The sequence below is a fragment of the Rhipicephalus microplus genome, unplaced genomic scaffold (genome assembly GCF_043290135.1).
Source record: "Rhipicephalus microplus isolate Deutch F79 unplaced genomic scaffold, USDA_Rmic scaffold_15, whole genome shotgun sequence".
In the NCBI taxonomy this organism is placed as follows: domain Eukaryota; kingdom Metazoa; phylum Arthropoda; class Arachnida; order Ixodida; family Ixodidae; genus Rhipicephalus; species Rhipicephalus microplus.
In genome coordinates, this window is record NW_027464588.1 from 17,750,788 (window position 1) to 17,822,876 (window position 72,089).

At 44.5% G+C, this 72,089-nt stretch overlaps 2 protein-coding genes across 2 annotated transcripts in view; one reads left to right on the plus strand and one right to left on the minus strand.

Moving 5' to 3' along the window:
• Window positions 1-26,852: 26,852 nt before the first annotated feature.
• LOC142784643 (solute carrier family 41 member 2-like) lies at window positions 26,853-39,124 on the plus strand. Its single transcript, XM_075883073.1, has 3 exons — window positions 26,853-27,699; window positions 31,821-32,101; window positions 38,493-39,124. Exons 1-3 carry the CDS (start codon window positions 27,612-27,614, stop codon window positions 38,760-38,762), a joined length of 639 nt encoding a protein of 212 aa, XP_075739188.1. The 5' UTR covers window positions 26,853-27,611; the 3' UTR covers window positions 38,763-39,124.
• A 31,916-nt stretch (window positions 39,125-71,040) lies between these two features.
• LOC142784691 (uncharacterized) overlaps window positions 71,041-72,089 on the minus strand; it is a 7,791-nt gene continuing 6,742 nt past the window's right edge. The window contains exon 4 of the mRNA XM_075883176.1: window positions 71,041-72,058. Coding sequence (XP_075739291.1) covers window positions 71,708-72,058 — 351 coding nt within the window. The 3' untranslated portion in view covers window positions 71,041-71,707. The remainder of the gene's footprint in view (window positions 72,059-72,089) is intronic.

The following is a 72,089-nucleotide window of genomic DNA, read 5'->3' on the forward strand; positions in this document are numbered from 1 at the left end:
AAACATGCGTTCGACTATAGAATCGAAAAAAGTATATCTATTTAAGTATTTCAAGTAGGAATACACAGGGGACATGGATGGGGTAGTTTCGTTGGAAGTACTACAGGTTGATGAATGTGGAAGCTGCTCCTGTAGATGCAGAGCTCTCACCATTTTGTGGAAACAGAAAACAAGTGTGGCAGTGGCACAGGTTGTAGGGGTAAACTTCTCCATTGTAATCGTCAAAAATGCAACTCTGTTTAGAAAAAATTTATGTACAGCATGAACAGAGCACAAAGGCTTCATATCATTCCAGTAACAGGGCATATACACTTGGGCACATCTATATTTCAAGACTAACATCACTACGTTACAGTGAAGACATTTGCTCCAATATATATGATTATGTTGGCATACATGTACACAAGAATTCAATGTGATATCACGATACAAGGGTATAACAATACAATAGATCTAAATGAAACACAATTTGTAACTAATGAAGTCATATATACCAACTCAACGGGCGCTGCTTAGCACCAAGTCGGTCGAAAAAGGAGTTGTATCCTTTCGTGTTCCACCTTGACGAAAGGACACGACCAATGCCGCAGAAACTCTTGCTCCCAGAGGAAGAAAGCTTCACAAAAAGGAACGCGAGGGTCTGTCGTCTCATTCTCCCCAGTATCGGCCACAAGGCACGCCGGCGGCAATTGGCAGTTACGGCCTCACATCGGTTTCTTCAAAGGCTGAACAGCCCCGCAACTAGCAAGAGAGCGGCGAAGCGGCTACGCGGAAATCGGCCGTTGGACACGAAAGTTCGCACACCCTGTCCCCGAAAACCAGCATTAACCGCACGCAAGAAAAGGCGGGAAACCATATATTCAAACGTCGCATGTCGATTGGTCTCTACCATGACGCAGTTGGGGCAAGTGGAAGTGCTAACCACCTGCCATCGCTGCAACCGATCTCGCGTGGGGAGCAAGCCCCAGCCCAACCTCCAGACAAAGTCTCTGAGATGCCCTGGCAACACTGTGGCAGTTATTGGTTTCCAAGCGCGGTTCAATACAGATTGACGATGCTGGGGCACCAAGGGCCGTAGAAGGGCGGCCATTGTGTCCACCACTTTATAATCGGTCACATCTATCTCTGGGCACGTAGCTTCCAAACGTCAGTGAAATGCCAGAAGGGCTCGATACAAAGATGGTAATTCAGTTGATTGGGGACCTTTGTTCATTTGGGTATCCGGCAAGAAGACACGTAGTGATGGCCCCAGATGGTAGCGAGCCAGTGTCTGGGTGGGCATGTCATCATTGCTTAGTATTCGCAATAGAGTGCGGAGGCACAATGTAGAAGCCATGACGGAAACGTCGGGGAATGCAAAACCGCCTTGATCTCGCGGATGAGCTAGCGCTGGACGCGATAATAATTCTGTGCCAGCAGACCGAAAAAAATGAACTGATGCAGCTTTGCACTTTCCTGCAGACGTGGAGTGGTGGTTTAACAGAATTGCCAAGGCACCAAAATTTTCATAGGTACACCGTTTGAGTTAAGTATTGGCGTTCCAAGAGGGGGAATTCGAAGTACCTGGCTGCTTTGATATCATTTAGAAGAGTTTGTAGAACAGATAACCAGATGCTATCCTGTATACCAAATACAGTGAAAGTAACTCCGGGTATAGATATCTCAGGAGACCACTGTAAAGGCGACGTGATGTTGATACGACTGCTGGGGTTGCCAATGAAAAAATACTGGGTTTTAAAAAAGTTTAATCTTGCACCGGAGATAATACCGAAATCATGGAATGTATCAAGAGCATGCTGCAGCGACTGTTCATTATGTACATATAGAGTAATATCATCTGCATATGCAGCCACCTTTACTTGAGTGTTACCGGGTAGAGGTAAGCCACGAATCTGCGGGTGATGTTCAACGGCCCTTAAGAAGGGCTCTAATGCAAGGATAAATAACACTGGGGAGAGGGGACACCCTTGACGGACCCCACGCGTGACTCTAAATGCGTGACTCTCACGGGAAACTAAGTAAAGGGTACTTTCTAAATTAGTATACATCGCGTGGATGAGGTCAATGAACTTATCCGGGGATCCGAATGCATGTAAAACATTTAGTATGTAGCCATGTTCTATGAAATCAAAAACTTTCTCTTGATCTAATGAAACCAACAGTTCTTGCGCACATTGGCTAATGGTGTATTAAATGATGTCACGCGTTAACCACGTATGGGTGTGTATTTCTCGGACCGGAACAGAACAGACCTGGTGGGGAGCGTATAATGTTGCAAGAAATGAACTTATTCGGCGCACCAAAATGTTAGCCAAGAGCTTGTAATCTACATTGAGCAGGGTAATAGGACGCCAATCGTCTGGTCACGTGGACATTGGGTCTTTCCTGGGAACTAGTGTTATAAGGCCTTTGCGGAAAGAGGTTGGAAGTGTAATATCTTGGAAACACTTGCGAATGACGCGTGACATAGTTGGACCAATGATGGGCCAGAACTGTACATAAAACTCTGCAGGGAGTTCGTCAGGCCCTGCAGAGTTTTATCACCGTCATCAAATGGCGGTGATAGCCGGATGTCATTTGACATGTTGGGATTATGAGGTAAATCTTTTAGCAGACGATGCGAAGCAACAAATCCTGGGTAACAGACATTAGCACCAGACTGAGCAAGTGACTGAAAGTGTTGAGTGAATTCCTGAAAGTCGCGCGTACCCGCAGCAGCTGGGGTGGGAGAGTTCAGCGAGTGGGCAGGTGAGCCTGGTGGACAAAGCAGAGCTCTTCGTGCATACCTTAGCACCCCAGGGTGCGCACATGGTGCACGTGTGAAGCGCCAGGCTGCAGCCGAGAGTGAAGAAGCGCGCATAATACGTTTGTTTCGTTCAACGAGCTCCTCTTGCCATGCCCTCATTACAGTGGAAGGACTGGGATCTCGATTGGCAATGCGTATCTTCTGGATTAACAATGACGCATCTTTCGACATACGGGTGCAAAGTCCTCTGCCCGACGCACTACAATGATGGCGCCACTGTTATTTGAGGCGATCCTAATCAGCTACATCCGCCCCAATGAACGATGCGCGTAACACTCGGGACAATTTCTTCGTAGCCTGAGAGTGCTGGAGGACGCGGCAATCGAGACGCCATGGTCTATGAATTGTTGGCATCCCCGCTGGCAGGCGGAGTGAGAACATAACCGGCCGATGGTCGCAAATGTACACTGGTGTCGGTGGCAATGACATTACCCCGGTGTCGTGAACGTAGGTACTGAGACTGGGGGATGCATACACGCAATCGATTCGGCTGCTCGATGCTGCTCGACACCAAGTGTAGGCATAATTACTGCGATGCACACTTTGATGAATGTCACTCAATGCCAATTGCTGCACTAGACGTTCGAGTTCTCTGGCATTCCAGTTTGACCAGCCGCGACCCGGACCTCGAACGTCTGCGTGTGAGTCTAAGACACAATGGAAATCCCCTAAAAGTACCCTAAATGGAAATCCCCTAAATGTTGGGAATTTAAAAGGGACGCGTCAAGAGATTGGAAGAACGCGTTTGAGTTCACGCGTGCCGCTGGGGCATACACGGCAACAAATCTTATTCTTAACAAAAAAAAGGTGCAGTCGAACGCCAGCACGCGTCCGAAGGCATCGAAGGAAACATGATGGTCACGTAAAAGACCTCGGTTAAAAAATAATGACTCCGACGCCAGTCGAACGCGTGCTGGCGTACGAAAAGTAACAATCAATATTGAACGCGCGCTTGAAAGCGAGTACATCAGAAAGCTTGAAAAAATTTGTTTCTTGCACGAACAGCAAATCACAGTGCACTGAATGCGCAAATGCCAATACCTCAGCCTGTTTTTGTGGATTACGGAAACCTTGAACGTTAAAAGTAATAACCTTTAGAGTAAGAGCCATGGGGAAAATGAAAACATGGTATAGGATCACGCAAATGCAGGGGTACCTTTATCACGTGCGGGAGCCGGTGCCCCGCAAGTGGCTGAGTCATTTTTTTCTGGCCAGGCGATCCACTGGAGGCTCGGGGCTTCCGGGATCGCGTCGAAGTCCACAGGGGACTTCTGTCTCTGCTGGGGGCTTCCAAGTCACGAGTAGTTATTCGGTGGCGTTTGGAGTCCAGGTTCTTGAGCGAGGATGGTACAAAGGCGTCTCCACTGTCCGGGCTTATGTCACTGGGGCTGGTGTCTTCGTCAATTTGTAGGGGCGCCTCACTCGCGGTGCTGTTGGAGTCCTCGTAGATGCAGGCGTCGTCTTGAGATGTAGACTCCTCGATGACACCTGAGCTTGTTGTCGACAGAGCAGCAATGCGAGGAGCGTCAGATGCAATATTTCCATCCGAGACGCCGTCCTCACGAGGCGCTTCGTCTGACGAGGGCTTGGCCTGTGATTTCTCAGAAATGGCCACGGGACGCTGGGAACTTAATTCTTTAGTACCTGGAGGGATTACCAGGTCCGGAATTGTTGGGGACGCAGTAAGCGTCTGGTGCAGCGTCGCGAATGGCGCACCTTGGTCGTGGTCGGTTACCGCGGCTCGCGCTGACGAATCGTCGCACTTGTTCTTAGATGGCGTTCCTGGTTGAGGAGGAGGAGGAGGAGGAATAAATGAGGAAGGACAGGAGGTTAGCCAGTTCTCAGACCGGCTGGCTACCCTGTACTGGGGAAGGGGGTAAGGGGGATAAAAGATGAGAGAAAAGAGACGTTGTAAAAAAAAGAGAGAGAAGGTCATCAGACGATCCACGACGCTGTTTACAGTCTGTCTCTAAGACCACTTGCCCGCAGAAAGCGCAACAACGCTCTCAGTGCCTTGCGTGCGGAGGACGGTCTCGGCCAGTGTCCTAATACCCTTTCTTCTGACAATTGGCGATTGTCTATTCTATCTAAAGCTTTTGACAGTTCTTTTCTTGGCACGCTGAAGCGGGGACACTCGCAGAGAAGATGGGAGAAAGTCTCTGCGCAGCCACAGTTGTCACATGTCGGGCTTCTGGCCATTCCGATTCGAAACGAATAAGCATTCGTAAAGGCCACCCCAATCCACAGACGGCAAAAAGTGTCTCCTCTGCTCTGGTTATTCCTGATGGAAGACGGAGCTGTAGGTGTGGGTCCAAATTATGAAGGCGGACGTTGGTGAATGCCGGTGAATTCCACTGAGCGAGTGTCAGTTCTCGTGCAAGTGATCGAAGCCTTGCAGCGGCGTCCGTTCTTGATAATGGTATAGCTACACAAGGGGCATCGTCATGAGCAGTTCGGGCTGCTTCATCTGCACGGTCGTTTCCATCAATGCTGCAGTGGCCTGGTATCCATTGATATGCTATGTCATGTTGTTTCTCTATAGCCCGGTGATGGAGCAGTCGTATTTCAGCAATTAGCTGTTCGTTTGGTCCATGACGATATGGCGAGGCAATTCCCTGGAGAGCTGCTTTGGAGTCGGAGAATATTGACCATGTCTGTTGCGGTTCTTCAACTAGGAACTCCAGAGCGGCACGAATGGCGGCGAGTTCTGCCGCCGTGGATGATGTCAAATGCGAGGTCCTGAACTTTATCGTGATGGATTTCTCCGGAATTACCACTGCGCCTGTTGAACTTGTTGAAGTGACCGACCCATCTGTGTAAATGTGAATCCGTCCACTGTGTTTCTCATGCAGAAACAGTAATGTTGTTTGTTTTAGGGTCAAATTTGACAAATTTTTCTCCTTTTGCATTCCGGGGATGGTTATCAGGGCTTCCAGTGGATGTAGACACCACAATGGTAACGACGGTCTTGCTGCGTGCGTGAAATTCGTGGGAATCACCGTGCGATGTGGGGCAATAATGTGGTTCCTGGTTGAAGTGGAGGGAAATCCTAGGATGTCGCCTCCGAATACGATGGCCTGATGGTGCAGGCTACGGTGGCATGCGGGTCCCCACAACGGCGACACGGCAGCGAGCAGCCTTTCCCGTCATGGCCATAAACGCCGCACCTTCCACAAAACGGAGCTGTGCAGTTCATGCGGAAGTGCCCACTGTCTCCACATCGACGGCAAACTCGCTGGATGCCTTTATAGTCACAGGTTACTCGATGGCCCGCGACCTTGAGGTAGTTGGGCACCAGTGACGAAGCCTTCATTTCCATGCGGACGTATCACGTCCCAGTGGTCACGGTTGGGCGCGATCCCATGAGTCCTCTGGTCATGTGCAGCACCTTCCCGAAGGGAGAGAGTGCTTGTGCGAGGACTTCGCTGGGTAGGCGGCACGCGAAGTACTCTAAGCACGCTAACACTGATTTGCTCACTTAATTGGTCACAATCTGCGGACGCACTTTTTTTAACTATATGCAAAAACACCATTTATAGTACAGTTTGTCTCGTCGTGTTGTTCTATCAGAATAAATTATAAGCAATAAAAATAAGTATAACAGTGTTATAAATATTCAGTATATAGGTTGAAATCGCATTCTTTTATATTTACTACGCGGGTCTCAGTAAAACTTTGCAGCGATATTTTTCTACAAAAAGATCAACAAAGAGTTTGATTCGGGAGCACGATAGAATTGACAAGTATTCACACAGGCCACACTCGAGTATAATCATCACTTTGGGAGATATATGCAAAAAGTTATTTTTCAAAGCCGCAATAACTTGTAAAACGTAGGTTGACTGGTATAAGTTCTAAGGTTGATTGTGGTTTGGCAATTCATAAAGGCTTCAGTGTGCCGTTGAGACAAAAAAGGCTAAATTATCATCTATGGTAAATAATCGCTGTATCTGTCTTGAATAAATTCGATAACAAAGTTCACGTTACTTAAATTTAAACATGAAACGGAACATCAGCAGAAAAGTTTACATTCTTATTATAGAATCACAAACGGTCACAACTCTACAAATAGCAGTTTTCCAAGTGTAATGATGAAGCTTTTCCTGTTTTGTGGTACTTTCTAGTACCATTAGCGCAAAGTTTGCATTGCTGGAAACAGTAGAATTACATATTTTAGGTGCGAAGCTTTTGGGGTTGACGGTCTATCCCTCCTCTCTAATAGTCTGTTGTTGTAGCCTCTTTTAGCCAGTTTTAAAAATTGCTCACTAGATGGCATTGTATATGTGTCTTCAGAAATCTCACCAGGTGGCATTAGCAGTTTTTTATAGTTTATGAATAAAGAGGATAGATTGTGCATTCATAATAAGAAATTCACAACATATGTACCGAATACGTAATGATGAGTGGGGTGAAGTGCCGGTCCATCTGTTTGTTTATCTAACGCGTGCTCTAGTGTGATAGCAGTGAACGGATGGACAGAAAGACACACAGACAGACGGACGGATGGATGGATGCACCAATCGACCGACCGCCCGACAGACCGACCGACCGACATACAGACAGACAGACAGAATTATTGGCTGTGTCATACTTCTCTCGTGTGCAGGTTACGTGCCTGTCAGCCACTGCGCTTGCCCAAAATCCTGCAGGCCATGTGACCTCTGTGTTAGCCGCTGACTGCTGGCTTGTGGCATTGTCGTTTTCTTTACTTCCAAACACTTTCATGAGCTTCATCTGCGTGCCCATTGCACTGGGTTTGCTGGGTGCACGCATAGGAAGTGTCCCAGCGTTCGCTTGTCTTCTCTGGCTCCTTGTCATCGCAGGAGCCTCGTTTTCTCTGGAACCGCTGCTTCACAAGTACTACATGAGTAGTTTGGATACCGTTTTAGAGACGAAGCTCCTAAGGCCGTGGATCTATTAATCACTTGTATATCTCTCGTGGTACGTAAGCGCCTAGTTGTATGATGCACGTTCTAGTGTAATAGAAGCGGGTGCACAGACAGACAGACAGACAGACAGACAGACAGACAGACAGACAGACAGACGCTTCGCCCCACTCATTATCAGTTACTGCGTGGATTTCCTGTAAATGTTCAGGAAGTGTCTCCGCTTTTGTCTCTATAATAGGCCAACTGATCTCTTTATAATAAGACTACACGTTGTTGGTATGAAAGTAACTTTATTGCCGTGAAAATGAGATAGGAAAACTACTTGTAGGTGTACCACCATACTACAATGCGTTACAATTGTCTTGCCGTGGTTCTTGAAAAATCACAGCACATCCACAGAATGAATGATGATGAGTGGGGTGAAACGTTCTTCAGTTCATTCGCGCTCCCATCCATCCGTTTGTTATTGCTTCCGTCCGTTCGTGCGACCGTGCACGCGTCCACCGTTGCAACCATCCGTGCGTACGTTCGTCCATCCATGCCTCCGTTCATGTGTCCGTTCATGCGTAAATCTGTCTCTGCGTCTGTCCGTCTGCCTGTCCGTGCGTCTGTCCATGCGTTATTTCGTGCGTCCGTCCGTTCATATGAGCGTCCCTGCGTGTGCCCGTCTGTGCATACGTGTGTCCGTTCATGGATCTGTATCTCTCCGTCCATTCGTTCGTTCGTCCATCAAATAAACGCTCTAAGTACTGCAATCTCGCGTATTTTCATCACATATTCATCAATAAAAGTACCACCATCCAGCGGACATTCCAAAGACTAAACGAGAGGTGGCTACCTACTACTATTACATACATCACGGACGCGCGACCCACAGAATAAGAAGCTTCGCCCCTAAAACATCGCTGATCCCTCCGCGATAGGAGTCTGTAAAACACGAAAGTAATATGCATCCTTAGGGAACTAGTTTAAAGTTAATAGTACATTGAGGTAAGAGGGCTTGCACAATGCACATTGGTTAACATGGATGTATCCACGTTGTCGCTTAGTCATACATCTCTTTCCCCACGACTGGCACCCATAATTAAGGAATAAACAAACGCTTGTAGCCACAGATGCTTGTGGTAGTTGAAGTAGTTATGGGGGAGAGCACTACTAGAGAATAGAATGTGACAGCCGGTAAAGTGTGACTGACAAGGAACTCGCGCTAAGGTCACCTATAGGCACCACTTACAGACCAATGCCTGGCCCGGCAACAGAGAAACGCAACGCGCGTCGCCAGTTACTTTCGGTATGCGGCGATTGTTCGCGGGGTGAGCGTTCGTGGGGAACGCGTTGTTAAAGCCAGAGGCGCAATTATGTACAAGTTCCAAATCCAGACAAAGGCGGTCTCTTCCATTGAGTCGCACGCGATTGGCCCATACAAGCTGTGACGAACGCTGTGACGTTATGAGTGACGTGGGTGGGGTGTCACGTGACTTTTTTTTCGCGGTTTTCGGAGAAAGGCGAAGGAACGGCCGGAGAGACCGTCCGAAAGCAACCGGATGGATTGAAACGGCTGCAAGGTGGCCTGGGATTGGATTGAAATGGAAAGGATGCGCGACTTTTCGGCACCGGGGCACTTAGACAACATGGCGCTTCCCACTGACATGGTACTTCGTCTTGCCTGTGCGGTAGCTTCAACCGATCAGAGGCGACGACGCGAGGTAAAAGATGCATTTGAAGAGTTCAGCGAAGAAGAGTTCCGGCAATGTTTTCGTCTGTCCAAACGAACAGTGCGTAGCTTGTGCGACGAACTTGACCCTATCATCGGATGCCAGCGAGCCAGTGGCCTTTCCACAGAGAGAAAGGTGTTGTGCGCGCTGCGATTTTTCGCCACCGGTAGCTTCCAGCTGAGCATTGGTCGCGAGGAACACATCGGCATGTCTCAGCCGGCGGTGAGCAACACCATCCACGAGGTGACGGAGGCGATCATTACCGTGGCTGCTAGAAAAAGGGTGGTGGACTTCCCACTGACCACAGCTGCCAAGGATGAGGCGAAGGCGGAGTTTGCACGACGTGGTTGCAGCCCAGGCGTGCTGGCGTGTGTCGACGGCACGTTGGTCGCCATTCGCAAGCCAGAGGGATACAGCCTGGCCGACACGGCGAGTTTCATGTCCAGAAAGGGCTATTATGCCCTGAACGTCATGATCGTAAGTACCGTTCGGATCCTTTCTTACTCGCCCATCGGAGTAGCTGTTCAGTTTTGACGTTGGAGCTGGGAAAAGTACCAATTCAAAGAATAAGGGAGAACATGCGGATAAACGGGTGCGTGCTAGTTGGTGGCTCTCATGGCCTCGGTTATCATAAGTGGCAAGTGTTTGTGTAAGTGAGCCAGTTGTCGTATTTTTTGTCTTCGTTCTGGCATGCATGCGCAATGAAGTTGAGCATTTTGAAGGTAATAAGAATATGGGCTGTAGTCGTAGCAGAATTATACACACGATAGGGAAGTATTTCAAACACGAAAGTACTTATAACCACAATTGCATAGGCTAGCTGTGGTATGTACGAGTGTTCTTTCCCAATAGCATGGCGTAGGTTTTCATTTATCGATCATTCAGTGGAAGTCCTAGCCATGTGTACAGGGGAATGGTCATTGCCCCCTTCCCTCCTCAGTTGCTACACCCTGTCCCTGTGTTCCCCTCTAGGTGAAGCTGCATGTACCAATGACTGTACTAGTATGCATTGTTTCCGGCTTATGTGTAGAAAGAAGGGGTTTGTTTGGAGCATAGATGCAGTACTATTTTGTATCACTCATTACAGGTGTGCAACGCACGGCTGCGCATCCTTGTCGTGGACCCACGATTCCCAGGTTCGTGCCACGACTCCTGGGTTTGGGAACACAACCCTTTGCGTTCACGCCTAGCTGCACAGCTGCAGCCTGGCGAATATCTGCTTGGTAAGTATTAATGTGAACTAACTGGGGTAGAGCACTCAGCCGCCATTTTTCTATTGCAGGAGACGCAGGGTATCCCCTCGAGCCATGGCTCCTCGTTCCAGTTCCTGGCAGTCACCCCGGCAACACCTCCGAAGGCCGATTCAACAAGGAGCACGCATCCATGCGCAATGTTGTGGAAAGATGTATCGGAGTGTTGAAGAGCAATTTCCGCTGCTTGCAGCACTTTCGAACGATGCTCTACAACCCCGATCGAGCAGGGCGAATTGTTTATGCCTGCGCTGCTCTCCACAACATTGCATTGGACGCGGGGGACTGGACCTTGGATGAGTATGTTGGGGACATGCCACCAGTTGAGGATGACGATAAGGAGCCAGGAGAGAGCCATGTGCTCACACCCCGCAACGTGCTGCTCAGAGGACAGCAGCAGCGCAGCGCTGTCGTGGGCCTTTTTTGAAGTGCACAGGAACGCGGTAAGCTGTCATATCACACACATAATTTATTCATACTGATTCCAGTGCACCCAGGCAAGACAGGGCCGTGTTTGCCACAATACAAAGTACTTACTCGTGCTTCAACATGATTCGTGGAGGCAATGGGAAAATATTGCATTTTCTTTAAATGTCACATAAAATAGGCAACGGAAACACCCTTTTCTATATCAGTGATCACAGTCACAACAGACTAGATTGGAGCAAGCGCATATGAGGGGCACCCTGTGCTGACTGTTGCCATCAAAAGATTGTGGGAACAATGCAGCAACGTCACACAACTTCTTTCACGAAAACGCATGATACGTATGTCTGTCTCTTCTCATAGTCATTGACTGCAAACATTCAATTGTACACGCAAGGCTTGCCGAGCACATTGCCGTGCCGGCTTTTTGTTCATTGTCCTCAGCATTGTATAAATATTTAAATAATATTTCATTTGATTTGAATTCCCGGCTAGAGTTATACTGCAATGCTACAAAATACGTAAGTCAAAGCAGCAAATAACATGTGGATTGTTTTGATGACATACGGCATGAATATTTGGCTCAGCAATCTCGCTGCTCCCAAAGCATACCACGTTCAAAATTAATTCCTGCAATGAGTAATTTACAATGAAAACAGTCGCTGGCATGTTGCTGTGATGATGATCCTTTTCATTAGTGAAACTGTGCGACATACCCACTCGCTAGTTTAGTGATCTCAAAAAAGACTTGGTTGTAGTTGTACCTTAGCCTCATTGCGCTGAAATGACAATATCACAGTGTAAGCAATTTTCGGCAGGTAAACATGCTTCATAAAGAATGCAGCGAGCTACGAAACAGTGTGAGGCTAAAAAATATCACAGTCCAACACTATGTGGTAATGCTGCATAAAAAGCGCAGTGAGCTAGAAAACAGTGAGGCAACACAAATATCACAGTGCTAAAAACATTCACAAAAAATGTCAACTATACGCTCTTGGTCTTTGTTTGGATGACTAGACACCTTTAAGATGGTGGGGGGAGGGGGGAGACGCTACCTCACGGAGTAGGTCGAACATAAATTGAGAAACGCATATATCGAACATCAAAATAGATGAAAGACACGTGAAGAAAAAAACGCTGTACTCCTTGTACAAAGTAAATGCTAACTTAAAGGTAGTAATATGTATTAAATGTAAAAAAACAACGTATGAAATGGTACGCTGACTGCAACACGTAAACATATAAAAACTAATAAACCAATAATGCATGATAACCATTTAAAACATTAAAAACATGATGCAAAACTTAAAATAAACGCATATATCGAACATCAAAATAGATAACTATGTATCTCTTTCCCGCAGAGGGCCCTCAGCCACGGCCCGCTCCTGTGCTGCGGCCGCCCGCTCCTTTGCTGCGGCCGTCCGCTCCTGTGCTGCGGCCGCCCGTTCCAGTGCTGCTACCATACGCCGCGCCAGAGAAGTTAAGTGCAAGGCTGACCTTCTGATTCCCCGCACCTCCTGCAGTGAATCATCATGGTGGAAATGTTTGCATGAGCTGCTGAAGAACTCTCGACCATCTCGTGGCTCGAAGCTGCTGCTGCGGAGAATTGCAACGTGAACAACAATTTCCCCTCAGATGAAAATTCATTGGCCTGGTGGCATCATTTGAAAGTGTGAAGCTTCGTGTACAAGCTATGCCCTCTTCGTTTGGATCAACAAACAATTGCTGGAACTACTCTTCATTCATCTCCTCAAATGCATCTCTTACAATCAAACAGCCCTTTTCAGGGCTAACCAACCTTTTGCCCGGCAGTTTATCATTGCAGATGTCAGATACCGTGCCCTCAATACAATGCATGTTTCTTATTTACAGCCCAAGTTGGTTTCAGTCATCATAACAGAGCATCAAAAATGTTCACACCCTTTACGTAAAATTTAAACAAACGGTCTACTCACATCAAGCAACTTCTCAGTCAGCTCGAGGCTCTGGTCGCACTGGGAAGACACCCGCAACAAGGTGTCGGTGCGCCGTGGCATCTGTCCACGGCGAGGCCGCACAGGAAGCTGAGGCACTGCAAACATGCAGCATTTTCGTCACCGCATGCTGTGGTAGGCTTTAAGTCTATGGCCATGTCGTGGATAATTGGGCAATTCGAATAACATACGAGAGGTTATTTTCTCAAAACACTTTGATGATCAATAACTTACCCGGTGCAGCGGGGCCGCTTTCCAGGTAACTTGGGGGGGCTTCTGTGGAGTAAAGAATAAAAGTTCACAAACTGGGCGCACATACGTCCTATAATCAATAAAACACTAAGTTCTCAGATGCTTACGTGTGGCTGTGTCACTGCCACCTGCTGCAGCCGCTTCAGTGGCTTCCACCTCGACCTCCATTGCAGGAGCGGGAACATCCGCCTGCTGGAAAGTGTCGTGGGCATAATCTTTCAGAAAAAGTGTATTCGTTACTCTGGCTATTATACAACCTTACCTACTAAACATCTGCGGAAACGTTCTGCAGCTATTCAGTGGTCATTGATATCACGTATTACCATTTTAGTGCATGCACTTGCCCGCAGGCATTTCGTGTCTGTTTGATAAATAAATACGCCTTTTACTGCAAGGGCTGCAAAGCGAGATTTCAGTTGACAAACCTACCTGCTTTTGAATTCTTTTTCCTGCACTATCTTACTGTTCAACAAGGTTCCCCTAAAGGCACCCCTTACAAAATGGGCAAACTCTGTCATGGCACCGCTCAGGAACCCGTGATACTGCGGCGGCAGAGTGCTTACCTGTTGATATTCGAGGGAGCCGAAGACGCCACCGAAGCGTGCCAACCCGGTGAGTTGCAACACGCGACCCCGGAAGCCTGGCAGACGACCCCCTCCAGTGCTCCTGGAAATATACACCAATGTCAAAGAACAAATCGCCCGCACATTCAACGGTCACTCACGTTTGTGCCTCTTTGATGGCGGTGGCGTCACGGCGGGCCTCGTGCACCTGCCTGCGCCACCAAGCCTGCCAGTCATCCACGCTTTTCTGCGCGGGGCCTTCAAGGTTCAGCGCGTCGCTGAGCTCTTGCCACAGCCGCCGCCGGTCGGCGACCGTGACGCCATGCTGCAGCTCAATGGCTTTCGCCGCGAGCTGCGGATGTTCGCTCATAAAGGCGAGCACCAGCGCGCGCTGACCCTCGGAAACGCGGATGAGCCGCTGCTGCTGGTGGCTAGCGGTGCCGTTGCCCTCCGCCATGACTGCGCTCGACTGAGCCAACGGCTTCGAAAGTTGCGCCGTTTAGTAGTGGAGTTTTGAAAACAGTAACTGCTTGAAACAAAGTTGTACCTAGCGCCACCACAAATCGTCCCGCTAAATTTAGCGTTGCTTAGAACAATAACAGAAAAAATACGTTTGGATTGTATCGTATTCCTTATTAAACAATTGAAAACTAGTGCCAACACATTTTAATAGTGCGCAATAATAGTCAAACACTTCTGAACATGTTACAAACACTTTTTACTTTGCTATACGGCCCCCAAGTCAACGTCAACATGATGACGCAAGCCTCCATTTCCCTCATTGGCTGTTCACTTCCTCTCGTCCTCGCGACCGCTGCGGACCGCCTATTTTTTGACGTCACCGACAGACCGCCTCCGTCCGGATTTGGAATTTTTACATAATTGCGCCACAGATGAAGTCGGTGGGCCTGTCAGATCTCTTTGAAATAGCTGGATGCTATGAACGACGCCGACGAGTGGCTGGATGAATGGTTGTATCCAGCTATACCCATTAGATCAGGCGGTGGCTCAAGCCACCTAGCCATAAAGCTAAGTACTACTACTGTGTGTTTAAGGATTGAGTTCCACTCGCGCCTAGATTGTAGCTACCAATCACGTAGCCTCCTCCTGGTTATTTCTACCCGTTTAAAGACTATTTTGCCTTCACTGTCGCTAAATCCCAATGCTTTTAAAAAATCGGCGCCAGTATCTTCGACTATACGGCGAAGTCCTTTATAAAACATTATCAAATGTTCAGCCGTTTCCTCCTGCTCTCCACACGCAATACATACCGTGTCTGTGCCTTCATATATAATGGGTACATGTTGGTCCGCAATTGTCCCGTTCTAGCCTCGCAGAGCAGAGAAATACCTCTAGAATTATCGTACTTTTCCCTTGCAATTTCTCTCTTAAAAGTTCGGTAGGTCTCAAGCGATGATTTCGTAAGCAATCCCATCTTTCACATGTCCCTTCTCTGTTTCTTTCCCCTTCTTTTTAATCGTTGTGTTCTGCTGTTGTCTAAATACTTGCTTGACAATTTTGAGTTCGTTTCTTTCATTTAGTATCGACTTTCTTCATGTACAAGTAACTGAAATTTTTCCTAATCCAACGCCCCTCTCCCATTTTTCTCAATGCTCCTCAAAATCTACCATTGCTGCTAGCTTCCCTGCATTCAAACGATGTCCATCCCATGTCTCCGTGTACCCTCTAATTTGTAGTATTCCCGTATGCTTCCAAAGCAAGTCTACCAATGCCACTTTGTTTATTTTCCAATCTTGCTTGAACTTCTGGTTTCATGCACACGACCGCATTGCCGAACGTCAAACCCGAGACCACGACACCTTTCTAAATTCCTCTCGCAACGCCATACCTATTGTAGTTCCACAGTGCCCTATTTTTCATTAGAGCTCTATTCCTGGTGTTCTTAGCTACTGTGTATCTTTCGTGCTCTGTTAGGTACTTAGCGCCTTTATTTTTTGATATGCCCAAGTATTCGGAATTATCCACTATTTCTTGCGTGACTTCTTGTATCTTATGATCACTGTCTTTCTTATGAATAAAAATGATTGCAAAATTTTCCCTGCGGAACTTCTAATTTAACCTATCTCCCTAATTATCAGAGATGTCTTCAATCTCTGCAGATATCCCTTGTTGTCGGTTATTACTATATCTTCTGCATACATCAAAGCTGGTAATGACTGTTCAATGTGTTTCCCTTGCTTGGCAAAAGAGGCTGTATCCGAGTCGACTCTCCTCTAACTTGGCTTCTAGTCTCTGGAGATACAGCATAAATAACAAAGTTGACAAGGGATATCCCGGTTTAAGCCCGCGTCGTATCTGAATAGGTTCAGATACCTGTTCTTCCCATTTGATAACTACTATAATACTTTTAAAAATGCCCTTTAGAAGATTAGGTATTCCATCTTCCACATCTAGTGTGTCCAGTATTCTCAACAAGTCTTCTTGAATCACACTATCGTAAGCTCCCTTGATATCTAGAAAAGTCAGTCACAGGGGCATATGTTCTTTTTCCGCTATTTTATTACAACGCATCAATGAAAACAGGTTGTCCTCCAACCTTCTTCGTTTACAAAACCCAATTTGTAGTTCTTCAACTCACCGTCGTTGTCCACCCATGGCTGTAAACTTTTCTTTACTGTCTTCATCACCAGCCTGTAAACTACTGATGCCACTGTTATGAGACGGTAGTAGTATATATCGGCTTTAGCGTCCTTTAGCCCACTTTATAGATCATGCTCATCTTGCTTAGCTTCCGCCCATCGGGGGCCTAACCATTCATTATTGCTTTGCTCGCTGCCTCTCTCAATGTTTGCTTAGAGTTTGGTCCTAGTTTCTTCATCATCCATGATTCGGATGCCGTGAGGGTTTGTTGATGTGCTATTAGGAACTCTTTTTTTCTGCCATTTACCACTTTCGTTGTCCCAGGGGAGCCACTCAGCTAATTGGTCCATCCTCATCTGGTACGGTGCATGCAGCGCTGTCTTAGTGTTTAAATTTTTCTGTCATCATTGTTATTATAAATTCCATTGCCTCATCCCCTTCTAGTCTGACCCCTTTAACTGTAGTTAAAAACCTCTATTTATGCTTGTCTTATTACTCAGAGAATTGAGATGGTTCTAAAAGTTTTCAGCTGCCTTTCTAACCTTCCTGTTTACTTCCGCCAATCATTCGGCCCCCTTCTTATCTTTTCACTGATCAAATTTGGTGCTTCCTTCTGGAGCTGAAAAAATTATCCCACTTTATTTCCACAACATCTTCCGGTTCACCCCTCTGGTTAGCATACCTGTGTTCCCTGGAAGCTTCCTGACGTCTTACTATGGATCCCTTACCTTCATCATCACGCCAGCTCTTGGGCTTGTGTCTGCTTTTCCCGGCTGATTTGACTCGTACCTTAGCAAGCTCTAACTCAAACTTTCGAGTTATATTTGTGTACGTCCACTTTGCTTTAATATCCTTGGTGATTATTTTCTCAATCTCTTTAGCTGCTATTTCTATTTGCATTTCTGAATAAATAGTACCGTGTGGTTGCTCGTAATGCCACCTTTCCAATTTCTTTTTTCCCCAAAACTCAGCTTGATAGGTTTGTGATCACTGCCTAAGCTTCGTGACCCAAATTCGTCTATGTTCATTACCCTTAGCCGATCATACATCCTATGTGAAATTATTGCGTAATCTATTGTCGACTGCAGCCTTCCCACCTCCCATTTTATCTGCCCTTCGCATTTCTCGGTGCTGTTGCAAATAATTAAATCATGCCTTTCACACACAACTATTAGCATTCTGCCTGTTGGATCAGTATATCCAACCATATCTTCTATGTGTGCATTATTATTTCATCAAATAAATACTTCAAACTCTTCTCCTAGTTCGTCAAAGTCATTTCCTCTGCAGTGCATCATTTATTGACTTTCCTCTCTGCCTTTTGCCCCTCTCCACAAGTATACAAAACCGAGGAGCGTCACTTACCCTGTCACTTTTCCTTTTAGCCATAAATGTTTCTTGCATGCCTGCTTGACCCTTTGCCAGTCTGTACTTTTATGAATGAACGTTCCAATACCACCCCCCTTTCAGCGCCCATCTGTTCTATTAAGATACTCCCGCTTGTAGTCCGGATGGTTAGGAGGTTGTTCCATGCCCCTAAGATGTATTTCTGCAAAACCATATACCATCGGCCTCTCATTCCTTAGCTGTTCTTCTACGTTGTCTCACTCCAGCCTATTCCTGCCACCCTGCATGTTAATACACCCTACGTGCGAATTGGCTCGGCCCTCATGTCTACGTCGACTTCTGCCCCGGACTCTACGTGTCTTAAATATTGATGCGTCTTTGGAATCATTTGTGTCTATACCACCTGTAAAAGAACTCTCTTGGTTGTTTTCCTCGATACTAGCTATCCTGCACCCCTAAGGGCCTGTGTGCCCCCAAAAAAGCTACTGCGCGTTTGCAAGTCACTAAGCCACCTCATGGCCTAGCCTTCTATCGAAGTGAATTCTGTCTCGTTGAAAACCACCCCATCTATGCATCTCTCTGTTTATTTCCACAACCTCAAAGCCTTTCTTTCGACTCATCCGTCATATCTCTTGGTTTGCGTTGACAACCACTCTTTGCAGGTTGCCGTCACGCACCGGTACCTCCGGTATCGTGCATATCACTACCTGTACCTGGGGGAAATGGTGCACATATCATCGAATCCTTTTGCCAGTGTGGTCGCTAGTCCTGCCGTATCTTCATTTAAGACATCATTTAAAACACCCGATTTTATCACGAGGTTTCGTCTATCAGCTGTAGTCTTCAGTCTTGCGCTCGCTTGCTTCATGACTGCTTCCAGCTAGCGTCCTGGAAACATTGCTACTGCGACCTTTTTGTCACCTCTTGCCCTTTCTTTGATTGCTTCTGCGCATCGATTTCAATTGTAGTGCCCAGCGATTATCACGTGCTGTGATTTTTCAGCTGGAGCATCCTGCACCGGGCGGGGGGTGTCTCTTGCACCAGTGACGCCAGCTGCTGTGTCCCCTCCCAGCCCCACTACTACTTCGCTGAAGCTAGCTTTTGTGACCATTGCACCGACAGAAGCTGTTTTTTCCCAAAACTTGCTTGCTCTTTCTTCTCCGCCGTTCTGGTTGCCGGTCCCCTACCGTTCTCTCCGTCGGCCCCTACTTTGCTCATCTTCGCTAGTGCCTTCTCGGTGGATTTGAGCCTTTTTCTCAGCCTTCGTTTTCTCTTACTCTGTCGCCAACGCGATCTCCAGCTCAGTGATTCTCATCAGCAGTTCACTCTGGACAACCATCATTTTCTCCAATTTTTTTTCTCGATCTCACATTGTCTACACTTGGCGGCAGCCTCAACTTCATTCGCGTCTGCACTTGGGTCTATTTTCAAACCCACTCCCCATCGTGAACATTTTATAGTCTTTTTAACCATGTCTTTTTGACACCAATTGTCATTATGAATTGTCCCAATCGATAATTACTAAACACGGCATACGACATACCATGCCCTACGAAAAAAGGAAGTCTAAGCTCTACTACACAAGTTTGCGTGTTCGGTGTACCTGCACCTCTCCCACGAGGTGGCAAGAGGAAAAACACAAACGCACACACAAACAAGTAAATACCTGGAGACTAACTCCGAAAACGCCGTTAAATGTTATAAGTGTTACAAAGGTTTTAACTGTTGCCTAATAGTTATAAAGCAAGCTCGAAACATGCAAAACCACTTATCGGCGCAGTCAATCAGGAGCGCCCCAAAAAACACGTCCATTCACCGTGCCAGTCCAAACTGAGTGGGGTAAGGGTAAGGGCGTCACCTAGAGTTGTGTTAAGGCGTTGACAAAATCGCATTTCAACGAAACACACTGAATGGTATGAATGCTTAGAAACGACGCGTTGAAAAAACTAATGGCAGATGCGATGGCCATATTGCTTTGCTGCTCTATACCAAGAACATGAAAGGACAGTGGTAGATATAAGTGACGTATTTTTAAAAGCGTACAAAACATATGACTATGGCACAGGGGATAGTGTGCCCAGAATATGTTGTCCTAAACCTAGGGGTGATGGTTTCAATTGTCATTAAAAGAATATTTTTTTTCGTTTTCTGATTGTGAATATTTTTTTCGAAGTCGTTTCCGTGACGTAAATACGTCACTGAAATCTTAGTCGACCCCGGCATAAAACTTTTTTGTGTTAAAAAACAACCCTAATAGTAAACGCTAACTTGAAAGGAAAAGCATGGCGACAACCTCTTATTGTCAAAGATTGCTGCTGCTGCAGTTCTATTCCAGTACAGCTTGAAATCGATGAGTGGGCAGAGTAGAAATCGGGAAATAAGTGTACTAGTGGAGTATGCGTATCAATTTAAAAGTTGAGTATGTCGAGATTAGTCCGGCAAGATCACACAAGAAACATTTTCTTTGGCGAATCTAGACACATGAGAAGCACCAACTGGGAACTGAAGTAAAAGATTAAGGTCACATGAACCCAGCGCTTTCGTCTTTATTTCCGCAAGCACGCTTTCTGTCAGCTTAGTGTCGCTTGCGCGCTTATCACGGGGCCTCAACCACATAAAGAAATCGCATAAACAGTGGTCTCAGACAATGTTGTCAAGTTTTCACTCGCGATAACTATTCTACTATGTAACCTATTCTTCGAGTTTCATCCGTTCATAACTGTATCACCCTGAGATTCACGCCATATCATACATAGTGCGTGAAAATATTTAAATCATAACTACAGTAACTAGTATTTTGTTCGTTCAGTGCTGTTTGGGCTAGAAAGTGAGGTCATTACTAATCACCTGTTTACGTGCAGGGGTTGAATCACTCATTCATTATTCAACTCATTCAGACTCACAATAGTCTGTTCTGGCCATGAGCTTGAGTCCAAGGTAATCCTGTTGAGAAAAAAATTTGTGAGTCCAGGTTCTAGTGAGCCCTGAATGAGAAAGATTTTTTTAATGTGAAGCATTTCTTATCAAAGTACAGTGACATTGAGCATATCTATCTATCTATCTATCTATCTATCTATCATACAATCTCCGACTTTTAGCTCTCCAAGCAGTTTAAATGATGGTATCAATACCAAAACTGGTATGCGATATCATGACTATATGACGAGTATATATAACTAATCATAACATGAAAACCTATAGCTATGTCATGAATGTCATAATTTAGATTACATGCTTTTGCTGCTCTTGCGGTGGTTTCGTTCACATGACACATTGCAAAACTGGTAGGGTATGACATAACTGCATGACGAAGATCCTAACCTGGAAATCGTAACATGCATATCATGAAAGTCATGGCTAAACTCTCCGCTCGTGTTGCACTCGCACTTGTTTCGCTTACTTCACATATACCAAATTTAGTATCACGCCACGTGAGCAGACTACGAAAGTAAATGCCACGCCCAGACATGATAATCATGACATGCGTGTCATGTAAAACATGAATACTTGCCATGCTCATAGCGCACTCAGGGCCGTTAAGCTAGATCAACATATACCAAATTTGGTATCAAGTGGTGTGAATTGACAGCGAAGGTAAATGAGACGTCTAAATATAGCAATGATGGATGGAAGTCGGGTAGTGCATAATTTACGTCTGTTTGATAACGTTGGTTTGGTTTTAAAGTGAGATATTGACCTTCCTTGTTAGTGCTTCGCATGTTATCGGTTCCCACTGTACGGGGGATCTGCTATTTTTTAAGGAGTCTGAATGAGCTACACATTCTTTTGTCGATCTATGTTTACGTGCAGTGCCAGTCGACAGTGGCGACATTCCTGACATGTTCACTCGCCGTCCTGAAAGGCCTGGCAATTGACGGTCTCTGGGACCCTTCCCACATCGCCCTCCTCTACGCTGGAGCACTGGCCGCTGTCAACACCGCCAGTCTCTTTCTCAGTTGCGTATTTGTTTTACGTAGCATCAATCACTGAAGAACTGCATATGGGAGCAGGGGACAAAAACAAGTAATGCGATTGTGAAGCATTTAAAAATATTCTTGAGAAGTTTAGAAATTCACACATAAATATTGAGTTCACAAAACTAGAAATAGGCACGGTGTGTTACAAAACATGAACAAATTTCAAAAGCGAGCGAATTCGTAGGCATCAAGAAATGAGGAATATTGTTGTGATGACACACATGTGAAAATGCACATACATATTGCGGTGCTCTATTTCGGTGCCCACAGAATTGTATACCACAGGCGTTTAAAACTAATAAAACTAGAAGGCACGATAGGAGCTGAATTATAAGGACGGAAAACTGTATTATGACTCATTTCGACAATGGGCTTTTAACACACTAGGTTGATATTTTGAACATTATTCACAGAGGCATATGAATCGACTGGCTTACTTTATCGGGAGCTTTCTCGCTGTACAAACGGTCACGCTTCCTCAAGATGATAGAGTAAAGTGTTAATCATCCATGTTCTGTCATATGTGCGTGTATATTTTGTAATAATAATGTGCACATAATTAGTGGATTCCATTAATATTGCAATACTTCACGTATGTATGCAGGACGTTTGAAAAGTGCGTCCAATGTTATTCAAAGATCCGCAAAGTATGCTATTAGCTCATTGTCTTTTCTGTAGCCAAAAGTATTTTAGAAGGGTTGAAAACATCATTTGGAACAGTACTTAGGAAACTTACATTAATCACCATTTCAATTAGCGGACTCAAGCAGTTAGGTGAACTGGATGAATTGTCCTTGATGTGAAGAGCTCATTGCTGCTTTTGCTATTTCGAAAAAAAGGGCCTCTTGTAATAACTATGCAGGTCACATACCCACACAAAGTAGTCAGTAGATGGCTGATATACCGCTCCCTCATTTCGGTTTCACTGTTTCGCGATTCGTATTTGGTTTCCCCGCCGAATCGGGAATATTTTCATTTATTTGCAGTTAATATTACAGGTTGTTCTTGTAAAATCTCAATGCGGCCATCAGCTTTTTGGATAAAGGGCTTAAATTCTGCGTTTTGGCCTAACTGTCCAACTACAGTAGGTAAAAAGCAAATAATTTTATTGCCAATTTACTGTTTCAAATAATATCTTCAACCCTCTTGAGTTGCCTGCCGCTACAGAAATACCAATTGTGAAGACAGCGAGCAAATAGCGCCTTTTCATGAAATTTTAGGGGGACCCATATATAAATATATAAATATATACATATATATATATATATATATATATATATATATATAACCGAACTTTTACTAGAATGTTTTTTTTTTCTGAAAATAAACTTAGCACGTGGATTTGACAGTGTGAGCTCAACTACATATCACTGAACAAATGAAAAAAAACGTTGAATACCTGTAGGGAAAGCTTTTTGTTTTAGAAATATTGCTTCGCAAGGGTGCAGGGTTAAGTCAATCACACGACATAGAGATTCCCTTCACTGATTTTTAATAAACTCATCCGAGCACAGTAGTTACTTGAACAAGGAAATGTCAACAACGGCTCGCTTCAGTCACATTGTTTGCAAATGAAATATTTACGAAAATTCATCTACATGCTGCCCTATGAAATATATCAAGCTGATGTACCGTACTCTGAAAGAGCACTTTTTCAATTCCTGTTTTTTTTTTGTTCACGCAGGCTTCGCCATGTCCACGGTCGTGGTGCTGTCCACCAAGTGCGAGAAAAACCCGGACAACATCGCGCCGGCCATCGCGGCTTCGTTCGGCGACCTGACCACGCTGTTCCTGCTCACCGGCTACTCGTCTTTAATGCTGTACCATCCGTGTGCGTCTTTGCCACGGTCACTTTAAATGCGAAGCATTTCTTAGCGAAACTCGGTGACTTTGAGCATATCTATCTATCTATCTATCTATCTATCTATCTATCTATCTATCTATCTATCTATCTATCTATCTATCTATCTATCTATCTATCTAGCCATCTACGACATTTAGCTCTCCTGGCCGTTTCGAGTATCGATACCAAACTTGGTATTGCATAACATGACTATAAGAAGAACTTATCTGAATAGCCATAACATGAAAATCATATAATGTGTGTCATGAATATCAGGATTTACATTTCATGGTCCTGCAGCTCTTGCGGTGGTTTCGTTCACATGGCTTCTTGCAAAACTGGTATGGCATGACATGATTGCATGGCAAACACAAAGGACAGGCCCTAACATGAAAACATATGTGTGTCATGTAACAACATGACTATATAACATGCTCATGATGCCAGAGTGAAGGCGCCAATACATTTCGACGCGAAACGGTGCGCGTGCTCTCTGGCGTTCATTTCGTCGCGTCACGCCGGCGTTGCCACGCCAGGCACTGGTGCTGCCATATGCTCGCAGGCACGCATCGCGTTGTATCGCTTTGATGAATGTGCGTTTCAGCGTGTTCGGCATCCCTCCGTCACAAAAAGAGGGAGACGCAGTGTTTTCTAGATAACGCATCAGCACGAAATGCAGCATGCCGCATTTTACACCGGTTGCCGTCGGGCTGCACTGACGGACGCTGATCGCGCCGGTCGCGCCTGGCGTCAGACTATAGATGGTGGTAAAAAACATTTATTTCAGAAAAAGTCTATCTAGAGAGTGCCGACGTGGCCCATCGGCGTGCTAGAGTGGCCAGACCCTATTTCTGGACGCCAGTGGAGCTGGAAGCTGCCCGTGCGCGCTCCACCAAGGAGCGTTGCGCAGCCAAGGTAGAGCAGCCGAGCAGGTCTCTTTAGTTGGGATAGGAAAAGGGGATGAAAAAGGGACGTGATCAATTGGGCACGATGCTACGACGTGATAGGTGTCGGCGAGGACATGACAGGTCGAGCAGGTGTCATTGATTTCCGGCAAAAAGTGCCTGGCGACCGCCGGACTGATAAAGGTGTTCGTCTGCAGGCGGCGTAGCAGTCGTTCGTCCGTTTTCTCCAAACCGCGTGCGGGGTCCGGGTTGAGGCGGCGCGAAGCCCGGAAACGAGCCAAAATTTCGCGAAAGCGGGTCAGGTTGGTATTGCCAGATTCCGTCTCGGGACATGGAGGGGCAACGGGCCGGACAGGAGAAGCGCGGGCAGCGGCATTTGCCGCCTCGTTGCCGGGCAGGCCCGAGTGGCCTGGGGTGCAGACTATACGAATGGGATGAGGGTTAAAGCGCCAAGAGGCTGCCTGTAGTAGGCTAGCCGCCAGCGGGGCAATGGAACCCTGAAGGTACTGAAAACAGGCCGAGCGCGAGTCCGTCAGGATGGTGCGTGAGGCAGGGTGAGAGGCGGCCAAAGCTATGGCAACCTCTTCAGCGTGCGTTACTGTGTCTGCTCGAAAGGAGAGGCCATAAACGTGTTTGCCCTCTGTAATCACGGCAGCCGTAAAGTACCCGAGGGGGAGGGACCCGAGACGTCCTCGTAGAAAACACCAGGACGATCGGAGTGTCGCGTACGAAGGGCCGCGGCGCGTGCTAGTCTACGGCCGGGATGAAGGTCGGGGTTCATATTACGGGGTAGAGGTTCCACTCATAGCTTTTGACGCCAGAGCTCTGGTATTGGCTGCAGAGGGTCTTAGTCAGATATCGGGTTAAGGCCAAGTCTGTGTAGAAGACGGCGCCCTGAAGGCGTCTGCGACAGTCGATTGATTTGGTTAACGCGATGAGCATCGCGCATCTCTGCAAAGGTGTTGTGTACCTACAGAGCCGCGAATCGGCTGTTGGAAGTTAGGCTATAGATCGCTCGCGTTTTTCTAACGTAGCGTCGCTGTACCCATCGGGTTCGCGTCAATGCTACAATGGAGTATAATGGGCCCTTCATGATGCGCTCGCGCTCGTTGTGCTAGCTCTACCTATACCAAATTTGGTGTTACGTGACGTCAATGAATGACAAAATATATGACTGGTCTAAACATAATAATCCTGACCGGCGTGTCATGTAAGAGCATCACAACCTACCACGCTCATAGCGTGCTCACCACCGTTTCGCTAGCTCCACATATACTAAATTTGGTATCCTGTGACGTCAATAGATGACGAATGTAAACGACACATCCAAACATGATAGTCATGACACGGAAGTCATAGAAGGCATCATTTGCCTTCAACTCGTCACGTTGTGCTGATTTCAAAGTGACATATTAACCTTTCTCATTCATGCTTGGCATTTCATCAATTCCCCTTGTACGTAGGATCGGCCAACTTTTATCAGCAATGTAACGACCAGGTCTTGCAAAAGTATTGTAAAGCCTGTTGATATGCGTTCTTGTGCAAGTTACACTACGCTTGTTCACTGCGCACACGCTTACGTGCTTGCCGCCGTGCTTCAGGTGTTCGAATAAGTTTCGGGCCCACTTGCTATAAGAATAGTTGATATCAATTGATCACAATGTTTACTATACTGACACCATTGGTGCTGATGGTGCAAGTTGTGATATTATACGCGTAGGCTTCAGACACAAGTGCGACCGCTCTGTGCTAAGTTTTGCGTTCGTTCAGAACACGAGCTGTGGGTGGAGTGGGCCACTTGACGTTGATAGTATATAATTAAAAGTGCCAGAGCTAGTAGACAAGAAAGTGTTGCAAACAAAGGCCAGCAGTTATTCACTAAAAGCTGTGTGCATCAGTTGCGCATAACTTCAAAAGTCTTGCCGTATCAATATTACTGGTTTTATCTACGTACAATACAGCTTTCTTTTATCTCTTTTTATTGTGTGCTCCCTTTTGTTCATGCGCGGTTGCACCACGAGGCAGCACCGACTGACCCAACTTCCCACACCTCTGCATACAATATGCGCTTGACGACCATACGCAGATCTGGCGCCGCTGGTGATCGCGTTGTGCCTGCTCCTGCTGCCAATGTGGATAGTTCTAACACGACGCAACACCGTCTCCCGGGAAGTGCTGCGCATCGGGTGACTGCCATTTATTATCGCACTCACGGTCTCGAGGTAAGTGAGCAGGGAACGCACCCATTGCTTATCAGGAAAGCGAGTGTTACACTCGAAGCTTTTGCGTTAATTCAGGTGAAATTTCTTCCCGTAATCTAGGTCTAAATCGGCCTTCCTTGCTGTTACTTTTGCTATGCTGTCTACCAACGCCATTGCATAGCATTGGCAGCAGGCCCTACTGCGGAGTTCTAGTTGCTGAGTAAATCAGCTGCTGACTGGCAGGTCGTGGGATCGATTGCCGGCTGCGGTGGCTGCATTGTCGGTGAAGCCGAAAATGCAGAAGGCCCACGTGCTGATATTTCTATGCACGTAAAAGAACCCCAGGTGGTGGATATTTTTTGAGTCCTCCCCTGCAGAGTCTCTAATAATCATATGGTGGTTTTGGGGCTCTGGATACCACATATCATTCAAGCATTTGCAGCAGTCTCTAGGTTATTCTGTACGAAACCATTTTATGGGTTCATTCTATGTTGTTTTGTTCTCTATTTCTTTTTAGGTATTGTATGTAGCAATTTAATGTGTCTTCTACCTGCAATGATGTGGCATTCGATAAAAAAATTGTTAATAAATGAATAAACCCTGAAATAACTAAACAAAACGGGTAAAAAATAAAAGCACAATAAACGAAAGTAAATAAAAGTAAAAGCAGTCCACATTTCAGATATTCAACATTTGCCTTGTCACCTCTAATACTGTGTTGTAAACAAGGATGATTGAATAGAATTTCGTAATAGCAATGTGAATTATTCTAAGAGGCTCCAAGTTTAATTACCCGACAATTTTTAAAGCTCTTCGTACGAAACCTCCTTAATAGAAGTTGCTAGCAACATTTATTGCCAATGGGTTTTTGCAGCTTCGGTGGGTACATCCTGGATTACGCAGTCTTCGCTTATCCGCCAATCGCCCTGCACCTGTCTGCAGTAAATGGTGAGTCAAGCTATTCAAACACTGGAATCCGCCACATTCTACGCGATGTCTTTAAACAACTACTTTCGCAGCCGTGTACGAGGCTGCACCATAGGTTCGGGGCTTGAATTGAAACTGTCTCCCGGTGATAACTTGAGAGGGAAATAATTGAATAAATAAATGGCGAATATGTAGTGCCTCTTGTATTTTTACAATATGCCAGCCAGATGTGCCAGGTCTAGCCCTTCGCTGCCATCTCCAGCTCTTGCCCATCGCCAAGCTTCGGCATGTTCTATGCGGTTATGGGGGAGATAGCCCATCATGTAGCGCCTCACTACGCAAATCATACGAAATAGGGAGTTTTAGTGCTGAATACGCAAGCTCTTGGGGCGTTGCGGGCTTGGGGACGCGCGGCATTGCGTACCCAACCCATACCCAACTGTATTGCCTTATAGAGGCGCACACGCAAACGCAAGCAGCACGAAGGTCACACGCGGTCGCAGCGCCATAGCGTTGTGTCGCGTAAGTAATTGAATTATTTTTATGATTTAAAATGTTAAATGAAACATACTTAGTGAACAGGACACTTTTTGTATCATGCACAGTATCCTGGTAGACGCAAAAAGTATAAAAAGCAAGGTTACTGTAACGACAGTGTCGACATCTTGTGACACTTGTGCAACCACAGCCATGAACATGTTAGCTTACGCGTAATATTTTTGAGGTGAAAAGAATAAAAAGGTTACTCATGTGTAATATTGTCGCTGCGCAGTTTTTGTGCCAGATGTACAATGCACAATGTTTATGCAATAACAATGTTGGGATTGTCTGTTTCACTATGGGCCTGATAGATGGCGTCACCTATTCAGCTGGTCAGGGGTATGGCATAATTTTAGTTTTTATGTTCCAGGCCATTCTAACTTTGGTAAGCTGGCTGAAACCGTGTAATCGCTATAAGTGCTCGCACTTTGGCTTACTTTAACTCGATGGCTAGAGTATCCGCAGCACGAATACGGTGAGTTCTTGCGAAGGCGGCCGATCCATGCCGTCCGACATTTCGCGCCTTTGTGCCATGCTATTTCTTTAGCGGCTAGCCACTATAATATTTGTGCTTAAAACTTAGAAGTCAAAGTGGTGGCTCTGGCCAGCCTCGGCTTTGCTCGCCTTGAAGGTAACATGATGCACCAGCATGTGCGCCGGGGCAGCTTATCTCTGCTAGGAGGCCAGTGGTGGCAGCGTTGTTTATGGCCGCGCGGACGCTTGGCCCCATCGCCCCAGCGGTCTTGCGACGCATCTGTTTGTTTAGTGCTGGGTACCCAAGTGGCTTGCGTACCCAGGACGTTGGGGCGGCGGTATTGCGCATGCGTGAACCCCCAAACAGATGTGTCGCAAGATCGCTGGGGCGATGCGTCCGTGCTGCCATAAACAACGTTGTCGCCAATGGCCTCCCAGCGGAGATAACTTGCCCTGGCGCATCATGTTACCCGTGATGTAACTCACCTTTAGGGCGAGCCAAGCCGAGACTGACCAGAGCCACTAGCTTGACAAAATTATTATAGCACAAAGGCGCTAAATCTTGGTCAGCATGGATCGGCCGCCTTCTAAGATGCCGCCTACGGTGAAGCAGCGCAAGTTTTCACTTCACGCCCCAGGTGGACATTTTTCTGTTGCGTGAGGTACTGGCGGTAGATCAATAGTGATTAAATTGTTTCAGCCAGATTACCAAAGCTAGAATGCGCTAGTACATACAAGCCAAAAACGTGCGAGCCCCCAACCAGCTTAATAGGTGGCGCCATCTAGCGGGGGGCATAGTAAAGTAGGCAATCACAAAACTGTTACTGCAGAAACATTGTGCGTTGCACGTCTTGTGCAAAAAAACGCCAGCAGCGTGATTAAATTAGAGTTACCTTTTTAATCATTTTCAGTTCGAAAAAATTTACGCGTAAGCCAACGTGTTTGAGACTGTGGTTGGATAAAGTGTCACAAGATGTCGACACCATCGTTACAGTAACCTTGTATTTTTAATCTTTTTGCATATACCAGGATACTGTACACGATAAAAAAAAGTATCGTGATTTTGTCGCATCGGCGATCCAAAAATATGTAAGTTAAATGCAGTTAGCATCACCATTTATGGTTCGCGTAAACGTATAGGCATACATGTTTACGTACGTACGTAAACATCTAAGTATGAGGAGCTGAAAACGTTGGAAGACACGCGTTTCGGTAACGCGGTAAATGCAAACCGGTATCCGGTAACACGTTAAAGTAAAGAAGTATACGTACAAAGTAAAATTTACACAAACTTAAAAGTTACACCATTGCTCTGTTGTCGCGTTTGTCGGACTACGACCGGCCATCCGGATTGCTTGGCTTCGACGGTGCCGGCTTCAGTTGCAACTACGGCAAACACAAAAAAATGTATTTAGTGCTGAAAGCTGTCAAAATAATTAAAAATAATTTATTGAAAGTAATTCACTCCATTTACCTATGCACGTCAAATTTACCACTTTAAATTGTAAAAAAATAATTAAAACATACTTACGTGACCGGACGGTATGTTGCAACGAGCGCGTGTGACCTTCGTGCGGCACGCGTTTGCGTGCGCGCAACCGTGGCGCCAACTAAAAGGCATTCCAGTTGGGCATGGGTTGGGTACGCAACGCCGCGCGCTCCCAAGCCCGCAACGCCCTAAGAGAATGCGTACCCAGCACTAAAACTCTCTATTGTTTTGTTCGGTTGTGTACAAATCCCGGGGTGGTGTCTTACATTCCTGGTGTTCACAATGTTGGCGCTTACGCTGCTTCTGTAAATGCTACGGTGTTCTGAGGTAGCATGTCGGCGTTCATGGCGCAATGTAAGCAAACAATGGGGAAGCATCATTACGAGACTACTTCATGCACTGACTTGAAGAGTACCATGAGGTGGCATCGGCAAGGTTCTGAGCCACAAACGTAGGAGCAATAGCAAATATGATAGAAATATAATATTCGAGACATAAAGGTGTCCACTATACCTACGAGGAAAAGTGCTTGAACGCACGTGTGGCGCCAGCAGCTGCACGTGTGGCGACACACCACGAACATTCTCCGAACTAAGGTAAACCGATGGCTTCCGTTGAGGAGCACGCATTTGCACTGGCTATAAAAGAAAAGAAGGAGGCATTGGCCATTTCTTCCTTCATAGAATAGGCTTTTACACGAAAGGTAAACTTATATTGACAGAGGTATCTAAACATTTACTGCGCATTTCCACAACAGGGAAGGAATGAAGGCGGCAGCAGCTAATTTAAGTTAACTTGAAGAATGGCATGCAGCTCAAAACTTGCCGCGCGCTGCTCAAGCAGAACAGGCGCACGAAACGAACATACAACAGGACGAGCACCAACTAAGAACTGTGTACTAGCTTCTCACTAGCTGCTCAGACACAAAGTAACACGCACAAAATGAACGCTCAAGTATACACAGGACCAGTAAGAATCAGCAGCTCTCACATTTGTTGCTTCTTAATTTTTGAGCAGTGCACTCCTTTCGTAAAGACGGCCACTGCAGTGAGCGAATCGGCATTTGTGCTCTCCGTAACTTCAACAGAAACTAGCGGTGAAACGTTTAAATCACCCGCATCAAGGTCACGCCTGCACGAGCGGCAATTAACGTATTGCAGAGGCGTGCTCACTCGTGCGGACCATAAGAACACATTCAGAGGAAGAGCGATGACTTCTAAAGTAATATCTAAAGCGCACATTTCTCGCTATCTCGCCAGTTATTAAATGTGAACACGCTGAAGTGCCACCGAGCTATGATCACCGTCAACAGAAAATAACGTACACAAATAGCTCACCATTAGTGTGCTGATTAATGCGCGTTCCGTGTTAGAGTCGCTTCACTCCGCATATTGCGGAGCTATATATAGGTGTCATAGGTGTGACTAGTGGTGACTGAACAATTTGTTCTTTTCTTCGAATTTTTCTTGGTCATCTGTGTGTGTATGTTTCACAACGTATTACCCTCGATAGAAAGGCGTGAGTAGAGCGGTGGTGTACCCCAGCGTAAAACATTTACGTGTAAGAAGTTCGTTTCGGATCGCGATCGAACCAACCTAGAAATACTATTCTCCGCATGTCTGATTGTTACCGATTGCAGCGCTGGGCGGCAACCTGGCGGCCGTGTTTAGCTGCAGCTTGTCCAGCTACCTGAACCGGCTGACGCCACTGGGAGACATACCGTTCGGGGAACACGTCTGCGTGGGGCCCCTACAGATGTACTACCAGGGTGGGGAGATGGCCAACGTTGCCTACGTGCTCGTCGGCGTCGTGGTGCCCGGCCAGACGCTGTTCGCCGTGCTCTCTAGGATTCTGCGCTTCGGCAAGGTCTCCATGACCATCACCTTCTTCGCAGCCTATTGTGGTGCATCGCTAGGGCAGGTGGGTCCCCACCGACCATGTTGCGTAATTACGAAACGCGAAGGATTCACTTATTGTTTAGACACAGGAGGAAAAACATGATTATTCCGCACGCAACCATCAGGGCTACGAACAGCGCTGACAAACGCTCCCAGGTGTCGACGCACAAATACACCCGATATAGTAGACAGGAGGACAACTGCTGCTTTAGTTCAAATCGTTAGCATTGGACGCCTTATTTGATGGCTGAAGCTGCGGTCTCGGCGGGGCCCGTAGGAAGGAAGAAAAAAGGAGGGAGCATCATCACACGAGTGAAGCCCACCGTGTCGGCCCAACAAATGATCCAAATGTCAGAGCATGCGGTGGGATTTAATGACTTCGGTGGCGTTTCATTTTTGAACCTCCTGCGTGGGCCAGCTGGTGTGCACCAAACAAAAGGATTTAGAATTAAATCTGCCACGTGCTATACTCCCCAGTGCGCCGCAGTATCGGCAAGGATCGTTGTGTACTTGATCTTGGCGTGAAATGTCTAATGCTGGGCAGACACTGGTGGCTTCAAAACGGGTCGGCTTTGCAAAGGTGGCTCAATTACGTCATCCTTTCTTCTCGTATATGCCATTTAAAATTCTTTCTTTCAACTGATCAAAGGTCAATTCAAGATTGACACGCCGCACCTTCAATATTTGTCAGGTTATGATACCAGACACAGGAACTCACTAGCTGCAACTGTATTCACGACACGTTCCTAATTCTTTCTTTCCTAGAATTCACTGTAGCCCCGCCGCGGTGGCCTAGTTGCTAAGGTACTCGGCTGCTAACCTGCAGGTCGCGGGATCAAATCCCGGCTGGGGCGGCTGCATTTCCAATGGAGGCAGAATTGTTGTAGGCCCGTTTGCTCAGATTTGGGTACACGTTAAAGAACCCCAGGTGGTCGAAATTTCCGGAGCCCTCCACTACGCCGTCTCTCATAAGCATAAGGTGGTTTTGGGACGTTAAACCCCACATATCAATCAGTATTAACGGTAGTGGATTGGAACAAATAGCCCGGTAAAAGGTTGACGCAAGGTTAACTCTCGCAATTTGAATCTCACCTTCGGTTGGAAGCAATTGTTTTCTCTGGCTAGAATAATTTTGTATGTTTCTTTTTTCTCTTTCACCTCGTGCTAACTCGTCTGTTAGAGCCTAAGAATGCTGGACTAACGCTTATTGCCCTTTAGTTTTGTTTATCAAAGCACACGTGCTAACGAAACCAGTCTTTCCCGTGTTATCTTTTTTAACTTGATGCACCTTTATAATGTACCAAGCTGCCAACATCGTGTACCTGATCACAGTATCAATCAATCATAAAATAAGTAAATAAATATACAGATGTATACTTAAATAAATAGGTAAATAAAAATAAATATTGAACTGGCAAGCCTATGTTCCAATTAAGGAAAAAAAGTACAGATAACTATCACCAAGTGGAACTATAAGTTGCAAGAAAACTGAAGCGTAGACATGTACGGAATCACTTTTTATTGTATCCGGTGCTGGTTAAGTTTAGCCCGGCGAAGAATTGCGCAGCCTAAGCACCAACAATAAGACTTGCTTTCAGAGGGAATCAAACCATGGCTTTGACTCACTTTGACCCTCCACGAGTCGTTGGCGTCATCTATTTGAGAAACTCGTAATTGCACTGTAGAGCGCCAAAAGGTGAATGGTTGCATCCGCTTTTCTGTGTTCGCTGATTGAGTTTTATATAACTACTGCCCATGTGCAGCTAGAGGGGTTTTTTTTGCATGAATATAATGTTATCTTTTGTGTTCGTAATTTTCAGTTCAGTATTTCCCGCGGTAATGGCCCCTGTAGCTATACATTAACATTGTTAGTAAATTTCATGTTTTCAGACAGTTAAATGTATTACAGAGAAAGATATTATGAGAGCACAAGGGCCTTCGTGCCGTAATTGTCCTGTCGCCGGTGTCCGTATTCGCAATCGTGCGTTGTGGAGAAAAAGAAACAAGCGAAGTAAACAAAAACTCCGAGGCCCGACTGGGATCCGAAACCGGGTCCCCTGCCTGCCAGCCCAGTATTTTACCACTAAGCTACACCGGTGCTTTAAACCTCGTGCGTGAAACTTCGTTGCATATTAACACTAGGCAACTTTCATGTCGAGAAAAGAATTGCGTTATTATAAGTAATAAAGTGTTCCAGAACAGCAAAAAAACAACCTGGCATCACACATTGCTAATTGCGTTATAACCAATAATGGCATAGTAAATGCCTTCCTGCCACAAAAAATTGGTATTTATGGCATAATCAATACCCTACGAGTGTGCTCGTAGCAGTTACACAATGCATAAATAAAAAGAAGTCTTCGGAAATTCCGCTCTGACTGCTTTCGCGGTGACAGTGCTGCATGGCCCGCGCAGGCTTGGTGCTTTTTGTCCTTGAACAAGAAGTCACGGTGAGGTGCTTTAACTGCCCACCGGTAATCATGACGCTTTAAGCCCAGCCTGAGGCGTGTGCACTAGGGATGGAGGATGTGGGGATTCACTTTAGCTGTCAGTTTGTCACGAGTCAGTTCATTATTATTATTATTATTATTATTATTATTATTATTATTATATTTGTTGTTGTTGTTCTTAGGGAGGTTTGGCGTTCAGAAATCATATGAGTGCGAGAAGCGACGCGGATGCCTCCTAGATAGACGCTTCAAGAGACAAATTGCATGCAACACTGCACCAGCGGAATAAAAAGAAAGGCGAGAAAAACAAAAAAAGAATACTCGCTAGTGACATTCACCCTGTTCATATTCTAAGTATCCGGATCATATATTCTATAAGGTAACCTAGAATTTCTTGATCTAAGCACGTTGTTTTCTAGCCGTTCGAAATTTTCCCGAGGCTCTGCTTATTATGTTCGGCCTTCACCCTTTAGAGGCCCTTCATGGAGGTATATAAAGTAAGAGCTCAGAATTAGGGTGCAGTAGTGCTAATTGAAAGCAATGTATACGTAAAAATGCCAATAAGAAGGTACAGAGGTAGGTTATGACATGCATGAGCAAGAGGCCATTTTTAGGCAAACGCTGCTCTCTCACAATGTATTACGAAATCAACTCTTTTTTTTTAGTGAAGTAGCGATACCTAAAATGCCGCGAGAGCCATGGCGACTCTGGAAGTTTATTGTATTAAAAAGGGTGGCTAGAAATGCTGTGAAAAACACAGGGAAAATTCTTAGGTAGAGGTATATTTCTTAAGTGGACGTTATTACTCTATCACATTCCTAAGTCGCAAATATTTCTTGTCTGTCGATATTGTCTATTTTATGGTCAGTACACCAAACTAACTACACTAATCGGCCAACAAGGCGTTTTAGAGACTGTTTAGACGCTTTTAGTAATAGCAGCTGTCCTGAGTCCCACCACGGTGGTCTGTTAATTATGGTGTTCGAGTGTCAGCAGCAGGTCTCGCGATCCTAACCCCTCTGCATCGGCCCCATTTCCGATTGAGCTGGAAAAGCTATAGGCCAATGTACTTAATCTAGGTGGACGTTGAAGAAGCACTAGAGATTCGAATTTATAATAATAAAAATTTGAACGATCTCTCCGAACGGAATCCTGAAAGGGTGCGAAGCATCAGCGTTGGGCACGTGTGGCGTGACGGATTGAAAGGCGCTAACGCGGGTGCTGTGGTGGGCGCTGGAAGATTCGTTTGAAGTGATGGCTGGCGTGTGTCTAGTCGTTTCTTCGCAGTGGACACGGGCGCTGGACCGGAGCAGGCGCGCGTTTCGCCTTGATGATCGCCGCCTTGTGATCGGTGAAGTGCACGCTGAGAGGTTCCTGCAGACATTCTGCGTCGCAGTTGGCTACGGCCAGATCGATGCGCATTCCTTTTATTGTGGTGGGTGATTTCCGTTCTGCCGACACGCACTTACACGCAAGTCTAGCATGTAATCGACCAGCCATTCGTGTCTTCTCCGCTGAAGAAAACGTTGAAGTCTCCCGCGTCTATAAGAGGTGCACATCGACACGCCTCGCTTCAATGGGTCAGGGTCTCCTCCAGACAGCGCTGAACCTGCTCCTTCGGCAGGTTGGGAGTGACGTACAGCACGAAGATAAAGACGTCACCGATGCGCACGGCAACGCACTCGGAGCAGTATAGTGTCTTTGAGAAGGTACTGATTGTTCTTACATGTCGCCTTCTGTTCACCCGGCGGAGCCTGGCGCTGGCGGGTGGGTGCTTACGTGGAGGGCGCATGGCACTTTCGAGAAGTTTCCAAACGACGACAACGTCGAGGATTCATCAGCGTTGGCGTTCCGCTCTCGGTGCTTCCACTTGGCTTCTTCGCTCGCGTTTCGTCGGCGTTGCCTACGCGTTGAAGACGCTTGCGCTTGGCTTTCCTGGCTTGCGTCTCGTCGGTGTTACCCACGCGCTGTCTCCATTCTCGCACTCGCACCTCGTCAGTTTCATTGATCTTTCACCTCCGACGCTTGAATTCGGCTTCCCTGGCCCGCGCCTCATCGATGTTCCAGGCGCGACGTCGCTGTTCGCGTGCGCGATCAGCTCTGCTAACCCTCGCAATGCCGAACAACACCCGGGCTTGGCCAAATCACTTCGGCGCATCTTCCGGCGGGCGAAGCAGCTAGCTTTCTGGTGTCCTCTCTATCGCAGACAAACGGGCTGAAAGAGTGTTCACTATACTCGGCGACAACTTTCTGTGCCAGCACAGCCAAGGATACGAAGCCCACGCACGCCCTTTTTTACTACGTTTCTGCTGTAGCGCGCTGTAGTGCCTTTGTTTCGGCTTACTTCGTCAAATAGTCTGTGGCTGCTAAGTTCCACTTGTTGCCGGCAGATGTCAGCGGAAAGGGCCCCAGTAAATCTATTCTTATCTGATCGAACGCCACACTAGGTGGTTCGATTGTTTAAAGAAGCCAATGGGCTTCAGTGGCGGGGATTTTTGGCGTTGACAATCCTGGCAGATTTTCTCGTATCACTTAACGGATGCGTAAAGCTTAGGTTAGTATTACGCTTGTCGAGTGAGAGTTCGAGAGGAACCAAAATGACCAGATGTGGGCTCATCGTGGCAGGCGATAAGGATGTCGTCACGCATGTCAGTTGGCACGACAAGAAGATAAGTTCTCTCAATGCCGTTGGAGTTTTTCTAATACAGAGCCCCATCTCGCAGGCAGTATGACGACAGACTTCGAGAAATACAATGAGGTATGGAAAAGTTACGTCTTTTAAGTTTTCAATAACTGTTTGTATTTTGTCTCCCGCGTGCTGTCGTGTAATCAGATCGTTTGTAGTAAGCGTAGTTGTAGTACTACCGTCGTCTTCGGTGTCGTGGGCCACAAACTTCGACAGGGGCGTGGGACAACGAATTCGTATCTTTGTGCTTGCGGCCCGATTTGATAGTGATCGTGAAATAGAATTTCTGAAGACGAAGATGCCATCGTGCCAGTCGCCCACACGGGTCCTGTAGGTTGGCTAACGAGCACAACGAATGATGGTCGTTTACTACCTTGAAGTGGCGTTCATGATGGTAAGACCTAAATTTAATCGTGGCCCATACAACAGCGAGGCGCCCTTTTTCTGACGTGGAGTAGTTTACGTCAGCGCGAGAAAAACTTTTATCACTTGCTCTGTGCCCTCTTGTAGTTGGACGAGGTCAATACCAAGACTCATGTTACTGGCGTCAATATGACTCTCAGTATCAGCATCTCGGTCAACGTTAGCGAGGACTCGCGGTGTCTGCAAACGCTCCCGTAGTTCAGGAAAAGCTGCATCCTGTTCCTCCTTCCAGATGAATTACATGTCTTGCATGTCTGGCAAACAGGTGCCGGTACTCGTTACTGAAATCAGCCAAATTATATTTGTTTGGGCATAACGTCCCCAAACCACTGTACGAATATGCGAGAGACCGTAGAGCGTGGCTCCGGAAATTTCTACCGCCTGAGGTTCTTGAACGTTCAACTAAATCTAAGCACTTTGGCCTCAAACAAGGGCCTCAAGCACATGAGCCTCCGTCGCATATACGACCACATGGGCTGGGGATTTGATACCATGATAATATGTGGGGTTTATGGCCCCAAACACAATATGTATACGAAAGGCGCCGTAGTAGATGGCTCCGGATATATAAACCACCTGAGGTTCTTTAGCGTGCACCCAAACCTTGAGCACACGGGCCTACAGAACTTTTGGCTCCACCGAAAATGCAGCCACCGGAATCGGGATTCAATCCTACGACCTGCGAGTCAGCAGCCGAATGCCTTAGCAACTAGCCCACCTTAACGGGTGGTGGTGTCAGAATTTCTGAAGCTCTGTACTACGACATGCCTAATAATTATGTCGAGGCTTTGACACGTGCGACTGTGACTAGTAATATTATGCCGGAGCAACCAACACTTACTCGAATTGTGCAGGTTCTGGTATTGCTGTACCTGGCACGCCTCATCGTGTACCACCTCTGGAACTGGGGCGTCGACCCGGACAACGCGGCCATCCCCTGCCTGACGGGCTGCGGCGACTTTCTGGGCACGGGGTTTCTCACCATGGCATACGCGTTGCTCTACTACATGGGCGACAAATCGGCTGTTCGAGAAGAAGAGCTGCGCTCTTACGTGCACGTGGCCACTCATATCACTGCGCATGCGTCTTCTACGCCAAGTTACGGCAACTCCACGTTGTCCTAGCGATGCCACGTACTTTGCTCCGGTAGAGTGGAGCAGGCGCAGTTGCAGTGGCTAGTGCACCTTGTGCGCTTTTATATGTTATGACAAGTCTACTTTCTTATTTTATTTTTTGTTGTTTTTAAGGGTATTATGCTTTTATCTTTATTACGTCAATGATATTTGAAAAAATAAAAATTTGCCGATCCTTCAGTTCTGTTTACTATGTGCGTGTATGCATGTACACGTCGCAAAGGTCAAGTATGCTTCGACAACGTACTGATATCATGATGTCACCTACGTTAAGACGTAAAATTGTGTGTGGAGCAAGTTATATGGGTTGACCGTGCGATATTTTTAATAAACGCCACACTATGTCTTCTTTTTCTCATTTTTACTTGTGATGGTACATTTTTCGAGCACTGTATAGTATCGAACATGAATATTTATAAGACGCTTTGGGATACATACCAGTGATCAATCCTTGGTTAGATAAAAGCTACCACCTGAGGCGTAACTAGTGCTTGTCTGTGTGATGCGCAACTAGTGCAACACATATATTATCTGCTGCATCAAATATGAGAGCAAAAGTGAATGGCAGCTAAGCTCGAAGTCAACAAATATAAGTTCAAGACGAAGGAACATGGAAAACATAGTCGTTCTTTCGTTATACAATAAAAAATGGCACATTGCCTTCACAGCACTTTTCGGGGAAAAATTCCGGCAGATTTTACGTACGCTGGGAATTCATGTTATGAGAAGCATGCGGAGGGAAGGAGATAGCGGTTCAATTTGTTCACTGAGTGAATCGTTACAAAATAGTGATAACGATATGTTCAAATATATTACATGCAGACATGTTGAACCATCGCACATGCTACCGATAACCAGTTTACAGCTGTGTAACGTTGGCAAGTCAACTTGGGTATTAACAACACCAGAAGACATTAGCTGATATGTAGTGTTTGTGCTTGCGAGGATGGTGGCAATGGCTAGTTCTTCATACACTAACTTCAGTGGATGGCACCTAAGTTTTAAAAAGAGGCTAACCAGACGTAACGCCTGTTTTATACGAGAACGTATAAAATGTCTATAGAGTTAGATATGCAGCACTGGAACAACAATTGACCTTTCAGCAACATTACGCCTTCGCACGTTCATTTCCAATGCAATTCCGAGACCTGTCGTGGCTGTGCAGTAGAATATCTGATTTTATACAGGATAGCTCTGTTCGATTCATACTGACACCCTAATAGTTTCTGACTGCATTAGCTGGGCCCACACTGGCAATGTCACTTCATCTTAACACTCTCAAATTTAAATTGCCCACATTCTTGCATTCAACATTAAAATGCACACAGAAAGTTCTTCCTTCAGAAAACTTGTGAGAAAACTCTACTTTTAACTTTCGTGTAGAGTTCGTTTAAAATATAAATGAATAAAGTTTTGTTAGGCACATAACGTTATTAGTAATAATTGTAAATAATCATTTATTATTGCATATTTATTTCACTAACTTTTTATACTAAGTCAAGTCTGCGATAACTGCTTATCACGACACCTATAGTAGCGTCATTCAGGTATTATATTCAATATATACAAAATATGATACAGCGGGCTACATGGTTAAATTAACACAATAACTACATAGTTAAATTATGAATCTGTGCTCCTACCGTCCTTATTTAGATATAAGCTATTACCTGAGGCGTAACTAGTGCTTGTCTTTATACGCATTCCCGAACGCAACAAGCAACACGTCAGTTCGGGGTTTGTCGCCAGCATGAAGTAATTTCGTTTGAAAAGCGACGAAATACGACAATGCTACCTCTGAAACAATGAAGGCGCTATGAGATAACTTCAAGTGAATAGAGTAAGAAATGTATGTTGTTGGGTAGAAACACTGAAGCTAGGCCTGAAATTAAAAACAAAATAGTGAAGATAGCTTGAGCGAAAATGTTGTCGTTTTTATAGGGGCATAGATGGAAAAGAGCTTCAAATAAATTTTTCACCCGTGTTCTTTTGGTATGAAAACGAGAAAGATCTGCTTCGTTGCACAAGAGATTCAGAGAAAAAACTGCAGGCTCTAACGGGCACATGAACGTTCCTTGAAAGAAACCTGAGATGACCGCTGTTCATGAAGGACAAAAATAAAAGCAGGAGACAAATGCGTTTGAAGGTTTCAAGCTTTTCTCTTGCGCGAAGCTGACATAAACGCAGAGAAAATTCAAGGAGCACGAACGGGGCTGCAAGAACGTTATTTCGAAACGAGTCTGGAAGTTCGTTTGGAGAAATAGAAGGCCCATAGGGCGAAATGTGAAAGGGCTCATGAGACGAACAGAACACCGATGAAAACAAGAAGGTATATGCACGAGTAACAATCAGAAGCGTTGTAGGAACTGAATCTTGGTCACTCGCATTTCATCGTACGGGCTGCTGTTGCAACATGCGCAATGCCACAATTCTAATTAATATGTGCTTGAAAAAGTTTGAACGGAATGCATGATGAAAGCTTTTAGCCCATGGCTAAATTGTGTCCCTGGTGACAAAAAATCTTTCCGTCTCATATTTCGAGATTTCGTAAAACGGCCCGCATGTCCCCTTTTACTTCCTTTCCTTTACGCAGGTATTGTTTTTTAATGAGGTGTACGGCACAGTCGTATCGAAGTATAAACGTGATGCGCTCGAAGATTGGGCCCTGAGGCGAAACACACGAAAGTCCTAAGGTTCCCCTATACGCACTTTTTATGGTATGTCGGAGCAGAATTCATTCTCCACTCGATCTATATTTGATTTGTGCAGTGAAGTTTATAATTTTTCAAGTAAAGTTCTTACACTTCCTTTCTTAACGAATTTATTCGCCGTGCATAACGTCTCATTGCATGAAGTTTTCGCTCCAGTTGGTTTATATTTGAGGTTAGCAGGACAGAGCAAGTGTCACTGCATTCTTAACAAGTCTCACCATTTCTTGAATTTCTCGTGGATACAAGAATAATTCATTGCGCTTTCCTGGACTATAAGAAATGGAAATTGAGGCATAGCAGAATGTGTACAATATATCATAATATATTTTAAAAAGCAAGTTCTAGGTATGAATGGATCGCGTAGTAAAAGATGCTTTTCCGACACGACCTATTTTACACCAGCAGATGAGGCAAGACCATCTGGAGAAGAGTTAACAACACACACACACACAGACACACACACACACACAAACACACACACACGCACACGCACACGCACACACACATACACACACAAACACACACACACACACAAACACACACACACACATGCGCGCGCGCACGCACACACACACGCACGCACGCACACACACACACGCGCACACGCGCGCACACACACACACACACACGCACGCAGGCAGGCACTCACACACACACACCTCTTTCCTGTACCTTTCTCGCTGTAGATGCATTCTGCCAAGTGTATTTTTATATTCAAGGGGTTTTGTAACCGTTACACCTTTTTTCTGATATCCGCATGCATCCCGCATTGCTATTTTAGTTTCGTCAGGGTATCTCCTAATTATTAGGAACACACGTGCCATGAATAAAGGTGCCAAATTCTACAAGGATTGTTAACGTAGACATGTTGGTATATGCGAGACATTGAATAAACAACAGTACAACGGGATATCAAAAGAAGAAACAATAGCAAGGGCTGACTGACAACAACGAGTCTTACGTGACCGCAACGATATATGAATTCATGGATGAACGAAGAAACTATAAAGACCAGCAGATACGTGAAGACAGCATTCACCACTCCAGATAATCATGTTCTTTCTTCAGTAGCGCTACTTATATTATGCTAAATGATCACTCCTTGCGATCCTTATTCAGAGAATCTATAATCCACTGCAGCGAAACAAAACTTGATTTTGTGTGTCTGCGCTTCATCTCGTGCTTGTGTTTGCTATGCCCGTTGTTGGGCTGTTCCCGAAGTATAACTTATATGTCCAATACACGACCGACTGCTTGAGCTACGTGTGAACTTTAAAAAAAAATGGCCCTGTATATACATGTTGCACAGCAAATGTCATCAAAATACGATAGGCTTGCGTTTGGAGAGAGATTACGAAACGTTTATTCCATGTTCTGCGCCAAAAAATCGGTGAATGGTATTCCGGAGGGGCTGCGTCAGAGTGCTTTTAGCGTGCAGCGGAGGCGAATGAGCGCATAAAGTCATCTCACGCGCCCCGCCGCGGTGGTCTAGTTGGTAAGGTACTCGGCTGCTGACCCGCAGGTCGCGGGTTCAAATCCCGGCTGCGGCGGCTGCATTTCTGATGGAGGCGGAAATGTTGTAGGCCCGTGTGCTCAGATTTGGGTGCACGTTAAAGAACCCCAGGTGGCCGAAATTTCCGGAGCCCTCCACTACGGCGTCCCTCATAATCATATGGTGGTTTTGGGACGTTAAACCCCACATATCAATCAAAGGCATGTCACGCGTGAGACATGAGTGCTACCTGGCAGTTATCTTGGAAAACGAAGCGCATGACTGTCTCGGAGGCGATAAGGTATAGAAAGCGAGGCGGTGGGTAGGTGCCACCACCATGTCGTCTTAGCAAAGCCGATATAAGCGTTGCATCGTCAGCGCAGCGTGCAAAGCGCTAAGGTCCTTATAATTACTTATGTATGTCTTTTCTAGTAAATAGGCTCATATACAGAATACTGACGGGTTGTTATGGTGCCTCAGATATGTGCAATAATTGCTCTTATTGATGATAGTCTTTCTTGGGGACCTTTGACGCAAAAGTTTGGTCTGTCTGTCTGTACATTTGTCTGTTTGTTCACTCTTAACGGCTTTGGGTACTTGAAACGGCCGACCCCATCCGCAGCGCCCACCAGTGTTGCTCAAGGCTGGGCGTTCATGCTTGTGCAACTGTCAATTAAAAAGCAATTATTACGCAGGTCTGGGGCATCGTAATAACACGTATAAATCTCCATGTGCATCTGTTACTAGAAAAGGCATACATCAGTAATTTTAAGGACCATAGCACTTATTACGAATGCGCTGACCATGCAACGCTTGCACGGAACGAGGAATGTTTCCGACGGTTTGCTAAATTGAGACGGTAGTGGCACCTACCCGTCGCTTTGCGTTTTACACTTTATGATCTCTGAGATGGGCGCGCACACCCGTCTCAGAGCCACGCGCTTTGTTTTCTAAGAAAACTGCCAGATGGCGCTCATGTCTCACGTGTGACGTACCTTGATGCGTTCGTTCACCTCCGCTGCATGCTCGAGGTACTCAAACGCAACGCCTCCAGAATATCACTCACCGGTTTTCTTGCGCAGAACTTCAAAAAAAGTTCTCGTTCACTCTCTCCACACGCAAGACTATCGTCTTTCGACGACATTTGCAGAAACATGCAGATACGGAGCCATTTTTTAAATTGACAATCACATATGTAATAACGCAAAATCTTGAGCAATATTTGTGGGCGCTGCAGATTGGGTCGGCGTTTGGGGTATTGTTTGATACTGTTGAAATTATCGTTAGGAACGGACAAGCAGACAAATGTACAGACAGACAGACTAAACTTCTTGCGTGGAAGGTCGCCAAGAAGGACTATCGTCTTTAAAACAAACCAATCTGTTATATTGTAGCTTCTAGACGGATCTCTGATCCCACTCCACTGCGAGGACACTTGCGTCACTAGCGTTGTCGTCTATGATAACTTCAACGACTCAAAACTTGTCTTCATTTGTTATTTTCGTTTATGCCAAATTTGAAGCACTTTTTGTTACAATTAAGTGCATTTTATTGTTCCCACACTGGGTACCTGCTGAGACACTTTTGCTATCAGTTTGCTCTGATTCATGCGTTTTTTTTCCGTGTGGTAGGGGTGGGAACGAAATTTCTTAGAGTCTTATTTAATTAGTCATGAACATTGCAAAATGTATTTTTGAGGGGCTTCAGAACAAGTTTCATAGTTTCCAAGCTTTCCCGTAAACTTCCATGCGGCATCTATTGTAAATACAGAAATCTTTCAAAACACTGTTAATTGTAGAAAAATATAATTCAGCGCTAAAAGTGTCGTAATACTACGAAACTTTGAAAATTTCGAAATGGGGATATCGTTCCCTATGGGCATTTGGCATAGGCATACCTGTAATAAAATTGATAAACGCACGACTCAGAGATAAAAATTGCACATTGAACAGACTTCGACGTGTTATCACTCAGTTAAGTTGAGGAGCAACAGCATTCTTCAATGATAGCTGCTGCCACAAAAGTATGCGGTACAGGCCAAGCTATATTTAGTGAACCGAACATTTTTTTCAGTGAGCTGGAAAGGGATTCTACTTACTCGCGCTAAATTAATTCCGAAGTTGTAAAAGGAGTGAAATCCTTGCAATGCAGTCGTATTGTATTTGCTGCATCACCATTGGAGCGAGTAATTACGAAAAATGGTTTGTCTTCGTCATCAACTTCTGTACTGTCAGAAAAGCTGTTTGTGTCATACAGTAATCAATAGTACAAATGCAAGGCTTCTTGAACTCAAGTGCGTTTCCATCCAGAGAAAGGGATAAACGTACTCTTCGTGACATTGCGCGCTAAAAGTGAAACAGCAGCAAGTACAATCATTCACGAGTTATTACAACTGGTGAAAACGGGCGTGAAAAAATTTCACGCAGAGAAAAAAAGTGCCGGTGGTGTCGATGGGAATAGTGGTGCCAGATAGCTGGTTATGACGGAATTGCTCAAATTTTTTCTAGATGATTCCCAAGTAGTAAACCGGAAATTGCAACCCTCTCAGGGTCGATGAAGGAGAAGTCCTGGAGATAGAGGCATTGATACTTACTGGCAAATATCTTTCCCATACGACCGTTTATGGGTTATATGTAGCGACCATGCAATAAAATGCTCACAGTTTAACTGCAAACTTAGTTAAATGGCAACAAAGTTTGTCGAAAGTGTTAGGGGCAATGCGTAAAAGTTTCGAATGAGCATCCAGCTTTTTGCACAGTTAAGTGCTTACTTGCGACAAACGTGCAATAGCTGTGTAACCTAGAAAGATGCAATACGTGTCGGAGGTGTCAATCAAACTTAAGGGCATTTAAATAAAGCCATATGAGAGAAATAACATCATATATGGTGCCCTAAGTGCACCCATACGTGTCACACAGCGAATAGCGCATGCCACAGTCCCGAAAAAACACACGCAACAAATAAGAAACGAGAAAGAAGAGGAAAGTCTATTGTGAAGAGGGAGACAGCGGCTTCGCACGTAACTTAGCATACGGAAGGCAACCTTCCTTTTACACAGAAGGAAACACGCAAAGAGATTGGAGGCGCGTTTTTGGCTGAAGAAAGGCTTGTCCTCTCTACACGAATAGGAGCCCACCGATTCGAGGTCACACGCTGAAATGCAGTCATCTTTCGGGCTACACTATAAGCCCCATGTGCTCGCGCACCCATGGCAATAACGCGGACAATGAAAGTTCTTTCCGGCAGCCGAAGTTACCGCGCTCAGAATGAAAATGTGTTTTTCTATAGCGATCATTGTGCCCGGCAACGGGGCCACGACCGAAGAGTCTCCGTGTGTGCTGATGTCATATATCACCACGCCCCGAGCACAGGGCTCCTAAGCATCGGATGCATTTATACGTGTTTCTCTGTCAGCCATAAAGGCAGTGCGATGAAGCAAGGAGCGCTAGGCCTCCTCAGGGAACAAGTGTACTGCTTTGTCCAGAAATCAGGGAAAGAAAACTTTGCAGGGCATTGTTTAAGAAACGAGTAGTCTCCGTAAAGTACGTAAGCTGTGCTCCCGTTCCGCTTTCATCTCAATCTTTTTTATCCTACTGCGTAAACTCAATTGCTTAGGTGGGTTCCTAATTTGAGGCTGCTGTTGCGCATTAGCGTCGGGTGAAAGACAAGCCCAAACTAATAGAAGGTATTGCCTTATGATGGTTTTAATGTTCCGTGAAGTTTCGGTGGTGGTGGTGGTGATGATGGAACTGACAGTGCTGGCAACAAGTTTGCTGAGAACCCCAGCAAATTAGTGGTCGGGGCCTAAGGAAACCTTCGAAAAATCGGGAGGATGTGTTTCCTGGCTGCCTAATGGGCTTGCTGCTATGGTCGTCGCACGAGGACATCTTAACATGATCGTATTATGACTCATACCCAAGTTGCTTTGCGTGGTGTCCTGTTTTGGAATATGCATTGATCGTCAGTCACAATGTTATAAAGAAAGCTATTATAAATGCTAGGTAGAACTGTCTTGCCTTGTTTCACGCAGGACACTTGGGCGCAACAATAAACTTTCAAGTAAAAAAATGTTGTGTCTGGTTTCATTCCTTTTTGCAATAAGCTGCTTGCTACAAATGCAGTAGAGCGATGATGTTGGAAAGCCAAAAGGCCGCAGTAGCTCACGCAGGGGTGCTACCATAGTAAGAAAGCAATAGCTCTCCAGGTGCGGCATGTACCTATCGGCACTTTTATTTATTGTATAGGAGTTTTGTCCCATTGTTATCCCACAGCTGTGGCTCTCAGCGCTTCTATATAGCGATGAAGCAGTTGCACAGATAACCATGGAAATCAAGAAGGCTCACAAGACAGCGACCAGCAAGGAAGGTTAACAAAGAAAAAGGGCAGATCCCACGTACAGTGGGAATCGATGATATGCGAAGCGCGAATGAGAAATGTTGATATGTTACTTTAAAATCAACACAAATTAAAAAGTGGAGGTAAACGAAGACGCACATGGGTTCCGTGTCACGATTATCATGTTTGGATGTGTCGTTTACCTTCGTCATCTATTTACGTCACGTGATAACCAATTTAGTGTATGTGGAGCTTGCGAAATTGCCGCGAGCACGCTATGAGAGCGGTATTTTGTCATAGTCTTGCATGATGTGCGTGTCAGGATTATCTTGTTTGCACTAGGCATATAGTTCGTCATCTATTGACGTCATGTAAAAACAAATTTGGTATATGTGGAGCTAGCAAAACGGCCGCGAGTGCATCATGAAGGGCCCATTATACTCTAGTGTAGCGTTGACGCACGCGCACGCGGGGCGTAGCGACGCTACGTTAGCGAAACGCGAGCACTAGGCGCGACTAGCGTCCGTCGGTGCGGCTGAACGGCAACCGGCGCGAAATGCGACATGCTGCATTTCACACCGATGCGTTACCTATACAATACTGCGTCTTCCTCTTTTCGTGACGGAGGGACACCGGGCGTGCTGACACGCACATGCATCAAAGCAACGCAGCGAGGCGCGCACCTGCGAATATATGGCAGGACCAGCGCCTGCTGCGGCAACGCAGTCGTGACGCGACGAAATGAACGCCGGCGAGCAAGCGCACCGCGTCACGTCGAAATGTAGTGGCGCATTGACTGTGGCATATGTTCTCACATGACACGCATGTTATGATTATCATGTTTGCACCAGTCAAATACCTTCATCAAGCATTGGCGTCACGTAATATTAAATATGGCTATATAAAGCTAGCGAAACGGCCGCAGGCGCATCATGAGCGTAGCATGTAGTCATGTTGTTACATGACACGAATCTCAAGTTTAGCACGTTTGCAACAGTCACATACCATTCGTCATCGATTTACGTACCGTAATACCAAACTTGACATAAGTGACGCTTGCAAAACGCCCGCGAGCGTATCATGAGCTTGGCATGAAGTCATGTTGTTACATGACACGCATGTCATTATATTTATGTTGGGATCTGTCGCTATGTGTTCGCCATGCAATCATGTCTTACCATACCAGTTTTGCAACATGCCATGTGAACGAAACCACTGCAAGTGCTGCAGGACCATGAAATTTAAATCATTACATTCATGAAATCTATATTGTTATTTTCAAGTTATAACTGATTTTCAAGTTATAACTAGTCAAATATGTTCTTCATACTGTCATGTTATGCCATACCAAGTGGTATCGATATCATTATGAAAACGGCCAGGAGAGCTAAAAGTCATAGGCGGCTAGATAGATAGATATGGGCCATTTCGCCGAAGTTCGCTAAAAAATGCGGCGCATTTTAAAGAAAATATCAGGAGCATGGCGAAAGCTGGAAATAGTGCAGATAGTGTCTACTCCCATCTTTTCTTATGTCCATACGTGGTCTTGTCCTGGTCATGAAAAGCCCCCAAAGCTTCCTTCGAATGAAAGAAAAGTGTAGAGCACTAAATCTAGTGTGGCCGTCAGAGCTACGGACCTTGCAGTATCCGCACCTCAGATAGACAAAGAAATGGAAGGTTTAGCGAACAAAAAAAATTCTGCCATCGTAGTAACCACCCAGAGTTCCCAGATGAACCAACCAGCACATGACTAAGTGACCGTGGAAAGTTTCACTGGTGCGTTTTCGGTACACATTTGCCGCGAGGATCGCCGTAGAGAGGCCAGCACTGCGATCTTTTCGACGTCACTGTTAGGATAATAGTTGTTAAATACGGCAGCTTTGCTTTCGCGACACCACCTGAATCGTTTCCTATGGCTGCACCGATTCTTAGTCGTTCTTTTGCGATGCAAATTAGACATGAGAGGGCTACCGGGGCCACCGATTCACAGTTTGCTTGCCCGTATTATCGGGTCTTAACGCTTCTTTATGTACTGAGCTTCAAAACAAAGGGAAGCACGCACAGTGTCCACAGCAAAAGCGTAGAAAATGCGGTGTTCTTGCAGACAAAGTCAACCAGGCATCTCATGAGTGACGTCATCCCGTGGGTTGCGCAACGGTATGTCATCGAGTCCAATATTGTGGAAATTTAAATTGTTAAACATAGACTGCGCTCGTCTCAGAATGTTTAATCTTCCAGTAGTTGCTAAAGTGGACAACTTATTCAATGTTTGTTTGTTAAACGACACAATAAAGAGTGTATATTTTCAGAAGAAATCTGGACGTTTCATGAAGCCTCCTATTTTGCAAAAAGCCTGATGTTATGCTTTAAAGGGGAAATCCGCATTCTCGGTCATACTGAGAAAAGGCCGCTTTCAAATAACAGTTTTTCAGCCGTTAGGCTGGCTGAATTTGCCAAGCACTCGTCAATAATTTTTGTATGCAATCAATGATGAGTCAAAACAGAAACTCTGATGGGGAGTGGCTCCTGTCTTCATGGTCAGTATCGAATGACGTCACTAAATTAGATATCCACCCCCACAGCTGGCCAGAGTGAAAAGATAGCTCACGTACCTTCTCTGACGTGCGGAAAGCAATTGAGCGATGTGATCCGACGCAAATTCAACCTGTGCCAGCTCGTCTGAGCATAGCAGTGCTAAGTTCAGCGATGATTTCAGCTACTATTTGAGTGCGATAGCATCGTCTTTTGATTTCAAATCACCGGCGCGTGAAGTATCTCACCTGCCCCACATCGCTATCCTCGTTGCCTAATATTCGGGCGATTGCAACGATGACTACCTCGCTGTAGGCAGTTGATAAAGCTGAACTGCACTCGCTTTGTCGTCCTCTTGTAAAAGAAAGCGTGCGCTGCATCCGTCTACTGGAAAAGGCAGGCTTTTGAAAAAAATCAGGCACTTACATTGTATGCATACGCAGTGTGATCTTCGGTTACAGATCATTGCAGAGTTGGCTACCAATTTTCTAAATTGGTTTTCTGGAAGAATCGGTTAAAATAGTATAAGTTGGTGAATATTCTCAAGGTACCCACAAGAACACTTGTTCAAAGCTTTTTTAAAGTCAATAAATATAAAAAAGCTTTAGAGATGCATTAGTGCACTTTTTTGTGATGCTTTGTTATCGGCTGGCTACAATTGGCTGCGTCTAACATAGGGCATACTACTCGATTCATTCTTACTAATTCGTTCATTTGCCAGCAAGGGTACATGATCAATTTGGGTATAATGCAAAGGTGAATTTTCCAGTTACCAATAAACTATCGCTGCACGACACGAGCTACATGATACAAGAGGGAAACGAAAAGTAATGTTCTACATCTGGCCCTATGGCTACAAGTGGCACCAGCTAGCACTCCTAATTACACGTAGAAGTTCACCCAATTCTTTTGATGTATACGCATTTGTATATTTCAGTTGAACACTATCACGATATTGCCTATTCTTTCCTTGACTTAATATTTGTTAACTTTGCTGGAGAACCTTGCCGAGCTCTTCTTATGTTCCGCCTATCAAAAGAGTGCACCCCTCTATTCATTCGTCTTCATATAAGAAAAGAAAATTGGTAAGGACATGACTCAGCACTCCTTGGTATGTTCCTACGAATTCGCACTTTCATGCACATGACACTCATTTATTATTGGCTATCATAAATAATGGCGGTCAGAAAAGCATCTGCAAACATAATTTGTACTATATGTGTTCGATACGACCAAAACAATCTGGGATCAGATAATTCTGCAGGCCTTGAAGTTGTGGTGCTGACTATAGCCAAAACAGATGTGATACCAAGTTCTAGCAGTGCATAAAAGGTGTGTTTAATATTCTAAGCACACAGTGCCAAATTTTTTTGTGGTACCTCTTGCGAAAGTTGACCTGCATATAGGAAAATTCATTCTGCTATAACAACAGTATTAACCCTAGTCGCAGTGAAAGATGAACTAGACTTTCTAAATAATAATTACATGTTTATTTTCTAGATGTAAGTATGTCAACGTAGCAATTTGTTTTGCCGTTGGTTCTATTGCCGTCTTCTCAGCAATGTGCGTTCCACTAGCTACATCAATAATAAACACGTGTGACGGTCCAAGTCGACACACTTTTTTTCTAAATAACCTACAATAGCTCCGGGAAGCAGCGCAATTTCATGCAGCACTTACAAAAATATGGCCCGTCATTTCAGTCTTTGCAACTCATACATGCCTCCCACCGCACCGGCTGCTACAAGAACCAGCGTTCCCGATCAGGAGCGATGACAGGCTTTTTCGTATCCTGGAAGAAAACCCAAGCCTTGTGGAGATGTTTTGTTTTACTTCATCAAAAACTTTGCAATGCAGTCTGGCGAGCGTGGATCATTTTAAAAGCAGTGACGACGACATCACCACTCGTGTAGGAAACGGTTTGACCAGATCAAAGTAGAAGTTTGAGATGTTCCAGTGCGACAGGTTTCCCGGGAAGCGTACGCCCTGCCAATGAAGAATGAGCGTGAAGTATGTTTGCGATGTAAACAGCGCAGACGGCAGCTTCGTCGACTGTGCTGTTCTCTATATAATGCAGCACTTACTTCTTACGTGCGATAGATCAATCACGGAATGCGTAAGTATGACTCGAAGAAGCGAATGTGTCGTGCGTGATTCAGGAGGCAAGTGCTCGTCACTTTACGATAATTTTATAAATTTTGAGGAATCTGCATGCTTCTGGCACTTATCCTGAGTTATCGGCAGGTGGGTAGGATGTCTTACCCGTTTGCATGTACGCCTGTATGTGCGTGTATTCATCTGTGTATGCATATATATGAACGCTGAAAATACTTGGAGGGACCGATTTCAGCGGCCCTCCCCACGCCCAAATGCGCCCGTCAACCCTCAATTCTTGCGATACACCTTTGACGTGGTTGGTGAATAATGTTCGCGTCTTTCAATAGTGTGAAGTGTCGAGCCAGTTCGTGTATGTTTAAGGCTGCAAGAGGGGGATTACTTCAGTACGAAGCCACAGAAAAAGAACAACAAAAAAGGTGGGCAATCGGCGTCGCATCATCTCCGAAAGTTCGATCTTCAACATCACTCTTCATCGCGCTCTTTCTGTATATCCATGCTTGCCTTGGGGAAAATGGTTCAAATATAAATTTAAAAAGGCTACCTTAAAAGTTTCTGAGTTTATATTACGTCAAGATTGACGACGCTCCTGTTGTATATGGAAATTTATGCCGCCAACAGAGCACTCAAAAGTCCTACATGAAATAGGAGCTACAGGAAACAGTACACCCATAACTAAAGTTGAGTGAATGACACCTATTATTAGAATAAACTGAGAATAATATGCTTTTGACGCACGTCGTACTGGAGAGAAACTAGAGGGCTAAAGTTTGACTACGTGATGCGTTTTATTTCTATGCACGTCGCACAATACTTGGGCCGCAAGCATTTACTTCTCCACTGAAATGCGAACGCCACGGCGCGATGAAGTCCGCGATTTTCACGTCAGCCGCCGAGTAGAACAACCGCTGTCCACTGAGCTGACAGGTTAAGAAAACCTAGCCCCGCCGCGGTGGTCTAGTGGCTAAGGTTTTCGGCTGCTGACCCGCAGGTCGCGGGATTCAATCGCGGCTGCGGCGGCTGCATTTCCGATGGAGGCGGAAATGTTGTAAGTTCGTTTGCTCAGGTTTGGGTGCACGTAATAACCTCAGGTAGTGAAGATTCCCGGTGCCTTTCACTACGCTGTATCTCATATTCATATGGTGGTTTTGAGACGTTAAACCGAACATCTCAAATATCAATTAAAATAGCCTATGCAGTTACTCGAAACAATTGAATGTTGCGGGTTTACTGATTATCAGAAAGATCAAGATATTTTTCGGCACAGTGGTACTATAGCCTGCAAACTTGTAGAGCATTTCGTATATCTGTAAAAGCCAATGCTTGTTTTACAGACCCATCTGTATATTTCACAGTGAGCGTAAATTTTGCGTGTTTTTTCGTGATATATTTGGCCATTACCACGTGACCAGATTTCTGCTTGCGCTTGTCTGATATTGAGTATATATTGGAGCGTGGCGAAAACTAAAAGTAAATTTTTACCTGTTTCATTTCGTTCTTCTTGTGTAACTGTCTTTGTGCTCACCAGTTTATACCACCAGGTTCAGAAGAACTTCATGTTGTCCACCGCAAACGCTGGATAATTAGCAGTGGTGCAACTTATAAGCGAGTAAAAAATAAACGAGACAAAAACAACAAACACGAAGATACAAAATAAGGATACTCCGTATCAACTGTTGAGTTTATTACTGGCCTCTTTCCTCCTTTCACATCCTGAAAGTTTTATCTGTCAACGTGCCTACGATGAGGGCAGTGGCCTGGGATATCCTGATGCTGACTCATTACGCGCGTTCACAAAATCATACCGCTGCCCATCGGTCAGCGAAAAAGCGCGCGAACTTCGGACAGCGAGATGCCTCGGGGGACAGCAACCGGAAGCGCCCTCTCTTTTCGACCACTGCACAGACAGTGACAAATATGAAGGCGCCACGTCCGAACACAAAATTCCCCGGGTTGCAAGGCGCTCGTTCATGATTTTAGTTATGTGCGCCATATCGCGTTCACTGACAGTTTTTTTTCCTTCGTTACAATATGCCCGCAAAACGCACTCGCAAAGCCTTCGCAGAATTTTTTTGTTGTTGTGGCACGTTTTTTGTGCACCCGAGAGCAAATTGTGGGCATCACAAGTCAGACATATCTAAAGAAAATGATAATTCGCAAGTTGCTTAGCCTAACAGTTGACCCTTGAGTCAGTTCGTAAACCTCAAGGATTCGCCGCATTGCTCTTGTCAATCTGCGAAAAAGCAGGCACTTTAAAAGGTGTTGCTTCTGCATTTGTGCGATGCCCATCACTGAAACCGCCAGTGCCATCATCGGCCTGACGTGCTTGGAGGTATCACGTGGTCTCAGGGGCCACATGGGCTCCTACGGAGCACTGCCGTGCATGTCGCAAACGAGTTGTAAGTTCCACCTGCGCAGCGGTTTTCTTCAATGCGGAGGTTTCCTCGCAATGAACGTCATCTAACCCATTGTAATATGAGTAACTGCCTTCAAAGACGACGAACGTGCTGTTCTGTACAGCTCGGTGCAACAGTGCCGTACTTACACGAGGGAGCCGGTGTCAGTCTACTCCGGTACCAGGAAATTAAAGAGCTTGAAGCTTCGGTTGGGAAGTTAATAGCGGGCAAGGAGCAATCTGTTATAGGAGTCGTGTGTGCAACAAGCAGTTCCTCGATGAACACTTTTCTGCTGCCTAGGGGCTGCGATGTTCGGCGAGTCGCAGAAAGTGGCAAAGAACATTCGTCGCACGCATTTCCCGCTGGCTGTAAAGCAGCTGAGCCACATGGCGCTGGTTTCCCTTGCAACTCCGCTGTTCGCACAATAAAGGTTCACCACCAGCATCATTCCGCTGAGTAATGGTGCTCGTTTCCCGTAGAATGGAAGTGGCGCTACCATTAACCATGTGCAATATCATCTCAGAAACGTCCCGTACGAGCTATTGATCGCTCGGTTCGTGTTCAACCTCCCAGATGTCTTGGCTCGAGCATTTTGTTTTTTAGTGGTGAAGCTCCCTAAGCCGTGGGCCATGCGTCCTCGATGTATGTAGTAGTAATAGGTAGCCATCTCCCGTTTGGCCCTTGGAATGTCCGCTGGGTGGTGGTACTTGGTGTGTGATGAGAAAATTAGGAAAAAATATGAGATGGCGTTGGTGTGTTCACTATATCAACTGACTGACGAACGGATAAACGGACGTACGGATGGACATATATACATACATACATACACACATACATACATACATACATACATACATACATACATACATACATACATACATACATACATACATACATACATACATACATACATACATACATACATACATACATACATACAGACGAACGAACGTGCGGTTGGAAGGACGGATGGATGGACGCATGCCTTCATGCAGGTGAAACACGAATATACAGGATTGTAAAAAATGGGGTGGCCCGAAGAAAGTTTCTAGAACACCTATACCAAAGACCGAAGGCGCGAGTGCTGCGGCACATGTAGTTGTCTTAAAATGCCATAACAAAGTCTACATAGCAGATTGCGTTTGCCCAAACTGAATTCAACGAACCTGAACCATCCTTCATCTACACTGCATTACACGTTTAGAAAGGTAACTGTATAATCAAGTCGATCTTTATTCGAGAAATCAATATTCTTTGAAATTCGTATTCAAGCCCCGGATGATTAAAGCTATGTGGAAGAAAGCAACACAGCCATTCAGTTTCATCTCACAAAGAACCTTTTGTGTAAAGCCTTGAACTTCCTAACAATAATAAAGAGAAGAAAAATTCAAAATAAATATACAATAAATAAAAGCAAAGTGTGCAGTTAGGTAATGCACGCTGTGCCGCTCAATATTTCTTCATTTCTATTAGCCCAACAAAGATCGCTCTTTACCATATATGTGCAGAACACTACATCTAAAGGTTAAGAAGATGCTTTTGAGTGAAGTCGTATAGGCCTAGGCGAAAGCCAAATTGCTCCCTCCTATAATGTGCGAGATATCTGCTCACCCGTGTGCTCAACACAAGCTAAACAAGCTAACTGTTCAGCTCTGGCGCACTAAACCAAATGAAGAAAAACGCGTGAATCGAAGGGCTCGTTTTCTCTGTCACGTACAATAGTATTAAGAGCTACCAGACAAAAATGCCAAGAAAGTATAGTGGATGATATTAGAAGTAATTGTAATGTTAATGTAGCTCTACTTTTCAGACCAAATTAATTAAATATTGGGATTCACGTAGTGGTAGACACATTAGATCATGTGTCCGCTTCACTGTATGAACACGTATTCAAAGTTAATTTTATTTTCCAGAAGTATCTTTGCCGATGTGAGTTATTATGCAACTAATCTAATAAGGGGTGTTATTTGATTGCGCCTATTTTGGGTTGTTCATTCGTTTATCATAGAGGACCACTACGCCAAATTTCTCACAGTACGACCATCTCACATCTTTTCATTATATACTCATCATACAGAAGTACCGCCATCCAGCGCACATTCCCCAAACTAAATAAGCGGTGGCTACCTACTACTACGACAATGACTACTACTACATAAATCGCGGAAGCACGATCCATGGCATAAAGTTCCGCTCCTAAAATTTGTCCTGCGCTCTTGTGCAATAGTAGATGAATCCTTCCAAAGTTGTGTAAAATGCATAAGGAGTACGCTTTTAAATGCAAAGCATTTCATAGCAAACTACAGTGACTTTGAGCCTATCTATCTATCTATCTATCTATCTATCTATCTATCTATCTATCTATCTATCTATCTATCTATCTATCTATCTATCTATCTATCTAGCCGCCTACGACTTCTAACTCTCCGGGCCGTTTCGATAATGGTATCGATACCAAACTTGGTATGACACAACACGACCGTATGACATATGACATAACATAAAAATCATAACATAAAAATTATGACACAGGTATCATGTGTGTCATGTTATACATTTCATAATCCTGAAGCTCTTGCGGGGGTTTCGTTAACAAGACATGTTGCAAAACTAGTACGGTAAGGCATGATCAGATGGCAAGCACAAGCGACAGACCCTAACATGAAAATCATGGCTTGCGTATTATGTAGCAACATGACTACATACCACGCTCATTGTGCACTCGCGGCCGTTTCGCTAGCGTCACATACGCCAAATTTGGTATTGCAGTACTTGAATGAATGACGAAGGCCTGTGACCGGTGTAAACATGATAATCATGAGATGCGTGTCATGTAACAGCATGACTACATGCCACAATCATGATGCGCTGGCAGACAGTTTAATAGCTTTACTTGTACTAAAATTGTTACTACAGAACGTGAACGGATGATGGTGTGATACTGGTTCAAACATGATGAACATGAGATGTATGTTATGTAACAACATGACTACATGCTATGGTCATGAAGCACTCAGGCGCCTGTACTTCATTATACTCGCACGCGCACGCCGTGCTGCGTTGCTTTGGCGCATGCGCGTTTCATTGCGTCCGGCATCTCTCCGTCACGAAAAGAGGGAGATGCAGTGTTGTGCGGCTTAAGCATTGGCGCGATCTGCAGCATGTAGCATTTCGCGCCGGTTGCCGTCGGGCCACGCCGACGGACCCTGGTCGCGCCTGGCGTGAGACTATAGAGTGCTCGAGTTTTGCTAGCTCCACATATACCAAATTTGGTGTTACGTGACATCAATGGATGACAAAATATATGACTAGTGCAAGCATGATAATCCTGACAGGCGTGTCATGTAAGATGACAGCATACCACGCTCATAGCGTGCTCGCGGTCGTTTCAATAGCTCCACATATACTAAATTTGGTATCATGTGACGTGAATAGATTACGAAGGCAAAAGACACATCCAAACATGATAATCATGCCACGACGTCATGTACGGCATCACTTATCTCCCCCTCGTAACGTTGTGTTGATTTTAAGGTGACTTATTAGGGGCGAAGCTTTTTATAGCGGCACCCGTTCGTCCATCGTAGAGCCATGTGTAACAATAGTTACATTTTGACCTCCAAGGTTTTGCCGGTGGGAGATTTATTCCGTGTATTGTTGAACAATAAAAAATAGTGTTCAATGTACATGCCAATGGTTGCTAATCGGGAATGAGAGACCGGAGCATTCGACCTTTATTTGACGCGCACGCTGCGATCCCCGTTAGCAGCCATAGGCATGCACATTGAGCACTCTCTGACAAGAAAGGGTTGCTACGTTATACTCGCTGGGTGTAACCTCTTTCGTTTTAGAAAGGTTTAGCGAGCGTTGAGCCGCAGTGCCATGAATCCAATTAACTAGTATATACTATGAACTCGAGGTGGGTAAAAGTGGGAAGGAGATACATAGCGCAAGCCGTAAGAAAGTAAACGCCGAATTCTCCTGTCTCTCATTTCCCATTAGCAGCAATAGCATTTACATCGAGAACTATCTGACAAGAAAAGGTTGGTACGTTATACTCGCTGGGCGTAACCTCCTTAGTTTTAGAAAGGTTTAGCGAGCGTTGGGCTGCAGTGCTATGAATACAGTGAACTAGTAAATACCATGAACTCGAGCTGTTTAAAGGTGGGAAGTAGACCCGAAGCGCAAGCCGTAAGAAAGTGTTCGTGTGCCACCTATCGTTTAGTCCTTGGAATGTCCACTGGATGGCGGTGCTTCTATATGAAGAATATATGATGAAAAGATGCGAGATGGTGGTACTTGGAGTGTTGAATAGATGGATGAACGAACACACAGACATACGCATGGATGGACGCAAGAACGAACGCAGGGTCAGATGCATGGACAAACGCAGGGACGGACACACGAACAGAGGCACGCACGGATGGGCGTGCGAACGCGTGGACGGTCACACAGGCGGACGCACGGACGTACGGAAGCAAGAACGAATGGACGAACGAATGCTTCGCCCCACTCTCCATCATTCACTCCGTGGATATGCTGCCAATTTTTTATCATTTCTTATTCGTGCTTCGCACATTATTGATTTCCACTGCACGCGGGATCTGCCATTTTTTTGTCTTGAAGTGCGAGAATAGCTGAAATGGCGACTAAATGTTTCGTGTATGAAGGAAGTAATCTTAATAATACCTGGGGTTGAACGAGTGAAAACTACGATACTATTTAGACAAGACGAAACCAATCGTAAATGAAGCTGTGAAGTTGTGAGCGTTGTACTTCAGCAGAATGCCCACTGATTTGTTTTGATGTAGCCTATTCTGTAACAGCTTGTTCGATACATCTATTGTCTGCGGTTCCCTTCGTTGGCATGGGATGGCTTTGGCGTTTTTCCACAATAAAGTACCTTCTACTCCAAATATTTAGCAACTTCTTCTGAACACAGGGGTGTGAATGGCATTATGATCGCCCAACGAAACGGCTTTACACTCTCCTATTGTAGAGGACCAAGGGCTTCACATCGTTAAGAACTTTTTCTAAACACACGGACGGCTTTATGCTCGTTCATAGTAGAGAACAAAGGTTGTAAAGTATATAGTACTCTAAATCGTTACCAACTTTTCTGAGCACATGAAATACTCGAAATCGCGCAACACTTTATCTTAACATACGTTCCGTCAAATTTTTGTCGATGTGGCATCATGAGTTGTGCGTCCCACGGAACGGCTTTGTGATCTCCCATAGTAGAGTACCAAGTACTCTCAATTGTTTACAACGTTTTCTAAACACACGTGCCATGATCTCATCAAGTGTGAGGCGCACGGGACGGCTTTATTTTTTTTTTCATAGTAGAGTTTCTAGTACTCTAAATCATTACCAAGTTTTTATAAACACATGGAGTACTCTAAATTGTGCAACACTACCTGAAAGCACGTTCCACCAAATTTTTGTCGATGCAACCTCATCAAGTGTGAAACCCACGGGCCGGTTTTCAGCTCTTTCATAATATAAGGTGTCGAGTATCGTTAATCACTTTTTCTCTATAGGCATCGCGGTACCATACTTGTGTACGATGTATTCGAAATGGTTAACCACTTATTCTAAACACCACTATTGGTAACTTATGTCTAACAAGAAAATTTTCTGTTGAAACGGTATTGACATCTGTGACAATAAATTTCTTTAAAAGCACCACTTTTTCTAAACGTATATTTAGATCTCTCTACTCCTAATTTAAAAATCACGGGCAGGAAAAAACTGTTTATTTTCTTCCCAAACAATGTGGCACTCTGCCAAGCTTAGTGACCTTCTGTGTTCTCTGTTTTTTCTTTCCTTCGATGATCGGCGATTTTGTTGAACTGCTGTAAGTTACATCATGTCTACGCTCTCTTGGTGGCACGTTCCACTGAGGTCATTTTGTTAGACCATACAGTTGTACTCACATGAAATGTTGTTACTAGTATGTTACTAGTATGCCTGCTTCAATAGGCAGGCACTCTTTGGAAGGCATTTTAAGGGTTGTCAAAAAGAAATGAAAATATTTATTGATAGGTACTATGATTGATACAGTGACGTAGCTAGAACATTACGCATAAGGAAACAAAGAACCAGAGGGTAAGAGCTAAGGCTAAAGGAATAATGGTAAACGGCGATTCCGATAATGAAACAGACAAGGCTGTCGCTTTTTATAGTTGCAAATTGAGACATGTGAAGCAAAAAAAAGAAAGAGAAATACACTGGAAACGGAGCTAGTAAAAACACCGGTTGGATACCATGATCACAGGGCGCAGAAGTACAGGTCGAAAATAGGATAGAAAGAGATACGTATAAAACAAATAAAGGAAAAGAAAGAATGCATATGCCTACAGGTGCAGGGCGTACTAATCGATCAGAATATAATCAAAGATTTTTTGGACGCAGAAAGCGCCGGAGCACCTGCGCAGCCTTCTTTTGCGACGTACAGTCCTGTCTTACGTACATAAGATAGATCATTTGTTCAGTGCCACTCATAGAGACTAGCTGTATAGGGGGCGGTCACGCGTAGCGTTAGTTCATTGATAGAAAGCTAATCATATAAATGTTAAAATTTATCTAATCATGCATAATGGTGAGTGAATGCTATTTGATTGATACTCATTTCGAAAATGCGAATGCTACCCGATGATACTCAAATTGATAGCTATTCAATTCCCGTACCATGTTGAAGAGCATTCTATTCCATTAAGTACTGGAATAGAACAGTGAAAATGTGAAATATTGTTCCAAAACAGTTTTTGAATAAGCAGCACCAACGGCAGAACCCCCAGTTAAAACCTTGAAAGTGCTAATGCTGATTTCTTCTCTTTTATTCCATAAAGTAGTCTGGATGAAGCCCAAACATTTACGAACCGATAGCAAATGCTCATGGATTGCCGGATGAATGTGTCATTCTGAAAACTTCGCCCTTGCCCGTACACTTTTAACTGTGCTGAAGTTGTAGGCATTATTCGGTTCAAGTCTAATCTTGTAGTAATGAAGGGGTGAAGGGTAGCGTATTCATGCCTAACAATTAGCGAAAATGTTGCGTTTCGGTAAACTGTTTTGCAGATATAGCTTCGAAAACTGATAAATGCATCCTTTCCTGCCAAGCCCCAAGCTCTGATGACAGCTTGCTCTGTTTCATTGCACCTCTACCTCATCTGAGGTGTTTTGTTGAAATTTGTTTAATTTAGGTTGTTTGACTCTATCTTAAATCAAGTCACAAATGCCCACATGGATGAAATAGTGACTGCTGTGTTTTACGATACAGTTACAGAAACTGACGAGGCTCTGTGCTCTGCGGTAAACAGGCTTGTCATAGCTTTATTATTTGCTCTATTGTCCGTCGAATACATGTAACCGTAATGTCCTTCGGTGACGTTGTAAAAGTTTTGTTTCAAACAAAATGTAGCAAAGTTCTTGAACTCTCTGAAAATTGGTTTGACTCACTATTCGTAAACCACTCGAACATTATTCAGCTACTATTCGTAATCAATTTGTATGCGATTCGGTACCGAATTCACTATTCGCACACCTCTAAGACTCATATGTGGTACCCTTGTTTTATGCGTTTCTGTTAAATATTTTTTCTCTTCCTGTACTCAACAACAAATCAGGTGCACATCACTATCGATATGTTTTCCACGCGGGCTCAATTTAGTAGCGGCAACGTTTTCGCTGGTTTACGAGTTAGAGCGCGCAATGCACCGAGCACGTAAATTATTTATATGACCTATTTGCATTATGCACGTATATGTATTGCTTCATTTATTTCATCGCATTATTCCACATGATTTATGCACGAAAGTCTCAGAAAAAAAGCATTACGCAGAGCCCAACATTATTCACCTCACTTTCTCGAAAAGTGACAGGGCCCACAGTGAAATGAAATGAGTACATGAAATGAATACTTTAAGGTACCACTTCGATTCATTGTAGCGCCTATAAAAGCAAACAAAAAATCTTTGACTGCGCACTGGCCTAAGTGTACTTATGTGCGCTCGCCTTAACTTTCCAGCTTGCCGAGTGAGCTGGCAAGTCCCATACTTATAGGAAAGTACTCCGCTTCTTCAATAGTTCAAAACTGCACTTGTGTTTAGAATGCACGCGTAATAACAACAAATCAAGCTATATTAGCCGCATTTACCGTTAACACAGGCAGAAATGCAAGAACAGGAATGCCCAACAAAACTCACTGGAAAGGGAACCGCAGTAGCTCAATTGGTGAAGCGTGTCACGCTAACCGGAAATTGCCAGCTTGGTTCGTAATTGCAATGAACTTTTGCTTTCTTGGCAACATTCACTCCTTTTATGCCAAAAGTACTGCGTTCTACAAATCATGTTCCACATACTTTCTTTGACTTTATCTTATGTTGGTTTCATTTGGATGTGTCTAACAAAAAAACAAGCGTAGAAATTTCTACGGCATGTTGGTAAACTAAGCGGAATTGATATGTGGGGATTAACGTCCCAAAACCACCATTTGATTATGATAGACGCCGTAGTGGAGGGCTCCGGAAATTTAGACCACCTGGGGTTCTTTAACGTGCACCCGAATATGAGCACACGGGCCTACAACATTTCGGCCTCCATTGAAATTGCAGCCACCACAGCCGGGATTCAATCCCGCGACCTGCGGGTCAGCAGCCGAGTTACTTAGTTACTAGACCACCGCGGCAGGGCTAAGCGCGTAAATACATTCATTGATATTGTGGAAAATAACGTGTGAAGGACGCCGAAATACGGATACTTCAAAATCAATATTTTTTTAAAACCACATGCTATTTATACCTAAATACGTCATGAGCTGCGAGTGCTGGTTCTTGAAGGAAACGAGCCCAAAAACTACTGCCCTTCTACTGCTCTTAGCTGGCACGTGTGCCATATTTGAAACGCTAGCAATCTAGCATTCGTTTTTTTTTCAAACCGAACGTTCAGTAAACTTTGAGGCATGAAGGGAACGTTTGAAGTGCTGGGAGTGTACAGGACGCCATCTCTTTTCAAATGTGCTGTAGAAAGGTGAAAAACATATACGAGAATATTTGTAACTCTTAGATTAGCATTGGTACATAAATCTGAATTCACTAAAGAAGACACAATAGTTATACATGAATCACTTGGGCGTCGCTTTCGAGCAGATAATGCAGTATACTGAAAGAGCTGATTTATGTATCACCATCCAGATGCAGCGGTGCGTATTGCAATATGTTAGAAGTAGTCGTAACCCGGAACATTACGTTGTGCCGGCCGCACTGCTAGTCTCCCGGCCTACGTTAGGAATCGAGAGGAAGGCATTTGTTCTAGCGGACCGAGAAGGCACAGGAACATTGACGTTTCAAACGGACTGAAATAAACGAGGTCATGCGCCTTCATAGCTCATGAACATAACTGCTCCGAACGCATCTGGTAAAAGTAGCGAAATGAGCACGGTAAGATAAATAGCTCCTGATAATCATGCATCCATTACAGTGGCTTCTTTAAGCCGCCAAAGCAAACGTGAGGTAGGTGGTTTAGATACTACTACTTTTGTAATATGCAGTTTGAGTGTAATTCTTATTATGTTCTTTTTGTTTTAGCGAAGCCTTGAATGTCTCGTTCTGGGCACACTCCGATTCTAATGTACACAGTGTAAATCTGATACGACTATCTGTCAGGATAGAAGCCTTTTGTCAGGTGTATGGGGAACGATGGCTTATAAACGATGTGTCAGATTAACTGAGTATTCCTTTGTACAAGACACTCACTCATTTCTTAACAGAGAGAAATAAAAAAAGATATCCTTCATTGAAAGGAAGAGAACATAACCGGCGTATGGAAATCGTTGACGCTTCTCTGCATGGAGAAGAAAAGGGGGAGGGGGTAGAAAGGTATTTTCAACGGGAACAGCAATCTCTTTCCTTGTAGTTAGCAAATGCCTACGCTGAAGTTTATTATAAAACCTGTTTTTCTCTATCACATATGTTTCGACTATAGCAATGGTTCTATACCATGTGCACAACGGACGACAAAGCTAGGGTCTAAGAAAGTTCGCCCCTGAAAAAACAAAAAAAAACAAAAAGAGAGTGAATTTTTTTAGGCTTTGGTTTGGCTCTTAGGCAGAGACATTCCCCGATAGAGTCTCTCAATGTGTGCATTCCAGGTGCAACTAAAGATTGTCAAGCTGATGAGGACTACCAAAATATCTTATTACAACTTTCATCACACGTTTATGTTCTGTGAAGCAGGCTAGAACGCCAAAGACACAAAAAATATCAATCTCTTTCCTATCATTGAACGCATACAAGGTTCATGTCGCGCATGCTAATCGGCACGTAATCGACAATCAAAAAAAATTTGTAGAGAACAGTATTCAGTCGCAACCACATTTAGGACAGAGGTCTCGCAGTGTCCAGCTGTGAACACCTACATTAGGGGTTGTTCCTTTCCCTCAAAACAGAAACTAGTCCTCCCAGACCAGAAGTTTTCCTGATCTGCCGACAGGTGGCGACAAAATACTTCATCGTTTTACCTTGGCGTAAAATGTGGGGTTCAACGTCCCAAAACCACCATGTGATTATGCGTGAGAAATGTCGTAGTGGAGAGTCCCGGAAGTTTTCACGACCTAGGGTTCGTGAACGCGCACCGAAATCTGAGCGCATAGGACTACAGCATTTTGCCTCCATCCAAAATGCAGCCTTCGCAGCCATGATTCGATCCCGCTACCTGCGGGCCCACAGCCGAGTACCTCAGCCACTACACCACCGCAGCGGGGCTCTGCTCAACAAAAGGCATAACGAAAATGTAGGAGCAAGAAGACGTTTTTGTGCATTCTTAGGGAATTCGTGACAATTTATTTGCGACTGATCACAGTTTGTGGATTATTAACACCGCTTGTTGAACAACTACAATGGTGAAAATATAAAATGTGTTCTTCGTCGTGCTCACCGTCAACCGAACAAACAAAATTACAAATAACTGATTACTAGAGGCATCACGTGTGCGCATTCGTTTACTTTAAACGCAGCAAGTCTGCTCTTTGTCGCATTCTTTAAGGCCACCTTCACTACGAGGCTATTTTCTACAGAAGGAATTTTAGAGAGGCACTAGTATGTTATGCATCAACTTCCACGCACGTGATTTTCGGTCGTTGTCGAGAGGAAGCTTGGCAGAATTGATTTTTTCCTCGCCGGAGTCAAGACCCGCCTGCCGGCTCCCATAAAATTAATCTTTCGTTTTTGCTATTCTTCCTTACGTTTCTCATAGAGGAAGGAACCCTATAAGAACGAATTCCGCGAGGTAGCATGCCACGTGCGAGGCTTCAGAGAGGTCAGCGCAATCCCTGTCGAAGCGGGGCCCCGAAGAATGCATTGCTCTTTTTTTGTCTCCGGCCTTTTATAAGCACTCCACGACGCCAGCTTACTTTAGGTTTCCCCTTTTTACCCCGACTCTAATTTCACACAGCATGTTGCAAGCAAAAATTATAGGCTGACACGCCGCAACAGCGTGAAGTGCTGAAACATAGCATTGACTTGCTGCCTATAAACTTACATTTTGCTTGGTAAGTGCCGCATGCTTGTCACCTTGAATGTATTATAGATTTGTGTTGTGCTCTAAAGCTCGTCTTCTTGTGGCGTCGCAGAGTGTTTTGTATATTTCAGAGCTAGTGGATGCGTACAGCTTAGCTATTGATGTATTATTCACAACGTCAATTTAATATATTTGCTTATTTCACTGGCGCCAGTCTGGGGGCTACTTTAGAAAATTGTTTGCATGTTTCACAAAGTTAATGTGGACGGAAATAGAATATTGTGTAACATCTTGCTTTTCGAATGCTGTTTAGTTCAACCATGTGTTACTACCATTCAAGCGAAGAAGCACACAAGCAGTGAATGTGTGAAGTACATTGCCGAAGAGAACACTTCGTGTTCATTCAGTTTAACACATATGGGCCTAGTGAAAAATAATAAATTACGCACCTTAGCTTGAAGACTCACCCATATTTTACGTAATTTCGATAGACTAAATGTAATTATTTGTCAGATACCCTTACTGTGCCCTTACAGATACCCTTACTGTCCATACGTTTGGTGACAAAACATTTTGCAGAATATATGTTCGAAATAATTTTTTTTATTTGTATGATTGATTGATTTGCGGGGTTTAACGTCCCAAAACTATGACATGATTATGAGATACCGTAGTGAAGGGCTCCGAAAATTTCGACCACCTAGGATTTTTTACGTCCACTGAAATCTGAGCACACGGGCCTACAACATTTCCGCCTCCATCAGAAATGCAGCCCCCGCAGCCGAGATTCGATCCGGCGACCTGCGGGTCAGCAGCCGATTACCATAGCCATGAGACCACCATAGTGGGGCTTTGTTTGTATGCGTGGAGGATGCTGTAATCGTAGAATTGAAAGTAATTAACGTCACTCAGAATATGGTGTTTTGAGAGACACTTTGAAATTTAAAAGTTAAAAAAATATGCTGTGAAAGGCTCAGCTGCTCAACGTGGTATGCTGCCGAAAAGTTCTATTTCCCACACTCTTCAAAAATGTGAAAAGGTAGCAACTAAAAACGAGCAGGTAGTAACTACAGCACTTACTACCTTTCTCGAACCATTACTACCCCTTTTCAACCTGTTTGCTACCTATGATAATAAACAGTTACTAGCTGCAGCTGTTACTTCTTGCGATTTGTTTACTACCTATGTTAGTAAACAGTTAGTAACTGCAGTGAAAGAGGTAGCAACTACATCCGTTACCACCTTTCTTGCTCCATTACTACATTTTTGCTACCCAGCTGAGGACGATTTGATCCAAAACAGTCTGTGATTCCGATTCTGGTATTTTATTAGAGGAATCGTCTCGACGTATCATCAATAAACGAAAAAATGCCGCAGGAGATATCCAAAGATAAAACGAAAATTGTTTCATATTACGCAGTCGAAATATGTAAGCATCATTCTGATATTGTCGAAGCAAAGAAGTGCAAGTTAATAAACCATAAACAAGTGTTACAAGCGTTGTAATAGACAATTACAACAAACTTAGTAAATAGCAACAAATTAACAACAACGTCGGATAATAATAACAAGACGGTCACAAATAATCCAGAAGATCGTCACTACTATTCCACTGCAGCCTGTCTCCAAATATTATCTTTGTTTGGCACGTCAAACCCTAAAAACGATTAGTACCCTTTAACCGCTGATATACTAGGGGTGTGAAGCATTCAAATGCACTGAGGCTATGTTAATAGGTACGGTATCTTGTTTCGGCCACTGTAAATAAAGCCTTTTTGTGGCCCTCTTATATATATAGATATGACATATATTTTTCATTTGCAAGTAAAGATTATTAAAAGTCTTGTGCTACGTCTCCAAACACACGCATTTAGCTAGTATGATATAGTGCTCTAGATTCACATTCGCTTCAGTTCATCCAGAAAGACAAGTGCTTTCCTGTGCCAGACATGCATCTGCAAAGTACGGGCTATATGTACCCCAAGTGTACCTCATACTGTAGCGTAAAAAGATAGCGAACTTCTTAGGCCTATGTAGAGTTATTAGTACAATGGACTACGGACATCCTATGGACTTGGACACTTTTATTTAAATGTATAATGTATGTTGTGCTTTGTCTTTTGTTTTTTATTGTGCCTGTTATACAGGCGCTTGTCCCTTAGGTTTGATGCGTCCCATTAGAGAAGAAACTTTTTCTGAACACATGTATTCTTCGCATTCATTGCACACCACGCAAGATTACTCGAAGTTGTGTAGTAATCAGACATTGATTGACCAACTTTAGAATTGCAGAAAAGCTATGCCGAAATAAATTAACAGGGTAGTATCGGTTCCTACTTTTCTTGAAAACCTTCAACTATCCATGGGTGTTAATAGCTAGGGTAGTAACAGTTACTAAATACTGATAGTCACAGCTAAATGGTAACTGTTACCGACCTCGCCGTTACTAACTGCGTTTACTACCAGGGTTATAACATGTGTGACAAACCGTTACTACCCTAAAATTTCCAATTACTACTACCCTTTTTTCTAAGAGTGTACACCACACATCACTACTATCTTCCTGACGCACTTCCGTACTTTGTTCAAGATGCCTGGTGGTCAATGAGTGCCTTTTTTTATTTAGTTCTAAATTATATGACCACACATTTGTGTTCACAAATTACACCAGTCACTTTCGTTATAGTACAAAGTAATTATGTCAGACTTAGTTTCATGAGATCCATAAATATACACTACTGAACAACCGAAGGACAAAAGCAACGTAAAATAAAGGTGCGTGGTTGCATCTCCCAAATGAATAAACGAGGTTCGCTGCAAATAAGCTGACTACGTATTTATTGCAAAACGAGAAATAATGTGTGTTGACAAGAATGTTTCACACTCGGCCCTGAAAAAAAAAGGTTCAGTCAGAGCGGGTTTGTAAATAAAACCACGATACAAAATCCTCACAAAGCCAATGGTGTTCGAAAGGTCAAAGGAAATGACGTATGAGTATATGAAAGTGAAAAGCAGCAAAATGAATAAATATGCAACAGATAAGATGCAGAATATAAGAACTATCGCTTTTCCCGTGCAGCTTGAAAGGCTTCCAACAGCCTTGAGCTGCAAGCAAATGCGACGGAGCATCACAGACTAATACCCTATATGAAAGGATGCAGAGTAACCTGTTCTTTTATTTTTTTTTTCATGTATGGTCTCACTGTGGGATAGTGACCCCGCTGCCATTAGGAATGGAACCCAGAAAGCCACTCCTCTCTTGACCAACACGCCATCTTCCACTTTTGTCGCAGTATAATGCAGGGCGGAGAGTATGGCACAGCTGAATAGGACTGTGAAAGGCGGTGGGCGTTACTCTAAAAGCAAGACTTCTCTGATCACAAGAGTGTTTGGCGATCGTTATTCAAAGATTGATAAGGGTGTATAATATTCTTGAGCAAACCGGAGTGTCATAATGGCCGCCCTTACAAAAATTTTTGTTGAGTGTCTGCTGAATGCCTGTATACAATTCTCAACAGAACAACCAGAAATCCTGATTAAATTGTGATGAGTTTTTTTGATGAGTTCTTGATGAGTTTCTGCATGTATTTGGCCACCGCGTTTCTGATTACTTCTTGGTGACTGCATTTGTGGTGCGTTCTTGATTACTGCGCTTCTGTTGCGTTTTTGGTTACTGCGCTTCTGGTGCGTTCTTGGTTACTGCGCTTCTGGTGTGTTCTTGATTACTGAGCCTCCTGTGCATTCTTAATTACTCTATTTCTGCTGAATCTATGAGGTGTTTCATTAAGTCACAATTCTGACAATATCATGCTGAATATGTGACAACTTTGTTTCAACTTGCTTCTTTTGCAAAATTTTTCCTCGGATCAGAAATTTCACCCGAGATCATAACAGCTAGGACCGCAAGACGGTACAGTTAAAGTTGGCTGGTAGTTATGCCATCCACTGCCTCTGCTGTGTACCCACAAATGTATGTAGGACTAGCATTTGCATGGATGACAGTAAGCAGGATGCAGTGTATTCAGCAAATCTTCCTTTAATATATTGTACATACATAGTGTGCGCAGCACATCACCTCAGCTCTCGCGCCAACATCGATGACAAGCTATTTTTCAGCTGCAGTGTAGAAGTTACAAACTTGCTGCATGTGTAGCCTGCAAAAAATGTGAAAAGGTTGACAGTTTTAAAAAAATAACTCCACAGCAGTAAATATTTGACATTGATTATCTAAATGGCAAATACTGTGCAGAATGGACCACTTTATGACTGTTCAAGCTGAACCAGGAGGCACTGCCCTACATGAATCATGCCCTACGCTAATCAGGCCTCGTCTTGAATACGCGTGTATCGTTTGGGACCCGTTCACTAAAAAAGACATAAACAAACTTGAACAAATTCAGAGGCTGGCTGTACGATTCATATATAATCGTTACCGCCGACATGACTCGCCTACCTCTTTAATGCAAACAAACAACATCATGACCTTACAGAGCCGCCGTAAAATAACAAGACTAAAATTTCTTTATCAGCTTTGGAACTGTAAACTTGCACTCAACCCCGCTCCTTATCTAAACCTTTTGCCCCATAGACCCACCAGGAACTTTCACCCTTTTAAATTTAACTCAATTTTTGCACGCACAAACATATTCAAACATTCCTTTTTCCCGCGCACTATAAGTGATTGGAATGCCTTACCATCTGAAATCTTCTTATCAAATAATGTTCTTCAGTTGTTCAACCAGCTCGCAGAATAAATTTGTAACGGTGCCTTCATCCTGTGATTGGTTTCCCATATCTAGTTGTGTAAAATCTGTGCTACGCTACTGTTATGATCATTGCTGCTTTGCTTCTTGCCATATGTCTGCCTTGCCATATGTCTGAAATATGCACTGATTAGTCCTCTCCCGTTCTCTGGTGTTTTCTTCGATTGTTCATTGCTTATTTCTTCTTGCTCTCAATTTGTATTTCTTTTTTTGTTTAAATCTGGTTTTCATCATTGATACACTAACAAACCACTCCTGCTTGGGCCGCCCTAGGCCTGCAGTATTGTATAAATAAATAAGTAAATAAATAAATAAATAAATGATGGCACATACATGCACCGTAAAACCTACAATAGTGTAAATTACAGTTAAAAACAAAAATGCAATTCGTTTTTAACCGGGATTTACAATATTGTAGGTCTTCATAGTTTTCATGGTTTAACCATGAAAAAAATTAATGTGCACAGAAGCTATCTTTTCATAAAGAGACTTAAAATATTTTATACTTAATTACTGCCTGCATTGCAGGACACCGTTCATAAATGGAATACCTAGCTGCACATCTTAGCGATCATGAGAACACACTGAACAAGGTGGAAAAAAAAGGGAATGTCACAAGAGCCAATGTTGCGACACATGGACTTGACTTGCCTTCCATCAGATCAACTTGTTGAAACACTACCTGTTCCAGATAGCAAAATTTCAACACTTGGGACAATTCGTTAAGTGCAACAAATGATAACGTAACTAGTCATTTTTACTAACTTATTTATTCACTACCATCTTGCAGCAGGTGACTTATCGAAGCTTGCCAGCCTGAACGAGGCTTTTCCCCCAAACTCGAGAATAGCACCCTTTTTATTCCTAACAAGGGTGAGTTGGGATTATTGATGATGCAACAGCTAGTCAAATCTTGCATTTAGTAAGCACTTTCGTGACCCACAAAACTTTCAGCCTGGCATTTGCAATTTTGCCATCCTTTACAGAAGGTGTTATTACAACATGCCATCAGCAAAAATAATTCATACAGTGAATGTTATGCTAACAGAAGTCATGGCAATAGTGATTTGAACTAAGAAACAGATAAAAAATGGTAGAGCCACATTTTGCTTTCAGCCCCGCATACACACAACATCAAGACACAAATATGAAATCTGAAACAAGAATATGAGAAAAAAAATCTACATGGCATCATTAGTAACTCACCATTCACTGCGTTGACCCTGACTGGGTCCAGTGCCTCCTTTACTTCGGCATTCTTATTGGCGTTGCTGCCCTTGCCGAAGAGTGATTTGCCACGCATCTCCTCCAGAGTAAAAACACCCCGGAGAAGATGCCTGGCGAACTTTGTAGGCCCATTGCAGTGAGAATGGAGGCGCTCCAGGAGCGTTTTCTCAACCAAAACGCCTCCACCGATGTTAACCTGCATACCACAGAAAGCATCCGTTGAGCAA

Excerpts from the sequence above, each read along its gene's own strand:
- LOC142784643 (XM_075883073.1), top strand. The coding sequence starts at position 27,612 with ATGGGTTTTTGCAGCTTCGGTGGGTACATCCTGGATTACGCAGTCTTC. Across the intron at positions 27,700-31,820 it reads GCACCTGTCTGCAGTAAATG|CGCTGGGCGGCAACCTGGCG; the intron begins GTGAGTCAAGCT and ends TACCGATTGCAG. Across the intron at positions 32,102-38,492 it reads GTGGTGCATCGCTAGGGCAG|GTTCTGGTATTGCTGTACCT; the intron begins GTGGGTCCCCAC and ends CGAATTGTGCAG.